Source organism: Bidens hawaiensis, unplaced genomic scaffold (genome assembly GCF_021521415.1).
Source record: "Bidens hawaiensis isolate Kalapana, Puna unplaced genomic scaffold, B.hawaiensis_p1.1 tig00025758_1, whole genome shotgun sequence".
In the NCBI taxonomy this organism is placed as follows: Eukaryota; Viridiplantae; Streptophyta; class Magnoliopsida; order Asterales; family Asteraceae; genus Bidens; species Bidens hawaiensis.
Window position 1 is genome coordinate 38,880 of NW_027494120.1, and position 72,089 is coordinate 110,968.

Consider the following 72,089-nt stretch of genomic DNA (forward strand, 5'->3'; position numbering starts at 1 on the left):
AATGATGTTAACAATTACTGTATGTTTTTTTCTTCCTATATATTTTTATTAGTATTTGTGAATATGTTACTTTTGTTTAATAGCAATATTTGTCATTTGTAGTATGTTTGGATTGCTAAATGGCAATGATTTGAACATTCGCAGACCAATTCCATTGAAGTTGTTGTCATTTCTTGATGAAGAGTTTTTGAAAGCAACATCTTTCTACAATATTTGCGAGATTTGCACAATAATCTTGGTAATTTGCTGGTTATATTTTTTAAAGTTTCATATTGATCTCTTAAAACCTATTGTATTAAGATTAATAATTAGTTTATTACTTTTGCCAGACGAAAAGTATCATCTTGCTCGGAACATATTTGTGTTGGTTGAATATGTTGTATATATTTATATGATTTGTTGATATATTTTTCCATTCGTGTGTTATACGGGCTATACCCTAGTTATTCTATTACATCTATTAACATTCATTGTGTTTGTTCAAAAGAAATCAATTATTCTGTTTGGCTTTTAATTTAAGTTGAAAAAAATACAGTTACAACTTACGTAAATTTCAATTTTTCTTCCTTATTGCAACCCACGGTAAGTATCCTTCTTAATACAAAATTGTTTTTGGACGGGTATTTTGTCCAAACCCGATAGGGAGATCGAAACCCGACGGCTAATTACCTGATAAATACCCGGCGAGTTTGGGACATAGTTTAATAACCGGGTATGAGTTTGAGAAGGCCTAAACCCGACCCAATCCCAACCCAAATCTGACCCATTACTATCTGCTAGATGTGTAATAACATGAGTACAAGACTACATGAGTAAAGATAAACTAAATCGGATTTATATCTTGACTATTTTGCTATATATTCTGCGTAACTCGTGTGTTGATAGAATTTTTAAAAAGTTCTTTCTTGTTGACCATAATATTGACGGATGATGTGGTCGGTTAATGATGCGGATCTTCTAGTCAATTCTTTCTGTTTTAGTTCGTTAAGAGTGGTATTTAGCTATTTATCAAAGTGTATATAATAGTTAGGGTTGTAAGTTGTGTTTGTTAACATTGAGTTCATTCAATAAACTTTTTCTCACAAAAATCAACATTTCTAACTAAACTATTAATATATTATACCAACAACCTAAATTTAGGGACGTCAAGCTATAAAAAATGACATGTTCGGATACCCCTAACAACAAAATAAAAAATGTTGGTCCACGGGGTTCTCTGCCCATGAATAAATTCCTAAGGTAGTGTTAGAGAATGAATTTTTTTTCTTCTAATTTTTATTTTTATTTTTTATTTTTTAGAAATGGTGTCTATATTTGAAAATGGACACCTTCGTGAATAGTTGATCACCTAAGACGATAAAAGGTCAAATCAACCAAATTAACGTGTTGCTTCTAGTACAAGTGATATCCAATTCGGCTATGACCAAGACATGTGTACTTGGTATCTTAATTGCTATACATACCTATAAATAATTGTTTATAACAAAATTTCTTGAAAGCTTTAATGAAAAAGATGATACATTTATATGATATTATTTATGCATTAAATTCTACATGGGTGAATTGAAGGACCATCAATGAATCATTTAAATAACAACACCCGTCTTTATTTTTATAAAAGCGATACATTATATACATATAATTATTTCATGTATGCCATGGTTATGGTTACTAGTAAACGTGTGCATCTACAACCTCGCAATAAAAGGTTTTTACCTTTTCATATAAATACTTAAATAAATAGAGCTAACATATGCTTAAGACCATTCCCATTAACAAACCAACTCAACCCAATCTTTTAATAAAAAAACTAATTTCTTTCTCATCAAGAAACACAACCCAACCTAATCTAAATTTTCACTCTCATTTACAACCCAACCTCAACCAACATTTTGTTATATAAATATAATTTATAATTATTTAAAATATATAAAAAAAATTAAATTATAAGTTACGAAACAATAATATTATATTGGAAAGCTAGTAAGAAAAAAATACATATATTTGAATAACCTCGTTTTTAATAAAATTTATATCGAAGTGTATAGGAAAAAAATAAATATGGTTGTGTTTTTAGAATTTTTTGAAGCTAACAATTTAAGTTATTAAACAAAAACTAATTTGTGTATTATATTAATTGTTAAAAAAACAAAAAGGATGAAAACTAGTAATTGCATAAAATATTTAGTTTAAAAATATTTTAAAAAAAATTATAAACCAATAGAAAGTTGACAAGTATCGGATAATATAGATCATAATGATTAATATTAATTATACATTATATTATATATTTTTTTTCGAACTCACTTTTTAATAAAATTTATACCGGTATGTTCACAAGAAAAAAACCGAACAAGGCTATTTTTTAGATAATTTTAAAAACTTAATTATTAAAAGTTATTAGAGAAAAACAATATTATTGTTAAAACTAATTAGTTGGAAGAAAAAAGAAATAAGAAATTATAAAAGAAAACTGTCTTAACATTTGGCATTGGAAGAGATGGAGAATAGTTTGCAATTATCTAGTTTGTTACCACGAACGGTTTGGTCTAACTTCTTGCATTTTTTAATTTTTTTATTTTTCAAATAATGGAACAACCCACCTATAAGGTTCACCAATGTGAGTGGTCTAAATCTTTTGTTTTTATTCTTATGTATTTTCACATCTACTAACTTTAATTTGTTTTTATTATCTTAACCTAAAGTTTCTTACGTTAAATTTTCACTCTCTGGGTTGTTAAAGAATTTAGTTATTTGCAAGCAGTGTTCAACCTTAGACCATCTAGCTACACGGGGCACATTACTTGGTCGAAGATCGGTCATTCCTCGTAGGTTCTGGCCTTGGACAAAACTTATGAACTGATAGTCGATCGGTATCGGTTACTATTTTACTTGGTCGAAAATAAATAATCCTTGACTTGGTCGAAGATCGGTCATTCCACGTAGGTTCTGGCCTTGAACAAAACTTGCACCCGATAGTTGATTGGTATTAGTTACTATTTTAGTTGGTCGAAAATAGATAATATCTTTGGAAAATCAAGATTATCGATATCAGATACCATTTTATTATTTCTTCTTACAAACCATAAGTTCAACAATATTAAAAATCCGAAAACAGAAATATATGTAAGCCAAAATAATTATGATGTACACCACACACACAAAAAAAGAAGATAAATCAATAAATATATGCAAGACAAAGTAGAAACGCACAAAAATAAATAGTATTATATAAAGGTGATAATTTTAAGTTTTATTTAACTAAAGTCTGGTGCCCATGAGGTACTGGTTTTTTGATAAAGACAAAACCTTTAAACACTTAAATTTAAAAAAAGAAAATTTTGGGTTCAAATCTTATAGACAACAAGAATTAAAAGAAGTTCACTATTCATTAAAAAAAACACTAAAAACAGGTAATATGTTATGTTTATATGTTACTTAGAGAGAAATATCTCAAGTAGACCTCCAAGTAGGATTTAAACTCTTGATGAAGTTAAAAATAATGAAAACGAAAGATCGGATCTTGTAGGTTTTTCAAAAAGTTAAATAATTTCTTCGAAAGTTTATAACATGAGTTTTCGCCGTTTGGCATGAATAAAACATGTTAAAACCAGACATCAATGTTATTTTATTTTCTAACATATACATATGAATTAATTATGTTTAATCAACAAAACATGATATACTTATTTATCTATTGTCTCTAAAATTCTCAATTCAAAAGTAAATGTACCTTTCTTTAAATTTTTTTAACATATTAACATAATAATACTTTATTAACTATAATTAAGCAGATTATACAGGTCAAGTTGTAAACGTTTACAGTCAGATCAACCTAAATTGTTTAGTAAAACGTGTTTACTGGTTCAACGTGAGTTTTTACTAAAGTCAATTTCAAAAATGTATATACTATTATACATCACATCATCATCATCATCGTACTCATTATATCACACCAATATTTATTAATTATGTGAGTGACTATAAAGTCTATAAGACTACGTGTAGTGGAGGGGCTACAAATGAGACAATTTGCGTTATGTGGCGCAAAGTCAGCAAATGGTAGGTTTTTATTTTTGGGGTCTAATGGTGTTGTATCCCCAAATATATATATATACACATATACATCACACACATATATAATAATAATACACACACAACACAGGCGAGAAATAGTCTCCCCCCCCATCGCCCCACAAATCGCCGGAAATCGCCTCAAATGTCTGCCCACTACGTTTGGCCTAAGATCTCTTATAGTGGGGTGCTTTGAATGGTGAAAAAGCCCCAAAGCACCCCCAAATACCGTATCCTAGGGCATTTTGGGTTGGGCTTTTTGTAAAAAGTCACTCTCTTAAGCGGTTCAACCAATTATATTTATATCCCACAAACTCCAATTAATCACACATTTATTTTATTTATATGTAATTTTAATTGTGATAACTATCTAATGATTAAAGAGCCTTCATCCATTACATCTATTTTCGACCAAAAGCTCCAAAAATGATATGTCACATGACACAAAAATGTGCCGTAAGACTTCATCCAAAACAAGTGGTCAGCTCACCATAAAACACGATCCAAACAAATGCAGTATAACAAAAGTTGGATTTTGTCGAATTCATATGCAAGTACATGTATAACTAAATAAGCTCATGCTATACTAATTTATACATTACACATTAAAGCTTGTATACTATATACTTTTTTAGTTTCATTAATACTCCTAGTAAAACTAAAATCTATATTAATTTTGCCAAATCCACTCACCACAAAAACGGTTGCAAAAAGTGGACACAGCCAAACATAAAATGATAAAATAATAACGAAATTACATTTATACCCCCGATAACCACCGGAAATATTCAGTTCTCTCCTCCCCAATCCTACCGTGACTAGCGGCTTCATAATCATCAACAACTTCACTCCGGCGACTACTTCCGGCGAAAAACCTCCCAGAACCACCAAACGACATCGTTCGTGACGACAGACGGTCCACGTAATCACGCAGCCAGTTCCGGTTCCCACCGCCGCCGCCGATCGGTTCATCCTTGTCGCCGGAAACATCTCTCCGGTGCGTCATTTCCACCGGAATCTCGTAACCGTCGTCGATGACGTAATCATACGAGCCTAATGAATACGACGTACGGTCAGATTCAGAAGGATCTCGTCTCCGGCTGATAGTTCCAATCTCAATACGCAAACTATTATTATTATTATTGCCGTTATAACCGGTTTTGTTCATAATATCTGCTTCGGTAGGGTTTATAGTCGAGCGGCAGAGCGGACACGTGTGGTTCGATTTGAGCCACGGATCAATGCATTCGACGTGGAACGCATGGCAGCATAACGGAAGCCGTCTGAGATGGTCTTTAGCTTCAAATTTTGTTAAACAGACTGCACAGTCTCCTCCGCTGTGTTTGTTTCCGGTTATTGAAGAATAAGTGAATACTGGTAGCCAGTTGAGGTCATTGTTGTCTATTGATATCTGCAATTGATGATGAGCGTGTCCATTTTCGTTTTGGTTTTCTGAAACAGTAGTTGTACGGGATGAGAAGAAGCGGATGAGGAAGTAGACGAAGGCGGAGATGATGATAACGGAGGAGAGAACGATTATTATTATGATTACTGAAGATATTGGAGAAAATGAATGGTTATGGTTTGAAACGGCGTCGTTTGTGGCTCCGGTATCCATTTGGTGGTGGTGGTGGTGGTGGATGATGTATGGTGGAGGTAATTACTTAATAAGATGATGATGATGATGATGATGATGATGATGATGATGATGATGATGATGATGATGTTGTGGTTATGGTATGTGGAGTATATTGTTGAGAAATTTATTTAACATAAATAGTTTGTTGGGAAATATTTATTAAAAGTAGTGATTTGTAAGTTTGTTTGAATAAAAGTTTTGTATTTTATTACAGAAAATACAAATGTAATTTTTAAATTTGTTTATAAAATATCTCAATCAAATTCATTTTAAGTGATATATTTAATTACTCTAAAACGTTTTAACTTTTAAAAAATGAAATTACTTGTTTGAAAAAGACAAAAGAAAAACTATTTTATGGTGACATTTTATAGAAAGTTTTAAGTAAAGGCTATACCTGTTAGGGAAGTTTTAAATGGAAAGTATATATTATTTTACTTGTAGAATAATTAAGGGTCAGACTAAACGTACTCTCCTGGTTGCTTGTCATACCTCCTTCCTAGAAAAACCAACTTTCATATTACCACTTGAAATTATATAATTAACAAATTAGCACAAAAATAAGAATTTTGAATTATTTTCTTACAATGTTGCGTTTTCTTTTTATGATTTCGAGTTTAGAGTTTTAAAAATTTTTTATATTAAATTATTCTAATCCCTTTTAAATTATAAATTGATTCATGTTGTACTGGATAACGTGATATATTAATATTCGTATTATGTTATCTTGAATTACTTAATTTTTCTTATTCAAGTTGAATTTTCTATTTTAATATATATATATATATATATATATATTGTCATTTTAAGATTTCGAGTTTATGGTTTACGGTTTTGGGTTTTAGGTTTCGACTTTAGGGTTTAAAGTTTTGGGTTTGGGGTTTAGGGTTTAGGGTTTTGGGTTTGGGGTTGAGGATTTAAGTTTTAATTTGTAAAATAGTTAAGATCAACAAATAATATGAGATACAAATTATAAAAAGGAAAATAAAAGGTTTAAATTGTATTTCTTAAATACTTGAAGAGAATGAATATGTTTAGTAAAACTAAAGCAAATGAGGGTATGTTTAGCAGCACCAAATGATATAGAGGTTTTTTTTTATTACAAAATGGCTTAACCTAGTTTGGTGACACGTGGTAGGCATTTAATTAGGAAGAACCAAGAAAATATATATTGTTCAACTTTATTTTTGTGGTCGTAAATTTGGTTACCTAATAACAAAATTCATTATGAATTTTTGTATTTATCAGCACATAAATTCACCCTCTTTGTAAGTACTTTCATTATTTTTTTTTTCTTTTGTAACTTTATGAGTTTACTTTGAATTGTTCACGCGTTTACTCCGAATTGTTTTGTATGACTCCAAAGTATAATATTAAAATTAGTTTTTTTCTTTTTTAAAAAAAATAATGAATGTTTAAATGTGATAAGAAAGTAGAGCTTTATAAAAAAAACTTGTGATTTGTATCTTGTTTGAAATTTGGTCGATAAAAGTTCGCTTAAAATCAGCTTACTTATAAACTATCCGACCCGAGCGAAAGCCAAAGTAGCTTACTCATAGTTGTTTTGTTTGATTTGGTTTGGTTTGGCTAAGCTTACTCGTTAAACAACCCTAAATTTTCATGTTTAAGTATTAAAAGTGAAAGATTATTTGAAATTTTACTCGTGTTAATGACTTAGTAGGTTTTTCTTCTACATTTTTATTCAGCAAGTCTTTTTAGTCTTTTTACTTTAGTAAATTTAGTTTGACAATTCAGATATTTAACAGCAATGGGTTTTGAAACCTTTTTTTAATTAAACATTGTTCATATCAGATTTAAATTAGTTTACTTAAACTTATATATTTTGTTTCTCATTTGGACATGAGTGAAATACAGATTGGTTTCTCCGTTAACTGGTTTTATTTGCAAACCATACAAAGTATCTAAAATGTGTTTATTTCAAAGTCCGTATACTAAAATTTTTAGATATGGATTTTTAGATACGTGGTTGTAATGGATTGGATGTACTATTACAATTGCATAATTCCTTCATGTATAAGGCCTAGGAGGTGTTTGGGTGAGTTTTTAAATTTGCTTATTTGTTTTTTGAAAAACAAAATACATTTTTTAAAAACTCCATTTTGAAGCTTTTGAATAAGCTTTACAAAACACTTTTTGTTTTCCAACAAACAAATAGCAAATAAGCAAGTTTTAAAAGTTCACCCAAACACTCCCTTAGACAACCTGGGCTGGGCATGTCGTTGTAGCTTAGACGCTTCAGTGTGATTCATTTAAACGCTCTGTTTTATTTGAAAAACTTAAATGCATTGTTGTAACTATTTTAACGTAACGCGATAATTAACCCCGATTAAAATTAAAGGTATAAAATTTTTCATGTTTTTATATAATATTATTTTAAAAGGTAATAAAACTATAAAAATTAATTTACATCAACGATGCTTATTGCGTTTCGCTAACATCAACGACACACAGATTGCTTCTTACGTTTAGCATAGAAAAATCACTTCAATTTGATACATTTCCTATTTTAAATATATTCACTTAATCATATATAATTTTGTGTGATTTAAACTATCACATAGCAACATTCAAATATGTTTTTGTTAATTATATTTAGAACTAGTTTGAGGCCCGTGTATTACACGATAATTGATGAAAATTTTATATTACCATTAAGTGAAATACAGTTAACAAAATGATCATATATTTATATAGTTACATTAACATTAAAATTATATAAATTACATAAATAAGATTACACAAATATGTTATAAATAAGTAAAACCTTCCTTATACACTACATTTGTGATTGTATTAGTTGGTATACATTGTTTATCAAAAATCAAAATTTTTAGTCCATGTCTGCTTGTAACTCTTGATGAGGTAACATATAAGTATGCTTATAACTCTTGAGATAGCCACGTATATTTGTCCGTGTGACAAATAAAATTCTTCAAGTACATACAAACTCTTGATAAATGATAATATATTCATGAAACTAAAAAAAATATCCATACACATAAAATATCATATCTTTTAATCAATTAATATAATGTCATTTGAATTTTGATTATACAAAAAACCAGATTACCTGAACTTTGATGATATAGTCATCCTTATAATCTTTAAAATTTGAAATTGATTGACCATGATAAATTTGGTGTCATTAATATTCTGCGTATGACAGATTTTTACTTAATTTTATATTTTACAATTAACCATTGTATAATCAAACAACATATAAAACTGAAACTTAAAATATAACATAATGATTTTTTATTTCATATTAATGGAAAATGACAAAGACATACTAACCTTAAAATCATGTTCAAATAAAAGTGACTATTCTGAGTTAGCAGAATATTAGAAGATTTAAAGTTGCATAAAGTGAATATAGAAAGTATTGGATAAAGAATGTTTAAATTTTGAATATTAATCACGTGTTATTAGTTAATATTATGGGAGTTGTTGGAATATTTAATTGATCGATATATATATATATATATATATATATATATGTATTAACAACTTATAGAAAAAACCCAAAGCTTTCGGATTTGTTGGAAGCATGATAAATGACTTTTAACCGGATTAACTATTATTTTAAATTAACGTGAAAATATATTGTTTCTGAAGCATTTTGGTCTGAGTTATAAAATAAAATATTGAAAACTAAATATTAATTTTCTTATTACTAAAACCCTTTATACTACACAAAAAAGTCATATAAATAAGGCAAATTGGATTTTAATAATCTCAACTAAATGTTATTGGCCGATAACAATCCCAACGTAGTTTATATATTCCCACCAAAGGTCCCAAATTTAATTAACAGATAGTTGGGATTTTAAAATTCAATTTGCCTATAATTAAATGACATATATTTAATATAGTAAATCAGTATACATACAGTTTATAATTATAAAATTCAACTTCAATAATTTAATGCAAAACACTAAGATATATATAATAGGCATTTTTCATGTTTGCAATATTTATACAAAATATTTGAAGAAAATTAAGAATATACATATTTTCCTGAGTTTAAATGCATATATGGAAATTTTATATCCAAATTTTAAACCAATCTTATATAAAAACTTGTGCACTATTACTCGAATCCTAGTTTAAAAAAAATTGTAGTTTACCATACAAATTCAAATTCTTCGACAATGATGCATCTTTATTTGCTTTAATTTGCAATTATATGTGACTTTGAAATTTTATCCTAACAAATATGCAACTTCAATTTAATATATCCTTATTTTCTTATTTCACCATTAATGTTAATGAATGAATCGATTAAGATTTACAAATAATAAAAACAAACTTGAATTCATATATTGAAATAGCTTAAAAGATAATGATCATATATTAAAATAAGTGGAAAAAAAGGTGAGGAAGACTATGAGATTGACAAGTGACAAAAATAGGTAGCCTTTTATTAGAATAGATAGATTCCATGACATGACTACAAAACTGATAGTAACCGATTCGAGATGGTTAATCTCCCTAGTCTTTTGTAGTAGGCAAACACTCCCAAGAATTAGATAAGAAGGATAGAGACACTCTTTTAGAGCACCGTTTTCAATATTTCATTTATGCTAAAAACAAATACAAAGTAACTATAAATAGCCATACAAACCACTTACCCACTACTTGCTAATATGACTCTAAATACACAAATTACTATGAATATTAAACTACCCACTACTAACTCATAGACAAGTTACTAATTAACTTAAATAAAGTAATAAACAAATACTAATAACTAGGGTATAGATCTGCGTGACACGCGGGTGGAATAACATGTCACTAAACATATTTAACTTAAACATCAATTTAAACAAACATAATATTTCTTTAACAATTAAAACTTGATAGATTTACATTATCACTAAACACATCAACATACAAACCAAAAATTAATAGATTTACATTGTCTTAAAATTAAAACTTCCAAAACACATCAACAAAATAACTAATAATGTTCTTTGCTACTAAACAATCATCAACATCTTGAAAACTTCAACCAAAAGAAAATCACTTTTCCTAACACTCCTGAAAATTGTTACAACACAATAGACCCGTGTTACACACGGGTGGAAAAACATGTCAACAAACATAATAAATTTATATAACAAATTCAAGCACACAAAACTTCTTCAACTTTCGGATCAAAACGTTAATTTTTTACAATGTCTAGATATTAAAAGTTTAAGGTTACAATAAGTTAGTGTACACCAAACCACAAAAAAACATCAAAAAAAGATCTAAACATGTTCTTTCATATTAAACCACCATCAACATCTTCAAATATTCTAACAAAAGAAACTCATATTGCTTCACCACCTGAAAATTTAAAAAAACAATATTATCCAAATTAAATATATCATTAAAATAATAACATGTTTAATGTTTATAAAAATAACTTTATTTAAAAAAACAAAAGAAACTCATTTATTTTAAAACAAAACATTTATAACGATATCATTATACATTTTATGTTTATAAAGATAACTTTTAGAACAAAATGTTGTCACATATTAATAAATGTATTTTATAACGTTGGAAAAATTGGAGACGAAGACTCAAGCAATGATGTAAAATTTCAATATCTTTCAATGTTTAGTAACCTATGTATCATACGCGTGAAAATTGTATATAAATATATATATATAGCGACAATGATAATAATAATAATAATAACAATAATAATAATAAATTGATAGTGTAATATTTATAAGAACAAATAATTTTACATTCATTATAAGGTATTACATTGTTGTTTTTATTAAAATAAAATAACATACAACAACAAATAACGTAAAATGCCAACTTAAAACATCTTTATAACTTAATCCATGAAGCAAAAAAGATATATCAATAAAAACTACATCATGATATATGAAGTCATAAAGTCTTGTTTATTAAACAATCATCGCAATAGAAAGAAATGTGTTGTAACTTTTTTTACTTACAAAGAAGAAAACTAAAATCAGTACAAAATCAATTCAATGTATTGTTAATAAAAAAATAAAGGTACAAATACAATTCACAAACTTATAAACAAATCATAAATCTCTATGTACATCCTTGGAATGAAAGAATGAATTTTATGATAAGAATTATATAGAGATAGTCATCATATTATCATTTTACTACTATTATGTTCATAACTATGCATAAATTAAGGATCCGAGAGTTTTATTTTAAGCAACATTTTTGACATAATCAAAATATTTTAATATAATATTGAATTATTCAAAAAACATTAACCTAGAAAGTATTTTGAGATTTAAAAACTTTTAATGCGAGTTTTATTTTAAGCATCCATTTTGACATAATTAAAATGTATTCATCTTCAACTATTATACCTAAAATTATGCATAAATTAAGGAACAAATGCTTTTATTTTAAGCAATAGTTTTGACATAATTAACATATTATTTTAATATAATATTGAATTCAAATTCAATTAGAATCATGTTACCATTAATAGGTATTTTAATGGAATTTTAAAAAAATCTTGATAGTATTTTGATATTGGAATATTTTTAATGACGGATTTTTAACTTCAAATAACATTATGTAACCATTAATTTGTATTATAATGGATGTTTAACCTTAAACTGGAAATTATTTTAGGTTAATGTATATATTATAAATTTAGTAAAATAATGTTATATTTATATAAAAAGAATAATTTTACATAAATTATGAGACATTAAATTGTTATGTAAATTCAAATACAAAAACACACAAACACTAACAAAGATAAATAAAAAGTTAAAACCTTTTTATAACTTATAACATGAGAAAAAACACATATTAATTAAAAATTAAGCATCTAATTAAATCAACATCCAAAAATTGCAATCTATAAGGAATACTTCAACATACATGAAGTCCGAGACCTGAAAAATTACAAAACAATATTAGTAAATATAGGGGGTAATAATAGTATTTTCATGTTTTTATCATAAAATCGGTTGCTAAATATGTGTATATATATATATATATATATATATAATTGTGTGTGTGTGCGTGTGTGTTAAAAGGAAAATCAAACCCGAGCTGACCCATTAAAAAATATGTATTTTAACTCTAAAAAGTTTTGAAATATAATTTGTTATTATGGAAATGTTAAATCCGTTTTAAACTAATTTATTGATTGCTTAACAAAAATAGTTTGTAAAAACAATCAAGAATTTAATTTGTTCTTATTTGAAATTCAAAACTTTGACCACAAATTAAAACATAGTAAAATTGTTTAAACAAAATACAACAAAATTATATATACACAATATAATTATAAATATAAACGTGAATTAATAACTTAAATGTGGACATTTTGGAAACAAATTATTGTAATTATAAATAATTCAAACATTTAACAAAAATAAGTTTATAAACACAATCAAGACTTTAATTTGATCAAACTTGAAATTCCAAAGTTTGACCATAATTATATATTTAATATTTACGTAATAAAAGTAATATTAACATTTAGTAATATAATAGCCACAACAATTTGCAACAGAACCTTCATCATCAATGTCTTGTGAAAAATAATTTTATGTACATGTATCACCATCAAATATTGTTTTATTTAAATTACCATAAGTTTGAACATTTAGAATTCATGGTTTTAATATTATTGTTATTACTTATAAATATCAATATATAAAAATAGTCAAACTTTCGAATTTCATCGTTGATAAGTTGGAAATAAATTAATAAGTTGGGAAACAAAAACAAATATATCATACAAAAGTTAAATTGGTTGTAGAGAAATTGTGAAGAAACAAATGATTTGAACACTTTGAAGAATGCATGGCTAATATGTCGCTTATATAGTCATTAAATATTATAAGGTTATTTTTGTTGACTTTCGTTTAAATAAAAATGGGTATAAATGCTAATTAATTTTAAGATCAATTTTATTTTATTTTGAGCTTAAATTAAGGAAGAGTTAAATGCATTATAATGGAAAATATTTTGTGATTTTAAATTTGTGTTTGAAATCGTATTTTGATATAAATTTGTAGGTAAATAATGTAACATAATTGAAATCTTAAATTTAAATTAAACCTTATTAAAACTTATTAAATAATCATAACATATTTAATGAAGAAGATATTGTATTTATAATTATAATTTTTTAAATGTTACCAACCAAAGTATAAATAATAACTCTTTACAAACATTAACAAAATATAAACATATTAAATAAATAGAAACATACAAAGATTATATGAAATAAAAACACCAGCATGAAGATATTGATTTGAGTTATAAATTTATAAGTAAATTCTGAATATAATTGAAATCTTAAATGTTATTAAAATTATTAAATATTGTCTAAAACTTTTTACACATATAATTATAATTAAAATTACGTAGTAACAAAAATTATATATTGTTGAATAAATTATGTAAATTAATATTATTATTTACAAAAAAAAAATGCATCATATCATGGATTTTAATTTGAATGGAATATTTTATTTCAATTTTGTTAGATATTTTGGGTTTGAAAACTTATTATGACTAAATTTTTAGTGCAATAATGTATGGTATAATCAGGGAACTTAAAGATAAAAAGTCAAAAATATTACATGGTAAAATCTTTTGTGACATATTTTTAGGATTCATTCCACATATATACTCTAAAGATTAAATATAAAAGTTGTAATAATTTTAATTAAAATTGTATAATAAAAAATAATATATTTTTTTACTGTGTTGATTTATTTAAATCGTTAGAAATTATGATTATTAAAATGAAACTCTATAATTTATGAATTCATATTATTTTGAGAATCAGAATTTGATATTCGGTTATATATATATATATATATATATTATTTTTCACATTTAAGAATAAATATATTAATGAATTTAGTTGAAAGTGACATTAAAATCATAATAACTTGAAATATTTAAAAATGGTTATTAAAAATTATTTTTTTATTTAAGGCATGAACATTAAAAAATAATAAAATGGTCAATTATTCATTAAAATTTGGTTATTTATAAACTGGTGAAAGTCAAACTATATAACATATTTTTGTAAACTTTATATAAATGGTGGAATTCGAATTTGAATGGTTAAAATCGGTTTCTAAAATGTCATATTAAATGTGTATTATTTTAAAATGTAAAGTACGATAATATTGGAAAGTATAATAATGTTTTAAATTGCGTTGACATTGGTGATTTAATTGCCAATGATATTAAATTTCAAACGAATCAAAATGATTAAAATATAATAAATGAACTTTGACCCAATAATACAAGATATATAAAAATCAAATAAATTACATGAATTGTGAAAAATACATGAATAATAGCAAAAATATACATCAATATTAAACAAAAAATAAAAAAATCGTATCAACAAATCCTCAATCCATGAAATTAACTATATCAAATTGGAGACATAACCTGAAATGAGAAAATTAAATATTAATATTAATATCACATAATAAATAAATTACCAATTATGGAAGATTTGAATTATGTAAACAAATGTTCTAATTGATAACCGAAATATTTGAATCGCGTTACCGGAAAAAGAAATAGGAAAAATCTTCATTGTATCTTCGATTTTGATATAAATAAAACCTAAAGAGATTATAAGAAAATCATATAATAGTTAATATAAATATAAACAAAAACGAAAATAGATATAAAATCTTACCGGAAAAAGATATTCAATCTTACCGGAAAACCGTAATAACTTTAAAATAGAATTCAATCTTGGATTTTGATGTACAACCTAAGAGACTATATCAAAATCATATTATAATTAAAATATATATAAAATCTTACCGGAAAAAGATATAATCTTACCGGAGCCCTAACTTCCATGGTTTGTACATGCTTTGTTTCACATACGGGGTTAAAAATAAAAAAATTTAACAAAGTGAGATATTTAAAATAAAGCATGTAAAACAAACCATGGAACTTTTTTTGTGGTTGAAGGAGTTCCCTGCCAAAAATAAATAAAAACTCATCTTAGTGAATACAAGATAAAAAGCAAGTCTCAATTTAGAATTTTAAAATCTCTTAAAATGCTCTTTTAACAATGGTCGTCTTTTTTTTCCGAGTAAAATGAGCTCAGTTTGGAATGAGTTTGACTCGAATCAGGTTGATCTGAATGAGTATTGACGATGAGGCCGATGGCGAAGAAGATGGCCGATTAGAACAATAACTGCTGTTGCTGCTTGATTACGAAGGAGAAGAGGTCGATTGGAACGCTTCTTTGAATGACGAAGAGATGAGGCCCGAATGATTATGATTATGGATATTTAGACTACTCTCATTGGCAATATCATAATGAGATTGGTGTGTCCAAGTTAAAAAAGAAATTGAAAAAGAAAATAATGCAATCTAGATTGGCAATCTAGGTTGGTGGAGCAAACATAGATTGCAATCCAAACTAACCCCCGATAACTTAATTATTTAATTAACTTTTAATATTCTAACTAAAAAAAATAATTATATACACGATATTTCTTAAAAAAAATTATGAACATTACGATATAAATTTTATTAAAAATGGACTTCGTTAAAAACATTTTTTTTAAGTTGGGATGGGTTGTGAATGTGTATAAAAGATTAGGATGAGTTAAATTATGTAGATTGGAGAGAGAGAAATTAATTTTATAATGTAAGATTGAGATTGTGAGATTACCAATGGGAGTAGTCTTAATATTTCAGATCTACTTTTTGAAATTGAGAGAAACGATGAAAGATCTGATTTTGAAATTGAGAGAGACGATGAAGTAGAGGGAGATTGAAACTCCCAGAGGAAGATTTCCATAAAGCTTCCTGTGAAAGCTTTGTAAAATAAAAAAAAGAAGAAAAACGTAAATGGAAACTTGGTGACCGGGCTGAAACTGTGGACAGCCTAGTTGAGTGACATGTGACAAATAGATGTGAACATCATAGTTGAGTGAAATATATATTTTATAATGTAATATTGAGATTGTGAGATTGCCAATGGGAATAGTCTTAATATTTCAGATCTACTTTTTGAAATTGAGAGAAACGATGAAAGATCTGATTTTGAAATTGAGAGAGACGATGAAGTAGAGGGAGATTGAAACTTCCAAAGGAAGATTTCCATAAAGCTTCTTGTGAAAGCTTTGTAAAATAAAAAAAAAGAAGAAAAACGTAAATGGAAACTTGGTGACTAGACTGAAACTGTGGACAACTTAGTTGAGTGACATGTGACAAATAGATGTGAACATCATAGTTGAGTGACATGTGGCAAATATATATTTTATAATGTAAGATTGAGATTGTGAGATTACCAATGGGAGTAGTCTTAATATTTCAGATCTACTTTTTGAAATTGAGAGAAACGATGAAAGATCTGATTTTGAAATTGAGAGAGACGATGAAGTAGAGGGAGATTGAAACTTCCAGAGGAAGATTTTCATAAAGCTTCTTGTGAAAGCTTTGTAAAATAAAAAAAAAAGAAAAACGTAAATGGAAACTTGGTGACTAGGCTGAAACTGTGGACAACCTAGTTGAGTGACATGTGACAAATAGATGTGAACATCATAATTGAATGACATGTGACAAATATATATTACTTTAATAGTATTTAAAGATTATATTAATACATGCACGTGCACATGCACATGCACATATCAAAACATTCCATGTATTATTTATCTTGTGATGGTGGATCTTTTGTCATGTTGGGTGCCTCCAATGTGCTCAAGTCGTGTATTTTTCAAATTCCTTTTATTTATTAACTAATTTATATATTTTTCTTCACAAGGATACGTATTGCAATAATGTTTAATTTTAAATTAATTAAGTATTCTCGAAAATATAATAAACAAATACTTAGGGCGGAGGTGGACTGGGAAGTGGGAACTCCCCCTTCCTTTACTTAAGGTTAGCCTTGTACGGTGCGATGTGGGTTTGAATTAAAACCGAAGCGAAAGTCAAAGTTGTCAATTTTTTATTTTCAAAAGCGTTTCAGGTTCAATTCGGTTTTGGATTTGGTTTTGCTTACTGGCTAGTATTTTCCGAGCCAAATAAGTTTGACCCGTGATATTTTGAAATAGGGCCTAATATTTTTTTTTAAAATTAGTATTTAATACCAATAGAAAATTGGACGTTGATTTCGGTCTAGAATAATCAAATATACTTTACATTTAAAATAATTTAATCTCCTCTAAATCAATTTTATAATCAAACAGCTCATTAATTTATATATAACACAAACCGAGCTACATCTGGATAATGGGTAAGCGAGTAACAAGCTGCGTCGCTATCCCCTTTTGAATCGCAAAGCCTATTCTACTAAATCAATGAAACATAACCGATCAACGTTAAAATTAAAACAAATATCCAAGTTTATAAAATATAAATGATTCAACGAAAAAGTAATTCAACAAATTGTTTACGGTTCTGTTTTCTTTACACAAAACATAAAACCGAACAAAACCGATCTTTCAGATTTTACTAAAACTCAAAACCAAACTGTCAGTTTCTAATTCAGTTTAGTATTAAATTTCAAACTTTATGTTACCCCCACCCCACCCTCACACGTTTTTGAATGTTGACCTTTGACTTTCTTCATCTTTAACCATGTTCTGACAATTAGGACTTCAACAAGATGCATAACATCTGTCCAAAAGAAATAGCACCATCCCAACCTATATATGCAGTGTTACCCTTCATTCCATAAGCCAAATCCACCACATTCAGGTTCATTATAAAGCATCTTACTTGTGACATTTTACATTATTTTGAATACACCAGCTGTTGACTTTTCTATTATCATGACAATTGACTTCCCAATTTTGAATACACCAGCTGCAATCATTTAGTCACCACATATGATTGCATGCAGTATCATCATAAACTCCATAGCCCGAGCGCCCATTTGATAATATCTTGACCCAATTTCATTCATCCATCAATATAATAGACCACGACCTGACCGGCTCAAATAAAAGAATAAAGGCCAAGACTCTAAAAAAGACTCAGTATGTGACCGAACAAGGCTTTTATAGCTTAGGATGTATGGAAAGTATAAAAAAAATTTAGGAGGATAAAATGCCGATAACAAATCCTAAAATTCCCATAAAAACGCTTAAATGTCCATTTTACCCTTAGCTCTCCTGACTCCTAACCCCAACCCACATACAAATAATTCGTGATTTAGTGTAACCAAATCGTAATTATTTTGAACTTTTATAAAATACTAAAACTTGGGTTCTTAGGCATTCACTCATCATTTCTTTCTACACTTGTTAGTTTTAGGAGGATGGTTCGCATACGAGATTCTTGTCCTACTTTTGGAATTAGTCTTAGCACCATCGAAAAAGTAGTAGAATTAGGCAAGAAGCCTCGGTTGATCATTTCTTCAAGAAAATTCTCAGCTTCTACATACTCGTTTTTTTTCAACAACTCTTGAACAATGACATTGTAAGTGACACTATTAGGCAAACAATCACTCTCTTCCATCTTTCTTAGCAGTTCTTTACCTTTAACCAACAACCCTTCTTGGCAATATACACGTATCATAGCATTATAGGTCCTAACATTCGGTTCAATCCTTTCAATAAAAGTTCATCAAACAGATCCATAGCCAAGTTAGCCTTCCCACGTTTGCTACAACCATCAATCAGTATAGTATACAACCCTACATCTTCCATCAAATCTTTACTTCCAAGTGAACGAAAAAGAAACAATGCATCAGAACACTGAGAGTTTTTGCACATTCCATGCAAAAAGGTACCGTAGGTGAATATCTTGGGAGCCGGGCCCTTTGCTTGCATCTTCTTAAAGAGTTGTATAGCCATTGCCGTACGCGCTGACGCAAACAAACCTTGTATCATACAACTGTAAGTAAAAACATCAGGAATCAAACCCTTGTCTTGAATTTCTTGAAAAAGATGCATGGCCTTATCAATTTTCTTCTTCTTACAGTATCCGTTTATCAGGCTGCTATACGTGATGATATCGGGCAAGATATTTCTCTCCATCATACCTTCAAGAACTTTCTCTGCTTCATCTGTTTCACCACGGAAACAGTATCCATCAATTAGTGCACTATACGTGATTACATTTGGATGTAGTCCTCTTCGTACCATTTCCTGTACAACAAGCTCTGCGTCTTGTACGGATCCTTGCTTGCAAAAGGAATCCACCAAGATACTAAAGGTAACGACTGACGGAGATACTCCTACCATCTCCATATCCATCAACATTTTTGCAGCTTCCGTCTCGCGACCAAAGTTACATAGACCCTGAAACAAAGAGTTGTATGTCATAATGTCTGCACGGACACCCTTTTCAGTCAACTTAGTTAATTAGAGGGAATAATAATTGTTATTGTAAATAATAATAAGGAGATTACAAGATATATATAGACTTGAATAATACAAACTAGACCCTATACAAGTAGACATTATTTAAATATGGAATAATATCTTGTCTAACATCTCCCCGCAAGCTAAGGCCGAGAAGTGACTCTTAGCTTGGATCGAAGAAAGAGAAAATGCTGAGTAGACAGAGGCTTTGTAAAGATGTCGGCAATCTGATCATCTGTAGTGATGAATTGTACTGAGAGTTGACCTCTAGCGACTCTTTCACGAACTGAATGGAAATCAACTTCAATATGCTTTGTGAGGGCATGAAATACCGGATTGGTTGATAAGTATGTGGCTCCGAGATTATCACACCACAATGTAGGAGTTGAGCGAACTGGGACCCGTAATTCTTGTAAAACGGATTGTATCCAAGTGAGTTCTGAAACTGCATCAGCTAGAGCTTTATACTCTGATTCTGTAGATGACCGAGAGACAGTTTTCTGTTTACGTGCACACCACGAGACAAGATTACACCCTAAATAGATAGAAAATCCCCCCGTGGAACGACGGTCATCTGGACACCCCGCCCATTCAGCATACGAGAAAGCAGACAGATTGTTGAAGGTTGAATCTGCATAGGTATGGAGAACTTGAGTAGACTGCTGCTGAACAAGCAAGCCGTGGGAGAGAGTACCCTTTAAGTACCGCAAAATACGCTTTACCGCGGACCAATGATTCTCCTTCGGAGACTGTATAAACTGGCAGACCTTGTTGACTACAAAGGCAATGTCCGGACGGGAAAGGGTGGCATATTGTAAAGCCCCAACAACTTGTCGATAGCGTGCCGGATTGGCAAATGCTGGACTGTCCTCTAAAGCAAGATTTGCTGATGTAGAAATTGGAGAAGAGAAGGGTTTGGAGTCCAATAGGCCTGCTTTTTGTAGAAGCTCCAAAATATACTTTTGTTAAGATAAAATGATGTCTGCCCCTTTGGAAACAATCTCAATACCCAAAAAATAAGAAAGTTTGCCCATATCTTGAATAGGGTAAGTTCGACTGAGGTGGCTAATAACCGCATCAACAGCCTTTGGATCATTACCTGTAATTATGATGTCGTCAACATATACCAACATATAAAGTACAGTGGCCCCGGAGGTGTAAATAAACAAAGACTGATCGGTTTTGGAGTCTCGAAACCCAAGCTGATGTAAGGTGGAAGACAGCTGATGAAACCAAGCACGTGGGGCTTGTTTAAGCCCATACAAAGGCTTGTGCAGTAAGCAGACATGATCTGGTTTGTGAGGATCCACAAAGCCTTGTGGCTGCTGGAGATAAACAGTCTCTTTTAAGGTTCTATGCAGGAAAGCATTTTGAACGTCTAACTGACGAAGGGCCCACTTTTGCGTGATTGCCAAAGAAAGAACAATACGAATAGTGGTTGCCTTGACCACAGGACTGAATGTTTCCTTGTAGTCAATACCCGGTTGTTGTCGAAACCCTTTGGCCACTAACCGAGCCTTATAACGTTGAATCGTCCCCTTTGGATCCCGTTTAATCTTGTAAACCCATTTGCAATCGACGATATTAGAACCCGGAACACGAGGAACTAGTGACCATGTGCCATTTTTCAAAAGGGCCGAGTATTCATCTGCCATAGCTTGATGCCATTGAGGGAAAGTGTTGGCAATAGTAAAGGAGTCTGGTTCGGTGTTAGGGTCGATGGTAGAAGAGGTAAAGGATGATATGTTGTAGGGTGTGGTAGGTTTTGGGTTGGGCCGAAGATTAGAAGGTCGAGGACGAGGAGCTGTTTGGGTAATGGTTTGGGCCTGGTTTGAGGCTGTCTGGTTACTGATTTGGGGATGTTCGGTGGCTGTTTGGGAGGGTCTTTTGTGGCGCCGATGGTAGGTATGAATTAGGGGAGGCCTAGGAGGTGGTGGAGGAGGTGGGACAGGTATTCCCACTGCTGGGGAGGCTGGGACAGCAGCTGGTGAAGGCTGGTCTGGTGGGTTACTAGCAGCCGTAGAGGTGGTATTTTGTTGTACGGAAGGTGGGATAAAGTCATCGGTGTCAGGTGGATTGGGATATATAGAGACATAGGGGTCGGGAGAGGGTGAAGGAGAGTGAAGATTGTTAAGTTGAGAAGATTTGAATGGAAATCAGAGTTCATTGAAGCGAACATGTCGGGCAATGTATGTCCGCTCGGTTTCGGGGTCAAAGCACCGATAACCATGATGATGGGAGCTATATCCGAGAAAGACACATGGAGTGGAGCGGAAGTCAATTTTGTGTCTGTTGTAAGGACGTAGGTGGGGAAAACATTGTAAACCAAATACTTTTAAGAAGGAGTAATCGGGTGGATGACGAAAAATATGTTGAAAGGGAGAGAGAGAAGAATTGGAGCGTGAAGGCATGCGGTTAATAAGGTAGACAGCGGTGTCAAAGGCAAAATGCCAGAAACGATGTGGCACATGAGATTGAGCAAGTAAAGTGTAACATCCCGAAAATTCTAGAATAATATTTAATGTTATACCTACGTCGTGTGAATTATTTGAGTTAGTGGGATAATATGATAATATGATAATAAAGCTTTAGGGGTAGCGGTCTTGGTTAATAGAATTAAAGATGGACCAAAAAGGAAAGATGGGCCTTAGGTCCATGGGCTTAAGGGAGTATAAATACCCCTTAAACCCTAATCCTTTCCATTTTTATCCAAATCTACACCATAGCCTACACCTTGATAAACACACACAAACACCATCCTATAACCCGAGCCAAGATTCAAAGGTGGAAACCCGAACCCATTGGTGCTAGATCTTCGTGAAGAACCAAAACAACATCAAGGGTTAACCGTGTTCGTAAACCGACTCGTTTAAGGTACGTCTATATTTAGAAATCGTTCATATAGGTTCGGTTTGGTTTGGGAAATCATAGATCTGTTATAGTATGTTATAAACGAGTCCAAAGCAACAAATCTTATGGAAATCGATTAACATTTGATGGGTTAATTGTTAGCCTAATAGAACCCGTATATATATATGCCTAAATCGCACCCTATAAACACAACTATTTGAACGAGTGAATGGTTACGGTTTGTAGGCGCTGCATAGACGATTCCAATGATACCTAAATCATGATGTTTCGTTAAGAAATGAACGTTTAATCGCAGATCTGATATAGTTTGACTGTTCTTGTTCTTATCAATTTTGACTTTGACCCTAGAGTCAAAGATCTGGATAAGAACTGTAGATAGTTCGTTATGGTGGATCAATTCGTTACGCGTGCATAACGAATGGGACTCATTCGTGTGAATTGATAGCGAATCAGCCCTTAATTCATTAATCACCCATTCGTTAAATAAGATAACGAATCTGGTAATTCGTTATAGACTCATTCGTTAAATAAGATAACGAATCTGGTGATTCGTTATAGGATCATTCGCTATGCTGAGATAACGAATCAAGTCATGAGATGACGAATCAGATGGTAATAAGGGACGAATCTGGATAACGAACTAAGGAAGGTTATGTAACGAATTAGATAGCGAATTAGGCTTAATTCGTTATAGTAAATGAGTTAGCGAATTGGATGATAATATTAAAATCCTAATGGAAAATGTGTTAAGACAGCTTAACCCCAGCCAGGGGCTCTGCCCCTTGGACCCCGCTAGGGGCTGCCGCCCCTAGAACCCTGCTGCCAGGGGCGCTGCCCCCGAACCCCCGTTCGTTGTGGGCTATTGTTATACTAGAAACGTGATATGGGTAGTGATAGTTAATCGTTACGTGTAATTGTTATACAGTTAGCCGTACACACCTCTCGGAAGGAGTAACCATCAACAGTGAACGTAACCGAGTTCAGGTGAGTTTCCAGCCCTATTCCTTGTTATGTTTTCGGGGCTGTGTGCATACTCGATGTGATAGTTAATACACTTACTCTAAATTGGTAAGTGTATGCCATGTATGATTTATATGTTATCTATATATGTGTTGAATGAGAATGAAAGCTTGTCAGTACGTGAACGATCTTCGGATATTGCACGTACTGTCATGTTATAAATATAGATTTGAATATTGTATGTAATGTAAAGATGATTGCTTGTCGGTACGTGAACGATCTTCGGATATTGCACGTACTGTCATGTTATAAATATAGATTTGAATATTGTATGTAATGTAAGGATGATTGCTTGTCGGTACGTGAACGATCTTCGGATATTGCATGTATTGCCAAGTATAGTGATTGTCTCCTTATATGGATATTAAATAATAAATTATGTACATAGTTCCTTCTACGGATAAAATATATTGAGTGTTCCTTTAATGGAAAGCATAGTGTTCCTTTAATGGAAAGCATAGTGTTCCTTCTATGGAAATATATAGGATGTTCCTTCTATGGAAGTATATAGAGTGTCCTTCTATGGAAGTATATAGAGTGTCCTTCTATGGAGAATTTATACAGAGCGTCCTTCTATGGATTATATATATAGCACGGGCAATACCCATGGTTCTTTTAATAGATATTATGTGACGTTCCTCTTATGGATATTTATATAGGGTTAAGATATGTATGTGTGTAAGATATGTGTATGTATTGTATGTCGCCTGATTAACTAGAACTCACTCAGCGTAGCTGACTTTTAGTATGCACGCAGGTGAGCTGATTATAGAGTTAGTATGAGGATGGCACATGACATGGATTGAACGGCTGGCATCTGAAGATAGAAGTAAAGATGTTTTAATTATAATGTTTTGTGTTATGGTATCAAAGAAAAGATTTAATGTTTTGTAACGAATGGTTGATGTTTTATATTCCGCGAAAAGTTTTAATAAACTATTATTTGTAGAACTGTGTTTATGAGTAAATCCAACATTAAAGTAGGGCTACCGGGTACGGGGCCTTACATAAAGTGAGACCTGTTTCAACCATGTGTCGGTGTCGACGTTCCACAACACCATTTTGTTCGCTGGTGTGTGGACAGGAAAGGCGATGAAGAATGCCCAATGATTGAAAGAACGTGGATAGAGACCGAAATTCTTCACCCCCATCAGTTTGGACCTGTTTAAGTTTGGTGTGAAATTGCCGTTCAACCATAACCAGAAACTATTTAAAAATATTATAGACATCAGATTTATGTTTAAATGGAAAAATCCACATGAATTTGGAAAAGTGATCTACACACAAAAGAAAATAGTTGTGACCCTCACTAGATGGAATCGGGGCGGGTCCCCAGACGTCACAAATAATCAAATCTAAAATATGTGTACTTTTAAAAGTAGAAGATAACTAATGTAATTTTGACGATTTTCTAATAGAACAAGGTTCAAAAAAAAAAAACAGAACAATTATTGTTATTTAAAGGTAAATGATAAAAAGACAACATTGACTTCAAAAGTTAAGGATGAGGATGTCCCAATATTTGATGCCAAATGTTGGAGGAAGCACGATGAGCAGAAAAAGGCAGTTTTAGAAATAGCTTGTTGTCTTGGAAGCCGAAGCGAGTAGAGCCCATCATTACTTGGACCCGTGAGGAGGGTAGTGTGTGTAGACTTGTCCTTCATATAAAAGAAAGAATCGTGAAATTCAAAATAAACATAATTATCACGACAAAATTTTTGAACAGAAAGGAGGTTTTGTTTAATTTCAGGAGCATGTAGGATATTGGTAAGATTAAAGGTACAGTTTGGGGTATTAAATGTGGATGAGCCAATATGTAAAATTGGTAGACCCTTACCATTGCCAACATGGAGGTTGTCACCGCCATGATATGCATCAGAATGCTCGAAACTAGAGAGATCTGGGGCAACATGATGACTAGAGCCCGTGTCCGGGAGCCAAGAAGAAGAAGAAGCATACGACCTGGTATCTGCAAAATTAGCCGATGGCTGCTGTCTTGGGCGAACAGTAGCTGGGTCCCGATTAGGACAGTGAGTGGGGAGATGCCCTATGCCACACCTATGACAGGATCCATAAACTACGTTCTGATTTGATGCCCAACTGGATTGACTGCGATTTCCACCACTAGGGCCACCCGGGCGATTAGGGCTACCACGTCCACGACTGTTACCCTGCCGATTGTTGAAGCGATTGTTGCCGGATCGGTTAGTGTAGAAGGCTTGGGGATGAGATGGCAACTGAAGTTGCACACCAAGTTGGGCCGCCAATTGTTGAACCGCCTGAACAGCCGCATCTGATGGCGGTGTAAGGCTGCCTCTGCTGGGTTTAGCCGAAGATGGAGCCATGGCTGAGAATGCTTGAGTAGGTGGAACAACTGGGGCAGAACGTTTAAGCATATAGTCGTGATCAGCAATCACGGCATGAAGTTCGTTGTAAGCAAATTGACGAGTAAGGGCCGTGGTCTTAACGCCATGGTATTCATCACGTAGGCCAGAAATAACCATCATAACAAGGTCTTTTTCTTTCAAGGGTTCGTTAATATTAGCTAGGGCAGAGGCATATTCTTGTGCACGTTGGAGGTATGCTGTAGGGGTTTCATCAGCCTTCATCTCAATCCTTAAAAGTTGTGTTTTTAAGGTATATTCTCGGGAAGAAGTGTGAGGTGCAAAGGCCCGCTCTAGGGCAAGCCAAAGGTCACGGGCAGTAAGAGTGCCTCTGGCATGATGTAAAGCGCCCTCAAAGATAGTGGAGATAAGGAGCATCCGAACGTGTGCATCGTTGGAAAGCCAGATCGGTTACTGTGGATTGGGTTGGGATTCGGGTGGTGGTGCAGGTGCATTATCTTTGGGAGGGTCTGCAGGAACATGAACAGTTATAGTGGTTGGAGGGCAGGGTATGGTTCTGTCAATATAACCAAAAAGATTATTGGTGACTAAGAACGGGTGAATAACCAATAACCAGGAACTGTAGTTATCGGAGTTGAGGGTAAATCCAAACTTGTGGGAGTTGTGGACTGCTTTTTCCTTTTGATCAAAAGCAGTGAGGGTGGCCATAGGTAATTGGTTTTAGAAAAGTAAAGAAAGAGGAAGATCGGAGGGGTGGTACAGTGGAGGAAGATAGCAACAAGGCTGCTAATTTGTGATCAGGGAAAAAAAATAGAGGTAGGGCCGGCAGGTTTGTGCTGCAGAAATTAGGGTTAGGAATAACTGGCTGTGATACCAAGTTAATTAGAGGGAAATAATTGTTATTGTAAATAATAATAAGGAGATTACAAGATATATATAGACTTGAATAATACAAACTAGACCCTATACAATTAGACATTATTTAAATATGGAATAATATCTTGTCTAACAAACTTGCCAAATATTTCGAGCGCATGATCAACCATTTTGTCTTTGCAGAGGCTATCAATGACCGTATTGTATTGTGCCACCCACGGTTTACATGAGCCTGCTTCCACGAACCTAAGCAACTCAACCGCCTTGCTGGTGTGACCTGCTTTACAAAGCCCGTTAATAACGCTTCCAAACATAATCTGATTAGGCTCACAAAGTTTGTCTCTAATCAGTTTCTTGAACAACTCAAGAGCTTCAGAAACGCGATCAGCAATAACAAATCCATGAATGAGCGTCGTATAGGTGGCCAAATCAGGCGCATGACCTTGATTGAACACAGTGGCTAACAAGGAAAAACCATAGGCGACTTGATTAAGGCGGGCAATGGCAATTAATAGACATGTTCATTGTATAGATATTAGCATGAATGCCCATCAACTTCATTTGTTTAAAGAGTGTAAGCGCGGTCAAATAATGTTTCATCTTCATAATAACATTTATCAACTGAGTGAATTGGATAATGGAAGGTGGAGGTTGTCTTTGAAGCATTTCATCAAACACTTGGAGGGCATCATCAACATTTTTTATTCTTTGAGTGAACGGAGATGTCTTCGAGTAATTACGGGTTCGGAACCTGGTGCAGTTCATCATTTGGCAAATGATCTTAGTTTCAATTTGAGATCATGCAGTAGAGATGATACAAAACCTACTGAAAAAGAGTGGAATAAGCAGTTCGTTTCTATGAAATGATATAATTTCATTATTTTAAGAAATATTATACGTTTTATATTTAATTCATAATTTGTACCTTACATATATTTTTTAAAGTTTTATAATGTAGTAATAAGTGTCTTTAGAGATGAGAAAAAAGCCGGTTAATCAAACAGACCCGAAAATTTAACCAAAAATTAATTGGTTTGAAACGTCTTTTTTACTGACTGAACCGTCAGTTCAGAATCGGTTTGTAATTCTCTCAACCGAAATGATATGGTTCTCGAATAGTTTACCAAAGAAGATAGGAAGAGTTTAGATAGAAAATAGAAAGATGTAGAGATTTGCTTAATTCAATTCATGCATATCCATTAATAAAACCTATGGCTTATATAGCCTTTTCTAAACAAACGGAAATGAATAATTCAAAAGCTAAACTCCTAAAATTTGGAGAACGTTAGGCATCCCCATGTTTCCCATTATTCCCTCAAGACTAGTTCCACTACTTTTCAAACTAATTATTCAAATAAAAAAGAAAATGAACGTTGCAACCAAGTTGACAAATGCATGTGACTAATTCCTAGACTTTATGTGTTCATGCACCTTCTTGGACTCCTGTATATCCAGCTTGAGCTTCTTAGATGGCAACCCAGGCCCATAACATGAAACTGGTATCGAACCGGTTAATCGAACCGAAACAGGCCAAAAACCGATCGTAAACCAGTCAAGAAGTTGGTTTTAGGTCGAACCGAAAAAGATCATAAACCGTTTTGACTTTTGTTGACCAAACCGAACTGGTTTCTAGTATTACAGCTTCACTCGTTGTCTTTAAGATGAACAAGGATTTCCTGGCCTTGATTTTCCACTTATTTATCACCTCATTAACGCAAATCTTTGGTTGTGCCATCTCCTTCTTTAACAACCTCCCATAAATCCTCCCGTTGCAAGTCCTATGGAATACAGATCGACCACAATTTATGGTTTTTGTTATTGAGTTCCTTAATAGGTAAGTTAATAAGTTAGTATAAATTTGATTATTATGATTTTTTTTATCACAAGAATAAGATTGTTTAAAGTCTATACTTCTTGGATTGGTGAAACTCAATCGGGTCAAATGAAAGTCAAACGAAAAAAAATCTAAAATCGGTTAACTTTAATTTTGAAGGGAAATAATCTAAACTGACGGGGGTTCAAAATTTATTATAGACAAAATGGCAAAAGACGTCGGTTTTTCAATGGACGTCCTTTGGCAAACTTAATGACAGAAAACATCCTTTATGTTCAAAAAACGTTGCACGGTTCGTCCTTTTCACTAACGAGGGTTAGTTTTTCTCGTTAAATCCAGTCATGTGCACCTCATGTGAGGGCAATTTAGCCTTTTTACCCCCTCAGAGGTTATTTGTGTAATTGACTTAAAATTTTGGGCTTTAAATAAATAAATAAAAAATTTCTTTTTAACCCATCTTCTTCCCCAAAAAAAACCTTCATTATTTCTCTCTCTCTCTCTAAACTATCTTTCTCTTTTACTAAAATTTCTTATTACTCCACCATCACCACCACATAAAAACCACCATCACCACCGTGTTCCCACCACCACTACAACCTGAAACCACTGAAATCGAATTCATCTCCGGCTGCAGATCCATATGGTAGTGAGAGCATTGATCAATTAGGAATTCATCTCCGGTTGTAGATCCAGAAAAACGGGGTTAGAGACCTAACCACCACCTCCACCTCCACCTCCGTCACCGGAAATCCACTCTGAATCTCGCCTCTGCAACTTCTTTTCTTCTTTTTTCTTTAAACTTGTAACATCCCAAAAATTTTGATCCAAATTGGACAACTTTGGAAAGTTGAAGGATAAAAAATAATATATAGACAAGTCATGAGAAAATATTAAATAAGGAAATATAAGAAAAATAAGAAAATAAAAAATATTTCCTAAGTTAAGTTTTCCCATAAAGAAAATAATAAAAGGAAACTCCATCCCACATGGAATGATGTAAGAAAGTGTAAGCACTTTACTTGGGTATAAATAAAAATATAAATCCCATCCCACATGTAAAATGGTAAAGAAATGAAAGCTCTTTATAAGAGATAGAATTTCCATAATTATATTCTTTTATGCTTAGCATGCACCAAGTGGTCCTAGCAAAGGGTGCGAAGCACCCGACGCGCACGCGAACAGGCTCGGGCACGGGCACGGGCGCGAGCGTGGGCGCGGGCGAGGAAGAGGACGATGGCGAAGGCGACGGCGAAGGGCGTTGGGCGCAATGTGGCGCTTTGATGGCGCACTTTGCACTTCACACGTTCGCATCGCCACGAGCCGCCTTAGTATTTTTGGATAACGAGAATTAGACCCAGATGTAACAAGCTTATAAAGACAAAGGACTAAAAGTGAAAAATCTGATAACTTAACCCATCGTGATACGCGACGGGCAAGACCAAGGAACCATCGCGTAACGCGATGGAGCCTCACATAACCCAAAGTTTGGGCGGTATCGCGATACGCGATCACCCAAGCCACAATGTCATCGCGATACGCGATGACATGGCCTGACAACAGGGACACGTGCCACACTCTGGTGACATGTGGCAGTAGGGCAGGACACAGTCAACACGTGGCATTCATGCAGAAATGGCGGCGTCGCGATACGCGACACAGCTAAAAGAGGAGCCTATCGCGTATTGCGATGGGACCCAAAATCAAGTATAAAAGGGGAGCCTCACGGCTCATTCCCCTCACAAATACTGATTCGGATACTTGGTTGAAAAGTATCAAGAAATTATTCAAAACTACTACGGATAAGATATAAACAAAACAAATTAGATAGTAGCGTCTCCCTATCCTAAAATCTAACCTTGCGCAGATGTCCGATTGTTAATCTAGCCAAGGATCATGTCAGCCTCGATCTGGTAAAGGAAAAGGATTTATGGGAACGTCTTTTCTCCCAATTCCTATATCTAGCGATGAAAGTACATGCCAAATAAAAATGGAGGAAGATTCAGATTCATTCGATTCTAACATTCCGCTAGCTCAGATTATTCCAAATCAGAATACGTATGGAGACCTATCAAGTAGATCTAAGAAACCAATGATGTCAAGGGAAAAAGAAGTAATGACTTATCCGGAAGAATATCCTCACGGACAAGAATATTTTAATTTTCCGGCAACTCAAGATCCTTACTTTGCTCACACTCAAAATGAAGAAACAGTGAAGGAAATGGAAGTAGAAGAAAAAGAAATGGAGGCTAACAAAAACATCAAGAAAGATAGCAAGATTAAGAAATTTGTCATTCGTTGGAAGAAATAAAACCTTAGTAATTATAGAGAGTATAATTGTAACAAATAATATGCACTCTTGTAACTATAATAAGATGAATAAAAGATATGTTTTGAATTCTTAGAATATTGGACTTATCTTTTACAAATTTTATTGTAGTATGTCAAGAGAAGAAAGTGCAAACTCTCACAACAGTCCTCCTAAGAAAATTGTGAATGAAGAGAACGTTGAAAATAAAGATAATGAAATTCCCGCCCATTATATAGGAGGAATTCAAAAGATGATTAAGGAAGCTATCAAAGATATTTCTATAAATCAAAGTAAATCAAAATTCAACAAGCGAAGTAAAAGTAAATCTGTACATTCAAGAAAGGAAGAGGCTCAAGATAGCTCTACATCTGATAATAATTCAAGGAATAAGAAACAAAAGAAATGTAAGACCCAAAAAGGATGCAACTTTAAGAACTTTAAAGTTTACAATCCTAAATAATTTCATGGAGACTCAGATGGTATAACTGCTATGAGATGGCTAGAAGAACAAGAATCAATCGTCATCATAAGCAAATGTACCGGTGAGGAAGCTATCCAGTATTCTTCACAAATGTTCATGGGAGAAGCTCTTGAATGGTGGAATACCCTGATTCAAAACAAGGGTCGAGAAACAATGTATAATTTAAGTTGGGAAACATCAAAGGTCTTATATTAAAGAAATTCTGCCCAACTCATGAAATGGATCGAATTCAAACCGAGTTATGGAATCACAAGGTTATTGGCACAAATCTTAGGGAATATAACACTAAATTCCTAGAGTACCGCCGACTGGTTCCACATATAGTAACTCCGGAATATAATAAAGTAACTCGTTACATATATGGACTAACAAGAGAAATAAGAGATATGGTACGATCCAGTATGCCAAAAACAGTTGATTCGGCTATGGAATTGGCCGGATACTTAGTCAACAGTATGATAAGGAATCAAGAAGAAGAAAAGAAGAAAGACAAAGAAGCCAAGAAACCAAAAGATTCCGATAAATTAGAGAAAGAAGAAATTACTCCCAAGTCAACATGCAAAACTTGTGGAAGAAAACATACTGGAAAATGTCGACTAGAAAATACAAATAATTGTGCATACTGCAAGAGAGCAGGACACACAATAGAAGAATGTCGAAAGAGTTAGGAGTATGTTTTACATGTGGAGAAACGGGTCACTTTAAGACCGAATGCCCGAAAAGAAAAGCTAATCAAGATTTATGAATGATAAGATTATATCAAAGATAGATTAGCTAACTTTTGTATATTAAATCGTTTCCAAACGAGAAGTTTTGTAATCAAAGAAGGGTATTTAATTCCCTATATTATAAATGAAATAGTAGCATACAGATCGTGTTAATACAAAAGAATGCTTATATTCATTACCTCTAAAGGATAGTCAGAGGTATAACCGTTGAGATAATGTATCATCTAGGATGATGATTAGAAAGAAAGGATACGTCAAACATTAGAAACTGTTTAAATATACGAGGACACGTATATTAAGGAATTTCCGATCAATATCAAGATATTCAAGGAATCCAACTGATAGAATTATCTACCAACTATGGTTGATCAAAAAGTCAAAGGAAAAGAGCTCGAAGATATTTAAGAAATACAATTGCTAAAGTATAGCAAATGTGATTAAAGCCCAAGTACAAGGGTACCGTTAGAATATAGAGAACATCATTAATCAAGATCAAGGATAGAATGGATTCGATAGACTGAATCTAAACAACAGGAATAGATTCGACATACTAAATTAAAACAGCAATGTAGTTAACATCGGTAAATGTTTAGAATACGAACGGTAAGATAAATAGTTAAACACAACTGATCACTGTGTTTATCAATTTATATTTACTAATAATATTCTGAACTATTAACTGGTTACATCATTCAAAGATGTAAGTTAACCACAAAAAAAAAAAAGAAACCTCGGCAATTCTATGTTCAGGTTAGATAGAATCTAATAAACAATTGAAAAGTAAGAACCATTTACACTTAAGACAACGAATCTCGAGGACGAGATTCATTTCAAGGTCGGGAGGATGTAACATCCCCAAAATTTTGATCCAAATTTGACAACTTAGGAAAGTTGAGGGATCAAAAATAATATATAGACAAGTCATGAGAAAATATTAAATAAGGAAATATAAGAAAAATAAGGAAATAAAAATATTTCCTAAGTTAAGTTTTCCCATAAAGAAAATAATAAAAGAAAACCCCATCCCACATGAAAGGATGTAAGAAAGTGTAAGCACTTTACTTGGGTATAAATAAGAAATATAAATCCCATCCCACATGGAAAGTGGTAAAGAAATGTAAGCTCTTTATAAGAGATAGAATTTCCATAGTTATATTCTTTTATGCTTAGCATGTACCAAGTGGTCCTAGCAGAGGGTGCGAAGCACCCGACGCGCACGTGCACGGGCTCGGGCTCGGGCGATGGCGAAGGCGACGACGAAGGGCGTTGGGCGCAATGTGGGGCTTTGATGGCGCACTTTGCACTTCGCACGCTCGCATCGCCGCGAGCCGCTTTGAGAGCCGCATTAGTATTTTTGGATAACGAGAAATATACCTAGATGTAACAAGCTTCTAAAAACAAAGGACTAAAAGTGAAAAATCTGATAACTTAACCCATCGCGATACGTGACGGGCAATACCAAGGAACCATCGCGTAACGCGATGGAGCCTCACTGAACCAAAAGTTTGGGCGGTATCGCGATACGCGATCACCCAAGCCACAATGTCATTGCGATACGCGATGACATGGCCTGACAACAGGGACACGTGCCACACTCTGGTGACACGTGGCAGCAGGGCAGGCCACATGTCAACACGTGGCATTCATGCAGAAATGGCGGCGTCGCGTAGCTAAAAGAGGAGCCCATCTTGTATCGCGATGGGACCCAAAATCAAGTATAAAAGGGGAGCCTCACGGCTCATTCCCCTCACACCTCCCACACTCTCTAAGTTACTTTCTTTCTCTACACCGTTTTGCGTGCCACCGACCCGACAAATATCACCTCGTAAACCGTGTCAATACTCGGTGTTTCCTCGAAGTGTGTGCCACCCAAAAGTAACCCGACATTCCGTCTCATAGTACGTGAACAAATCGGCGACACCTACTCATCACCTCGATTTGCGTGCCAAGAAATGTGGATTAAGAACGCCTCGATAAACGTGCATATAAAGTAGAAGGGTTGCAAATATAAACTTAGGACTATCTAACTCCGAATACTGTGCGAGGTAGGGGTTCTGCCTAAATATTATTTTATTATTACAAATGGCTTAGACCATAGTCGGAGATATAGCTGAACCTTGAATACCATTTAGTATTAAATAACTTTTCTTAAACAAAGGTTATAGACAAAATATTGTTTCTTCTTGAATAAGAAACGTAAGCAATTACATACAAAGAGTATAATTAAAATAATATTTCTTTATTATTAAGAAATATAATATTCAAAGAGTATAGTTAAATTAATATTTCTTCTTAAAGAAAAAAATCGGTATAGACGTTTCTTCCTAAAGAAGAAATGTAGCATAAAAATGGTAAATAAAGAAAGAGACTAAAGGTCCAAATGTTTTATATAAACAAATGAGTTTATCAAGGTTAAAGCTATACAAAACGGACTAAAGGTCTGAAGCTAGATCGATGATCTGGTTATTTATACAAAGGTTATTCTCGTACTATAGGTCCGAGGTAACAGAACAAGAAGAAAAAAACAGAAAACATGAATCAGTAACAGAACTAATTATAAATAGAAAAGGTGAATACGCCCTAAACTTTTACAAACTCTTTTAGAGTTAGAATGTTTGCATAGGATTTATGAATCCTTAAAACTTTGTGTTATAATAATAAGAAACGGACACTCTGATTAAGAGTATACATGTGTCTGGATCCATTCATACATGGTGACTCGGAATTTTCCCGAGGCCATGCAAATCATCAACATGTCTCCGGAAGCTTATGAGAAATTATTTGTGTATATAATTAATTGTACAAGGTACTTAGGGTAATTTGATCCCAATTTAGTTGGGTGCCTAATGAGTAGTCACAAAGGTAATTGTTGGTTTCACAAAGGTATTGAAAAGATTTTTAAGAGTCAGCGTCATTCACCAGCTGTGTGCTGACGTATTTTCTAACCATTATACAGGAAAACAAAAAAGGTTAGAACAGACAAACAAGAAGGAATAGAATATTGGAGTTATAGTCATTAGATGCTATCTAGTGGCTTAGATAATTTATTTCAAAATATTATAAAGAGTTATGTTTTCGAAAGAAATGTATTTGAAATATCAAACGGGTATTTAAACCAGAGTTTTTAATATAATAATATTTTATTCAAGACTTCCGCTAAAATAAAATCCGCAACTCTGATGTATTTACAAAGCAGGTACCAACTATTGGTCACACGCCTAGGCCCTAAGTCGGGGTGTGACAAAACCTAACCCAAAAAATCACTGACATAACCACAACTGCATACACCCCCTTCTGAACAACACCAACCCGATACCACCACCAAAATACAACGGAACCACCGCCGAAAATCATCGCCCAGAACTAGGGTTTTGATTGTGGTGGATTTTGGTTTGTCATGAATATAGATCTAAGGTTTTAGTTGTGGTGGTGTTTGATTTTGATGGCACATCACATATCATTCGTTGAGAGGGGAAAGCGGGGATTGATGTTGAATATCTGGTTGGGTTAGATGATGATCTTGAATTTTTGTGTTGAATTAATTTACTAAAAATCATATAGATGGGGTTGGGAAGGTTGATTTTGGGTGACAGATGGTTGTGTTGGTTTTGGATGAAGATGGGGCGGGTGGTAATGGTTGATCACTGTATTCTGAGATGAATCCAAAACCACAGAGGTGGGTTTTGTCGGTGGTGGTGGGAGGTTGGATGGGATAATGATGATGGTTGGTGGCTAGTGTTTGGTTGTGATGTTGATGGTGGGTTATGAATATTTGGGGAAGAAGATGATGGTTAAAAAGAAAAAAAACTTTTATTTATTAAAAGCCCAAAGATTTAAATCAATTACACAAATAACCCCTGAGGGGGTAAAAGACTAAATTTCCCTCACATGAGGTGCACATTACCGGATATAACGAGAAAAACTAACCTTCATTAGTGAAAAGGACGAACCATGCAACATTTTTTGAACATAAAAGATGTTTTCTGTCATTAAGTTTGCCAAAGGACGTCCATTGAAAAACCGTGCAAACATAAAGGACGTCTTTTGTCAGTTTGTCTTTATTAAATCATCAACCACATGGTGGAAAACTGAGGGGCATAATAGTCTTTACACATGAACTTAAACATGGGGTAACAGTTGGGCTCAAAGTGCATGATAGTTACCACCCCAGGAACTTAGGTTTACTTTTATGTATTTTTATTCTATTTACACATGTGAATTGTGATTTTTGCCTCATTATATACATATATCAAAACAAGTATATTGTTCACCAACATTCGTGTTGATCAAATCTATTTTTATGCATGCTACATGTTTACTTTTAGGTTGCTTGTGAAGATTGAAGACTAATCACTTAGATTATACCTTTAGGATACTTTAATAAATTTATTGTTGATGAAATTGTTTGTATTTTATCTTGAACAAGTTGTATTTGTGATTATTGAATGAAATAAACGAGTTGATTAAATATTGTCACTTTAATAGTGTCATAATGTTCTTGAGCAATCCGTTGCACCCCGGCATGTTCCGTCGCCTTTGGTCGTGTCACACCCCGACCAAAGGCGGTGGAACATGCCGGGGTGCAACCGATTGCCCAAAAACACAAGACACTATTTAAAGTGACAATTTTATTCAACTCATTTTATTTCATAAATCAAAAATCAACACATCTCGTTCACACAAACAAATTGAATACAAGTAACAATTATATTATTCGTTTTACTAATATCCTAATAGTCTTGGTAACGTTTTCATCAAGTCCTCAAGTCAACAAAAGTCAAACCTGTAACATTTCATAAAATAAAGTTTATCAAGACAAAGGTTGGTGAGCAATTCATAAGATTGAGCATATAAGTATATAGTAATAAAAAGCACAAAACTTGTATACAAAACAGTAGAAAAAAGCACTAGATTTGGATAAATAGACAATCGCTAATCACATTAGCGCCACCTAGCTACAAGGGGTTGCCAAGTAGTCTAGGATTTTATACTTATCGTTAATTGCATTACGTTAACGACACCTTTCCATGAGGGGTTGCCAAATGGTCTAGGATTTATAGTTCCACCATCCAAAAGCGATAAACACATAAGCATGTAAGCATAGAACACCAAATCGAGCAACCATATAAGTAAGGTATACAATCACGTTTGTGGGTTTAAGATTCAAGTAAATAAAGCATTTAGTTTGATAAGTATGAAATGTCACCCCAAAACGAAAGATGGAAAACGGGGTATGAAAGTACTCACCTCGATAGAAGAATCGAGAACTAATAAATGATCGACATATAGAAAGCTTGTGAACGAAACGAACAAATCCGACTTGAAAGCTAATTGAAAAAGAATAAATAATATATTAATGAACTTGAACTTTAGTTGAAACTACACTGGAAACATTGAACGAGGTGGTTCGATTGCAAATCGGGTTACCAGTTAATTTGTTAACGATTAGGGACTCGTACTTAATTGATAATTTAAAATACAATAATATTATTTTATTGGGCTTTTAAATAACTAACCCAATATTACATAGAAACAAGACAGGTTTAAATCAAGGGTTCGGTTTTATATAAAAAATGAATAGATACTAAAGCTTGTAATGATGTTATTAATGATAAAGATAGTAATGATAATAATAATTTTAAAACATGTTATATATATATATATATATATATATATATATATATATATATAGATAATGATGATAATAATACATAATAATACTACCAATTGAGAATTGTTGTTAAAACTAATAATAGTAGTATTAATGATAAAAATATAACTCGAGTGACGACGACGTTAAATGGCAACTAGGCCCGACATGGGTTCCGGTTCAATAAACAAGTGGATAATAAGAAAAATAAAAATTGTTTTGTTAATGATAATAATAACATCAATAATAATACTAATAATAGTAATAATAATAATAAAATCTAGATAATAAATATAATGTTAATAAAAATAGTAATATTAACTTGAATAACGTGTTAACAAAAACAAACCAAAATTGGTCACGGAGGGAATCGAACCCGTGACCTCAAGTTTAAACGCACCCGCACCAACCAACTACTCTAAACGATCATCTAGTTAGGATTTAGGAAAAGTTAGTTTTAAATCTTACACTTAAACATCATCATTTCCAAAATCAATTAAAACCCAGATCCAATTAGCTCGATTAATACCTTATTCAAAGTCGGAGAGGAGGAAAGGGGGGTCGCCGGAGCCGATAGATAGAGCCGGAGGGAGAGAGAAAGAGAGAGAGAGAGACGGAGTAAGAGAGAGACGGAGAGAGAGAGAGAGAGACGGAGAGGGAGAGAGAGAGAGTGTGTGACGGAGAGAGAGTGTGTGTGTGACGGAGAGAAAGAGAGAGGCGGAGAGAGAGAGGGAGTACAGCGAGAGAGAAAGAGGGGCGGTGCGCGTGGTCGTCGCTCCGGCCGCCGGAGACAGCCGCCGGAAAGCCGAGGGAGGGAAAAAGGGAGAGTGGTGGTGTCGTCGGTGTCGGAGAAAGGGTAAAAGGGCGAGTGGTGATCTGCGGTGACCCGAGGAGGTAGCGGCCGGAAAAGGAACTCGCCGGAAAAGCGGGTTCGCCGGAAAAGAGTTGCAGAAGGACGAACGGAGGCAGGGAGCAGCACCAGTGATCAAATAACGGACTATGGCGGTGGTATGCAATGTCTTGTAGCCGGAAATGACGACGACGGGAAATTATGGTCCCCTAAAAAGCGGTCGGCGGTAGTGGCGGTTGGTAGGTGAGAACTGGGTTTTTTTTGTTTAATATGTGTTAGGTTTAGGGTTTTTATTTTATATATATATATATATAATACATATGTTTAAAATAACCCCTTAAGTTTCAATTTAAGTTTAATATGAGTTTAAAGGTTTTTAAAACTTATAACAACTTTACGAAAATAATCATTTTGAATCTTTTTTGTTTTTCTTAACGACACTATAATATGACAAACATCGATTTATTGATGATCGAGGTCTATAATAATATTATATAATAATTAATTAAGGTTCTAAAAATGTTTGAGTCGGTTTTACAAAATAAAAGTTTACAATACGGATACAACTCGAGACCCGAATTTGACAAATGTCACAGTATCCCTAACTTTTTAGAAATTTCGTCCCAAAATTAAAATAAATTTATAATGAAAGTAATTATTAACGAATATCGTTTTCAGTAAGATAATTGCATGAACAATTTTGTTTTAGCAAAAGGATAACGTCAAATCCTTGCATGACTCGAAAAACGCTACAAATGAGAAACATAATAAAGGCACTTATATATAGGATATACCAGCGGCGTATCCACCATGCCCATATCATGATTTCGCAATTTTATCATTTTTCTGCCATCATCCTCGGGTCTGAGTTATCGCACACAACCGTACTTACAATGGCTTCTATATGGGGATTTCGATAATTAAGTGTGCACCCATAATTATTTAGATCGTCGTATGGTCCACATGGTTCGTCCTATTGCGTGGTTTTAAAGACATATTTACTTTGAAATCTTAAACATTAGAAACGTGCATGAATCTGTTGAATTTTTACACATATTGAATAAATAATACCCACGGTTGGAAATTATGGGGTTGACTTTTTAAATAAGTAGGAAAATGGAATAAATAATTGAACCAATTAAATCTAAAAATATAAACCAAGGTGAAAATATTAATTTGGTTTAAATAGGTAACGACGATCGAATAATATAAAATTTTAGGGTAAACAATATGGAACGAGATTTGAAGTCAAATGCTCTCAATGTGAAGAATAAGTAAATCATTAAAACCCATAGTTGAGAGTCGGGTCACTAAATTAGTATAAAATCTGATGAGTGAAATTTTAATAATGAGAACTCTGATAAATGGAAATGTGAAATCTAATAAGTGAAACGAGGATCCAAAGAGTGAAAATGAGAAACCTGAAATGTGAGTACATGAAGTCGAGGTAAACAATGTTACAATTAATAATAGCATCGTACGATGAGTTTCACACGTGAACAAACTTGAGGTTATACGTATATGAGGATATGATTACATGAAATGTAACAACACGAGAATGAGGTGAGTTTTCCTTGGGGTGACGCATACGTGTATCAACATAAATAATATAGCATTTGGTTAACAACCAAAACAATCAATGAAATGTGATAAAACTTGAATACGGCTACTATTGTGAAACTATTTATATAATCGCCATTATAATAACGGTTTCTAATAGCGCCAAAACTTGTAGACAGCCACACATAGGCCGTTAATAGGTTAGATGAAGTGATATAGAATAATGTATAGAATCGAGTTTGCATAAATGCTCAAATATAAATAACATAGCCATGAAAATATCGTTTAAAAGATAAACAAGATTTTTGGCGAAGTTAAGATTTCGAAAGTATTACACAAATTGTTATATAATAACTTGAATTTGGTCAAAATCAAAAACACCAAAATGAAATCTCATGGGCATAATATTGTCATCGAAACATCTTATCAAATGAAAAAAAATCATAAAAATCCATGAGACCCAAATAAATGACAAAATATGTAATCGCGTATCACATTCTCTTCGGAAAAATATAAGAATAAAATCGAAAATGAAGTCTCAAGTGAAGCCGTCTTATTGTTTCCAAGAATATACGTAATAACAAAGCGTCGCGGTAATGCGTAGCTGGAGAGACATTTAAAATTGCTATCAAATGAAAAATCTTGTAAGTTAAATTGTCAAAGGAATTTGTATACATAAAGCTGTCGTGATGAAAATAATTTATGAAGAAATGATGCTTGCGATAATAAGAGGTAATAATTCGCGTAAGTCGTTATTGAACAAAAACTCATGACACAAAGTCTAGTATATAGGGTATTTATAAATGCGTCCCAAAAAGATTTATGAAGTCATGATCATTGCGTTTATGCAAAGTGGGGAAAGTTGTAATTTGTTACTAAATAAATCCCACATTCAGCATTCAAAATGAAACCTCGTATTTATAAAGTTATTAAGAGATTTATCATCTTAGGTGACAATGTTTAAAATCTTGAAATTACACATATAATCTTTTAACAACCTTTGAAAACAAATCCTCATAATCAAAAAAATTTTTGTTGCCATGACAATATTACACACACACACACACACACACACACACACATATTTTTAGAGTTTATAATTTAAAAGTGATTATTTGAACACATGAGGTTGTTATGAATACACTAGTTCGAAGCTTGCATGCGTAGGGAGGGGTTTCAGGCTTTGTACGGTGAATGGTTTGGAAATTTAGTAGTAAGTGAGAGTGTTTAGGTCGGCTTGGGTAGTTCCGTTTTCTTGAGTTGAATCGATAGGGTTTGTTGAGTTTAGGTCTTTCGAGTGGGTTAGGCTGAGATGATTTGTGTGAGTAGTGGTTGGGCTAATAGGTGAGGCTTGGCTTATTTGAGCTCGGGTTAAGTTGATGGGTTGGAAAATTTTGATCTTGGCTAGTTTGGGTTTAAATTTGGTTTATACCTGTATTTTGTAAGGAGTGTTTGAGGTTGCTACTTTTGATATCAAACCCTATGGTTGGATTAGAATGGTGTGGCGACATGGTTTGTGATTTGACATATCATGGATCGAAGGATTGAGTCACAGTTGGGTAAGCTTTGGTTTGTTTATGTCCAAGGCATTTGGTGAATGTGTTTGTCGTGTCCTTGAAGCATTTGAATGATAAGTTTGATAGGTTTTCGTGGCGTAAAAGTGTCGGTATTTAAGGCTTTTTGTTGGATTAATGTTGTACATCCTGGATTTGCATGGGGGCTTGAGTTGGTGAGGGTATACTTTTGGATTTTTAGGTTTCGTTCATATTAAGGAAAGACTTGAGTACATGGGAAAGCTTTTGTAGTTGAAGGGTGGTTGGTTTAAGACGGTAGGTTGAGTTGGAATATGGGTGTTTAGAAAACTTGGGGTTGCGTCTCGTGAAATTTTTGACCAATAATAAGTATAAATTTTGGAAATATCATAAGAAACTATAATCATGAGGTTTGCTAAATTTGAAGTTTATTGTAAAATAAAAGTAGATTGTCATGAGGAAGCAAAATAAAATTTTCTTATAAAGATTAAAACAATTTTTTTTACTTATGAGGAAATTTAAAATACGTAAATTGAATGTCAAAATTTGTTATGAGGTATCAAACATTGAATGATGAGTGTCGTTTTGGGAATATAAAGTTGCGAAATGAAATTATTTTTTACCAAGTTCGTTATTTAATATCGTGTAATGAAGAATATCATGGTAAGTTAAAATGACCGGCATTGTAAATCGAGAAATCACAAGTAAACGATTTTTTGTTTTTAAAGTAGAATTTCTATGAAGTTTTGCATGAGGATTTCAAGAAAATTACAAGCTATAAGTTTGTGAATTTCTTGAAAAATCAAGGCGAAACTACCATAAGAAATTCAAAACGAGAAAAAAAATCGTAAGATGCAAATTTTATTCATGAAAATTTAGAACGAACCAAAGATTGCATGATGAAAGTTGTTATGAAAATAAATTTTGGTAACGAAAATTCTACCATGTATATAATATAGTGTAATTCAAATGTTATGAGAAAAATTTAAATAATCGATATTATGAAATGATAGGTCCAAGATGAACGGGATCGTTTTAAAAATAAAGATTTTTATGGAAATTTGTAGATAGTCTTAATGAAAATATATGGCATATTAAAAATCATTATGAATAGATCAAACTATATATATACATATATTTATTATTATTTTTTTAGCTTTTATCGAAGAGATTTCTAATGAATGAAATTTGCAATAAAAATCCTTGTGAAATCAAAACGAGAAAATTGGTGTAAAACTTTACCATATAAAATCGAGATATAAAAGATTTATTAACAAATAAAAAAATATATAACATTTATAAATGAAGACTTGTGATAAGAATTTATAACAAAATAAAGGAAAAATGGTTGAAATTCTTGAAACATAATAATAATGTTTAAAATTTAAAGGCAGAAAAATCGTGCATGAACCACCATGACTTGATATTCGATCCTAAAACCTTTTTTTTTTAAATACCTTGTTGGAATCTAAACATGTGCACGTACCACCGCGTCTTTTTCAATACCGATTGCAACAAATATAATAAATCGGAATACAACGTCATGTCGAAACACTAGTCCACGTACCACCGTGGTTCTATTGTTTCAATACCGAAAATTAGGATTGCGAGCGGAACGCTCGCATTCGATTACTTAAAGTGGTTATCTCATATGAGACAAATCTTTAAGGAGATTTGAAACAAGGGGATCCAAGTTAAGTTCGTGATCCATAAAACACAATAAAAACTAATGTTTTTGCGTTTTAAGGTAAGGATACCTTGGAGTACTATGAAAGTGTGTGTATGTGTATATTTATGATTTGATAAAATAAATAAGTATATAAATAAACAAGTGTATTGAACAATCAAGTAGGGTAAACATGTATAGGCAACACGTATAAGGACCCTAAAGTAAAGACTATACCAAGTCGTTACGACTAACCACCTATCCTATAGTCTTGTGGCTCTGATACCAATCTGTCACACCCCGACCACAGACGGCGGAACATGCCGGGGTGCAACCGATTTCCCAAAAACACAAGACACTATTTAAAGTGACAATATTTATTCAACTCATTTTATTTCATAAATCAGAAATCAACACATCTCGTTCACATAAACAAATTGAATACAATTAACGATTATATTATTCGTTTTACTAATATCCTAATAGTCTTGGTAACGTTTTCATCAAGTCCTTGAGTCAACAAAAGTCAAACCTGTAACATTTCATAAAATAAAGTTTATCAACACAAAGGTTGGTGAGCAATTCATAAGATTGAGCATATAAGTATATAGTAATAAAAGCCACAAAACTTGTATACAAAACAATAGATAAAAGCACTAGATTTGGATAAATAGACAATCGCTAAACATATTAGCGCCACCTAGCTACAAGGGGTTGCCAAGTAGTCTAGAATTTTATAGTTATCATTAATTGCATTACGTTAACGACACATTGCCATGAGGGGTTGCCAAATGGTCTAGGATTTATAGTTCCACCATCCAAAAGCGATAAACACATAAGCATGTAAGCATAGAACACCAAATCGAGTAATTATTTAAGTAAGGTATACAATCACGTTTGTGGGTTTAAGATTCAAGTAAATAAAGCATTTAGTTTGATAAGTATGAAATGTCACCCCAAAACGAAAAATGGAAAACGGGGTATGAAAGTACTCACCTCGATAGACGAATCGAGAACTGATAAATGATCGACATATAGAAAGCTTGTGAACGAAACGAACAAATCCGACTTGAAAGCTAATTGAAAACGAATAAATAATATATTAATGAACTTGAACTTTAGTCGAAACTACATTGGAAACATTGAACGAGGAGGTTCGATCGTTAATCGGGTTACCAGTTAATTTGTTAACGATTAGGGACTCGTACTTAATTGATAATTTAAAATACAATAATATTATTTTATTGGGCTTTTAAATAACTAACCCAATATTATATAGAAACAAGACGGGTTTAAATCAAGGGTTCGGTTTTATATAAAAGAATGAATAGATAATAAAGCTTGTAATGATAAAGATAGTAATGATAATAATAATTTTAAAACATGTTATATATATATATATATATATAAGATAATGATGATAATAATACATAATAATACTACCAATTGAGAATTGTTGTTAAAACTAATAATAGTAGTATTAATGATAAAAATATAACTCGAGTGACGACGACGTTAAATGGCAACTAGGCCCGACATGGGTTCCGGTTCAATAAACAAGTGGATGATATCAACAATAATAGAATTTGATAATATTACTTAATCATAATAATAATAATAATAATCTATTAATTATGAAAATAATGATAATAATAATAATAATAATAAGACAAATAAAAATTGTTTTGTTAATGATAATAATAACAACAACAACAATAATAATAATAATAATAATAATAATAATAATAATAATAATAATAAAATCTAGATAATAAATATAATGTTAATAAAAATAGTAATATTAACTTGAATAACTTGTTAACAAAAACAAACCAAAGTTGGTCACGGAGGGAATCAAACCCGTGACCTCAAGTTTAAACGCACCCGCACCAACCAACTACTCTAAACGATCATCTAGTTAGGATTTAGGAAAAGTTAGTTTTAAATCTTACACTTAAACATCATCATTCCCAAAATCAATTAAAACCCAGATCTAGTTAGCTCGATTAATACCTAATTCGAAGTCGGAGAGGAGGAAAGGGGGTCGCGGGAGCCGATGGACAGAGCCGGAGGGAGAGAGAGAGAGAGAGAGTGACGGGGAGAGAGTGTGTGTGTGACAGAGAGAAAGAGAGAGGCGGAGAGAGAGAGGGAGTACAACGAGAGAGAAAGAGAGGCGGTGCGCGGGGCCGTCGCTCCGGCCGCTGGAGATAGCCGCCGGAAAGCCGATGGAGGGAAAAAGGGAGAGTGGTGGTGTCGTCGGTGTCGGAGAAAGGGTAAAAGGGCGAGTGGTGATCTGCGGTGACCCGAGGAGGTAGCGGCTGGAAAAGGAACTCGCCGGAAAAGCGGGTTAGCCGGAAAAGAGTTGCAGACGGACGGACGGAGGCAGGGAGCAGCACCAGTGATCAAATAACGGACTATGGCGGTGGTATGCAATGTCTTGTAGCCGGAAATGACGACGACGGGAAATTATGGTCGCCTAAAAAGCGGCCGGCGGTAGTGGCGGTTGGTAGGTGAGAACTGGGTTTTTTTTTGTTTAATATGTGTTAATTTTAGGGTTTTTATTATATATATATAATACATATTTTCAAAATAACCCCCTTAAGTTTCAATTTAAGTTTAATATGAGTTTAAAGATTTTTAAAACTTATAACGACTTTGCGAAAAGGATCATTTTGAACCCTTTATGTTTTTCTTAACGACACTATAATATGACAAACATCGATTTATTGATGATCGAGGTCTATAATAATATTATATAATAATTAATTAAGGTTCTAAAAATGTTTGAGTCGGTTTTACAAAATAAAAGTTTACAATACGGATACAACTCGAGACCCGAATTTGACAAATGTCACAGGTCGGGGTGTAACATTGAATCTCTTTCACATATTGTAAGCATGGTTAAGTTTCTTTAAATGATAATTTCAATTCATTGGCTAACCAAATACGTTAATAATAATTTAGATGTTGTTTGTTTTTCTGAAAAAGGTCTTCGCAACCTCTTTTGTCTGCACTGCGCAGACCACACGCAGACATTGTCATCTGCAGACTGTCTGTTTTCTCGAAGACGTTTCATTAAGAAACGTATGCGAAAGTTCTTCTTGATGCAAATTTAGTCTATACACTTCTGAGATCTTCTAAGGTATGCAGAGAATTAAAACATTTCACCCTACCAACACACAATGTCCACCACCACCACCCACCATTCGCCACCACCACCACCATCACACCATGCACCATCCACCCGCCGTCCACCGCCACCACCGTCCGCCGCCACCCACTGTTCGCCACCACCACCCACCCACCGTCCGCCACCACCACCCATCACTACCATTATCACCATCTAGCACCACCACCACTCACTACCACAGTTCGTATACCACCACCACCAGCTTATTTTAGCAATATATAGACGTTAAAAAACAAACATTTTTCTTTTTGCGGACTGCAGATGTTTGGTCCACCTCTTCTTCTACAGATGTCTGCAGATATATTTTACAGACTACAGACATTTTATCTCTTAAAAAACAAACAACGCCTTATTTAAGTATCCGAGTCTTAACAAATTCTACAAATCAAATAGATAAAAAAGATAATAATAATAATTTATATTTTAATTAAAATTTTCCAACAACTTATCTTAAAGACTTAAACCCCTCCTCTTTCTCTGTCAAGAACACAGAAGCAGAAGCTTAATCTTCTTATCTATCCATGGCCAGTTTCCTAACGGCAGCAGTAGCAACTAAACCCTTATTATCTTTCACTACAGACCTTCATTCTCCTTCAGTTTCTACTAAACCCACAACTTCTTTATGTATTTATATTATTATTCTTCTACTATTTCTTTCTTTCATTTACCCCAACTTATAAATTAACTTATAATCTCAATTTCTGTTGTTTTTATGAATTTAATTGATTGAATAGGTTTAAGAAGGAATTCATTCAAGGTTAATGCAATTGCAACCAAGTATGAACCCTCCAAGGTAATGAATTATTGTTTCTGATTATTAATATTATTTCTTCTTCGTTTGAAATTGTTAAACCCAATTATGATTTTTTGGTTGTTTAACTTCTGATTGTTTAAATTGCTATACATATTCAATATGTTTTATCAAATTTATTAAAGAAAGTTTAAGAATTTTAATAAATTTACTAACTTTATAGGGCACTTTAACTTTAAGTTCCAGTTGGAAGAGGTGAAAACTTTCTATTTTACAAAAATTTAGGGGTGTTTAAATTCCTTGCCACTGGATTATTCGGGTTATTAAACTTTTGATTTTTGAAAGTGAATTTTCTCTAATTAATTTGAATTCGAAAATTCTAGTTTTGTTTGAACTATGGTTGATTCAAATTAACTAGAATTATGAGAAATATTTATATATATATATATATAAAAGGTTATACAATATGGTTCATTGATTTGATATATTACAAAAAATGAAAAATAAAATTTAATAATGGTAATTGGCCAGCTTCAAGTTGTAAACTGTGAACCAAATGATATAAATCTCAAACCAGCCAATTTGACGTGCAGTTGGCTTCAACTGTATATAAACACCTCTATACAATATGATAGTTGAGTAATTATTTGTGTTTGTGATGTTGATCAGCAAGGTGATTGTCGTTTTATATTCGTTGAGTTCTAATTACTTTGTGTTCACAGGTTAAGCCACAAGCTGACCGAGTGCTAATTCGTCTGGAAGAGCTACCTCAGGTAAGACATCTTGTGTTTGTGTGTTTAAATTCATGGAATATTTATGCAGAAAACATCTTGAATTTGAAATAGCTCATAATTTGTGGTCATGCTATTAGACTAGTGACATCTAAACCCTTCACACGACCGTTGCTTTACAAATCCGTGACTTATTATAAGATCTAAGCTACAAGTTGTTAACCGTCCTTAGCTTGCAGGTGCACATTATACTATTTATGTATTTAACTGTAATTATCAAATTCTATACACACACAGCCTGTGCAATTCATGTATGTAACCTGTTTTTTTTAGTAGTCTTGATTTGATGCTTTATGCGTTTTTGATAATATTCGTCCAAATCAACGTGAAAATTCACTTGATGTTAGTGGAAACTTTTTGATCTGTCTATCCTTAAAAGACGTAACCTTTTATTTTGGGTTGTTCTTGAACACTCTCAAAATGTTTTCTGTCTTTTAATATATTCCTTGAAAATTTGATCTCTTTATCACTAGCAATCGTTATGAGATATTGGTTAGATTAATAGCAGACCACAAGTTTTCTCAATTTTGTCTTAATAAGTGGTATTTAGGCATTTGATCGATAGTCACACCGTCAAATACTGTTACTAAACTATGCATGCTGTTTAATGTTGCATTCTTTTGGCCGCGTAAGGCCGATAAGAACTAGGCTGAAACTTGTCAACCTGCTAACACGACAGAATTGCCACCCCTATAACCACTATTCTAAGCTCAATTTGGCACCAAAGCAACTTATATGTTTCAAGTCATTTCATATCTAGCGTGTAGGCATATGACATTTTGTTCCCTAAAATGATTTTGATTGAAATATTACCCTTTATAATCAGCAATCTGCTGGTGGAGTTTTGTTGCCGAAATCAGCTGTCAAGTTCGAACGTTATCTTATGGGAGAGGTGAGTAGTCACTTTGTTTCTCCTATGTTTTGTTTGAAACAAAATATTTTATGACGTCTTCTGTATTTGTTCCAGATTCTTGCTGTTGTACCGAGGTAGGGGACTTGTAGGCTGGGAAAAAGGTATGCATAATACTTTCTGTAATATAAAGATATGTATAGCAATTAGAAATATGGATGGCAAAAATCCTGAACCAAGAAACATTCTGGATGGGTATTCGGGTATGGGATTTGTTACTTTTTCTCGGGTCTGGGATTAGTATGGTATTAGGTGATACCTGTTTACTTGCATGGAAACCCAATATGTTGTTAGAAAATTGAAATACCAAAAATATGGAAATGTTAAAAGTGTAATCGGGTATCTGATATTTCAAGTCGTGTTTTTGGGGTGAGTTTATAATTGGAATTCAGGGAATTTTTAACCACATAAGAACATAACAAGGTATATCCAATACCCGTGGGGAAATCCGTGAACCCTAACAAAAGGTAACGAGTACCAGACGGGTATGGGATCGGGGCTACCATTACCTGGCTCATTGCCATCATCCATGGCAGTGTCGTTTATGATCTGACAATGGGTTTTGCTTTGTTTGCAGGTTCTTGTCTCAGACGTTAACGCCTATGAGGTATATATACTCACATTAAACCACTAACTCTCGGCTCATGGGTTTATTAACATACATCAATCCCGTGATGTACTATTGGACTTTTGACTGTAGATTTATCTCGGGAGGTAGTTAAAGTGACCAAAATACCCTTTGTGACATTGTGTGACTTGTAACAGGTGGATCTTGGTGCAGAAGGAAGGCACTGCTTCTGCAAGGCGTCTGACTTGCTGGCTGTGGTTGAGTAATCACTTTATCATACAACACATAGTTATCATAGCCACTGTTCGTTATTTCATAAAAAGTTTTCTTGGCGTTTTGTTATTTTTATTTTTCGACTTTTTGACAAGTTTTTTCTGTAATTGAGTTTTACTTTGGCTTTCATATTTCATTTTCATTCAAGACAGAATATTACAAAAATTTGAATTATCTGTAATTTCTCAAAGTTGACCTGAAAATCAAAGTAACTTTGGGTCTATAATGGTAAAGAAGGATAGAGGAGACCGGATCGAGAGTGGGAAAGAGAAAGGGAGTAAACGGAGGAGAGAAAACCATATGATGAAGAAGAATACTTAGGAGAGTATGAATGATGAAGAAGAAGAAGATGGTGGCGATGTCAGAAATGGCGGAGGTTTGCTGATGTTGCCTCCACCACCGGCAAATCCGTCGACGGAAACTCGGAAAGTATCCATCATCGCATAAGTTTCTCCTCTTTTGGTAATAAAGTGTTGTGAGGCTCTCCGTCGGCGCGGAGGGGGTAACAGAGACAATTGCAATTCACTGGCATATTCACCGGCGCCGGAAGCTCGTCTTTCGCCTTCATCTTCTAATGATTCAGTTTAAAGAGAAAAAAAGAAAAGAATTTATCTTTGATTTGTTCATGGCAGGCCATTTTGTTTTCAAGTTGCTTGTTAACGGTAGGGAATGACAACAGAAATTAAATTAAGGCTAGAATAGTAATGCTCTAGATTGGTTTAAACAAAATAAATGAAAATGGACATACATGATATTATGGTTATTAATTAGAAATATATATGATATTTTAAAACTTTGTAGGGACATATATACCTCAATTTTTTAACGCCACAATTGTACCATACCTTACACTTACAAGGATTTGAACCTACCACTGTAATACCCGTGGGTGGGAGGGTGAACACCATACCACTAGACCAATTGGTCATACCACATTTGCACATACCTTTATTCACTTTATGGTTTTCAGTCTATCATCAGAGCAAGGCTGTTTTCTGGCCATATGTTACTTGTTCTGGTTTAACTACTTCAATTGTTTATCTTCAGGTTTCGGGTATATTCTTTCAACCAAACCAAATCATATCAATCGCAATTACAGCTAACTACAGTTAATATACAATAAACCGAACCAGCTAAGTTGGTCGGCTGGTTGGTTGAGCGAACTAATCAAAATGGTTTGATTTTATCGATCTGACAAATCCTTAAAACCCATTCTAATACTGTCTCACTCCGATGCCCATCGCATTAAAATTGATACGCTTGCATTTCATAAAACATACCTCAGAATTTCTTTTTTAATTATTCCAAAGAACAAATAAACTACAACTGCCTTCTTCGAGTAGGCTTTCAAACATTTAAGCATCTTTTCAAAACATTTACAACATGATATTATCCACTAATCTTATACCTTAGTAAAATAGGTAGTCTGGTTGAACGATTCGGAATCAAAATCTTAAACGACATGCATCATGCATGTATTTAGTTATCAACAAACTCGGTAATGAGTTTTGGACGTTGATTATCAAAACTAGCAATAACTGATAAGAGTTTTTGTTGTGTTTAGGTTCGTAATTGGTTATATTGAACTTTCATCTTGTAAAGACAGAGAAAATGACGACACAACAGGGCGTTCATAGACTGCTAACACAAACCGAATCATCCACCGGGTTGAGATATGTAAGGTTCAATTTTGACGATTTCAAAACTGACAACATAAACCCAGCCAACCGTTCAACCATTGTTAATTATTTATTTTTCATTTTTAAAATATACAGTTACGTCTATGTGCTATATTCATAAGCATCTTTATCATTTTAAAACTACTTATACAATCTAAAGATTTTATAAAAAAATATATAAAATCAGTTAAACCACCAAAACAAACCGCTAAAAGGGCCATATCAGGTTTGATTTATAGTTTCCAGTTTCCACAAGGCGCAGGCTCATAATTAATAACTGATATCCATACCCAACTCATAAAACAAACAACAGGCTTGCAACAATGATTCTAGAACAGCCAAAAACATTGGTAAATCATGTTTGAGCATATTTTAGTTTAACAAACATGCAAGGATGATGATGAAGTCACAAATGCTTCTAATTATTTTCGGGGTCGACTTCAACTCGTATACAGCAATGGCAAACAGACCAAAACCAAAAACATATACGTTTTAGCTAGCCATGGGATGATTGTATACATACTCAATCGCAAGGGCGCAAGAGTCGATCTTATCAGCTTCTTTGTCGGGGATCTCCAGTTTAAACTCCTCTTCAATGGCCATTATGATCTCCACATTATCCAAACTGTCCAACCCCAGATCCTTCTGGAAATGAACTTCAGGAGTCACCTACATATGATCAAAAAATCAATAACTAGATTACATAGCTGCATATCTGAGTGATTTGCATGACTTTGCGATTTTCTTTAAGGTTTACTTGTTCCGAATCGAAGGGTCACAAACTCCATCATCAATTAATTTGTGGGTCTATTCTTTATGATGTAGTTTTTCAATACTGGATTATCAACTTCGAAAAATTTATACACCGATGTCAACACTGTTTTTCTTATATTGTTAAAAACCTAAGGGAAAAATTTTAGGAGTGTATATGATCCAGTTTGGCCGGTTTTAATGAAAATTCTGAGCCGGGCCACTAACTACGGTTTCAAGAAATGACAAACCAACCCTATTTAATCAACAAATTAGCAGCTTAAATAAAAAATTTCATTCTGGTTTCTTAAATAACCATCAAGACCTTTTTAAAGGCTTACAAACATAATGCCACTAAACACACTGATCTAGACGGTGAAGTCAACGGTGTACGTCAGGGAGGGTGGAGAAGAAGGGTTGTTTAGGCCACAGAGCTTGAAGCTCCGTTAGTATGGCTCAGCAGGTAGCTGCGACACGAGACTTTAATCGTGCCTGTGCTTCTTGTTTCGCCAATGCTTTGTGCACCCATTGGAAAGAACAGGCCAACTCTTATACCACTTGATGTGTATCAAAGATATAAAAGCACCAAAGATAGAATAAAGTCAATAAACATAAGAGAATTAGATAGCCCTCTCGGAATTCACATCTACATTGCATAAATTAACCAAAAGTTGACGGCTATTAGACAGACTTACATACAAAGAAACTAATCATACCACTAACATCCTTAACAACCTTAGCCAGCTCTAAACATAAAATCTAAAAAGGCAATGAAAAAAGTAACAAAACAATGCATATATAATGGAGCGTGGAGATTGAATGGGTTGAGAAGTGCACACACAAATCCCACCCCGAAACCCATAAGGGCCATGCATCGCCAGCGTTCCCATTTTTTATGTATCTCCCTTTTGTTATTTATGCATACCCATTTAGTATTCTCCATTTAGAGTTTGTTAAGATTGGCAACGGACTAGTCACTAGTGATCTAATTGGTATCCTTTAGTATTTATAAGGCTATATAATAGCCCTTATTATTTGATTAATTTATGCAATGTTAATTTGAATTCACAAAGCTCTCAAAGTCTATTATGTTTAATATGTTTTATTTTCAGAGGTTCCATATCTTTGAAACACAATGCAATGTTAATTTGAATTCACAAAGCTCTCAAAAGTTTATTATGCTTGATATGTCTTATTTTTTCAGAGGTTCCATCTCTTTGAAACACATAAATGGTATTGAAGCCAGCTCATGTACAAAGATCGTGACAATAGAAAAGTCAAGTCCTCTGTTCACTACAGCTTCCAAACTATACTAACCAAGACTCGAGCTCTTCAAGCCTTCTACGGCTTAAACCACACTTCTTCTCCACCCTCCCAATGACTTTCCCTTCCGTAACCAAAAACCAGCTATGGAGAATGAAATACATTCCTCACCGATGAGGACACATGAGATTGTAAACAAAATGTTGCTGGAGTGAATATCGCAGGTCATACATTCAACCAAACGCAAGGTAGACGAAAAGAAAGTGTTCTCTAAATCGGTCATCAAAAGCTTCATAACACAAATAAGAATGCCATTGAATCTTCTACACAGCAAGAAGTAGAATCCAACAACTAGAAATGAGTGATGAGGTTGAAAGCTACATATTTGATTAAAAAATCTCGCTATAACAAACACCTGAACCATTGGTTGTAAGAATCACGATGAAGGTAAAAAGAAGCCAGGTCAAGAAACTATTCGAAAATGTTGATTAGCTTGTGGGCGTTATTTCCTGAAACGACTCCGACTTCAATTGTTGATAAATGAAAAATGAATGAAGATTCATAAATAACACTAACGAATGAAAAAAAGTGACGTGATAGTGAAAGAGGTGAAAACTTCAACACAAAATATGAAAAAAAAAATCCAAGAAAAAAAATCACAGGTACTTATAATGTCGTAACTGTAACAAATGAGAATATTGATGAAATTATGAATTCAGTCCTAAATCTCTTCTTATTCTCCCTATTTTCTCTTAACATTCTAGATTCAAATCGGTAATTGCCTCAGTCTTATCGCAAAATCAACATTTCAATCTAAACGGCTAAATCTCCCACTATTCTACTGGCTCACAGGTTTTATCACATCAGCCATGAAGAGGCGTACGTGCAATTTTACCCCCCTGAGATGTCGCCTACTCATTTTGTTACCGCCTGAGGCGGAAGACATAGATTTCGAATCCGAACAATAGCACATTCGACCGCACAAGTCAAAAACCTATCACTAATTCAAACAGCATGAGTCACTTATCCGATCTACTACAACTATAATTATTAACCTAGGTCAAACTAATAACTAAACAGATTCAGGTCATAGTTTTACCCTAATTTAAAACTAAAAACTGAATTAAAGAAAAACCGAAAACAATCAGAATGACAATACCTTGGAAGGATCGACTTTAGGGAAGCTTTTGACGATATCGAGTATTCGGTCAATGACTTGAGTCTTCTCGAGATGATCGTCGTGAGACGACATTGAGCGGACGGTGGTGGTCCATAGCGGTGCGAGGAGGCTGGATCGGTTAGCAGCCACCACCGCCACGGGGACTCGTAGGTGCCCTAGGATTGCTGATCTCAACGCCCACGCCATTTCTGATCTTCTCTCACTTGCAGTCTTGCTTTGCCTGAATAATGTTGGAACTCGTGTGTAGTATTGGGCTACATCTTCGGCCCGAAGCCCACTAAATATTATTATGTTTATTAGAGGGTTTTTTTAATACTCGGTACCGGGTATTGGAAAAACTAGATTCGGGTACAAAACAAGTTCTGGTTTTCGGGTATCACCAAGAACAAATCAGGTCTGGTTTCGGGTACAGGTTTTGATACTGTAATGCATGCCATATCCGTACCTTACGGGTATGGTCACGTACGAGTTCAGGTGGTAAAAACTCGTGTATAAAAAAACAGTTTCAGGTTTTTATTCCGGTCCGGTTCCGGGTTAGGGTTATTTGTTCACCTCTATTTGTCTTCACGAGCTGAGCCGAACTAAGCAAGGGAGTGCATATTGACTGGCTCCCTTACAACTAAACGGCTCATTTACAAACCGATTGAAAATCGAACCGAGTCAAAATTAAATTGAGCTTTTTAGTAGAACATTGAGTGATTTTCGAGCATTACTTATTTCTTTTTTACTTTAAAATTTTTAATAAGAAACAAGTTTGAAGTTGTAAATAATATATTTTGTAAACAAATTAGTAGTCATTAGACAAACATGTAATAAATTGTAAATTTTTGTAAGAAAGAAGTTTAAAGTGAAATATAATGAATGTGTAAACAAACTTTTAGTAACCTGAAAATTTGAAGTGAACAAATGAAACTATGAAATGAACGAAACAAGGAAAATTTAAAAGGGTTTAAAGAATTGTACACTTATATCTATGGGTATGTGTCTATATATTTATATATATCTTCATATGTAAATATACAAAATATAAATAAAAAATATTTAAGCCGAATCGAACCAAGCAAACATTTGCTCTTTGCTTGGCTCGTTAACAAAACGAACGAGCATAGCGGCTTGTTTACAATCGAGCGAAAACACGAACGATCATTTTTCAAGCAAATTCTGAACGAGTGGCGAACAATTTGGATGGACATAAATTCAACTATTGAAAATATTCAATAGAAAATCACATCTTTTGTGATGACTAGCTAGAACTAATACTTGGATTACTTTGTTATACATAATTTGAACTAAAGATAAAAGTTCTATACTTGTATAAAATGGGCTCAAACTCGGTTTATTTACACTTTACACTTGTATAAAACCAATCATACTTGTTAAAAGGATATACAAGGTCAATATTGTAAACATGAAGGAACTAATAAACATAGGACAAACAAATAAATGCTTTTGTTGACAAAACGCAACAAAATAATCATGAATTCATGAGTAATTATAATATGAGGAGAAAACTCATGTTAAGCGTACGGCATGCGTTGATTTATCCTAAAACAGTAAAACCTGCATGATACCATACGTAAAGTCAATTTCAATCTAGAGTTCGATTCACATAATTCTTCATTTCATTGATAACCATTAATAACTAGTGTTCTCATTTTCAAGCATTTGAAAATTATGATATTGTGCGCTTTGGCTTCCCTTATAAATAACCAGCTTTCATGACGAGTTTTGCATCAACCCATTGTTTTTAAGCACACTATCTCTTTTGCATCAATGGCAATGAAATCTGTCGGCTTAATCACCCTTTGGTTGTTGTTTTCGTGGCAACACAAGCTGAAGCGCAATTACCTGGTCTTCCTCTTAATGTGTTTAACATAAGTGGAAATGTATCATGTTCTGTGAATGGCAGTGTGGCAGCTAACGGCACAATACCAACCCCTCCCTTCCCAAGTAAGATCATCATGACAGCTTTATACTTCACTAGGTTATTGACCCGTGGGCGTCACGGGTGGAAAAATATAAATCATGTAATATCCACACGTTTCTAGCATCAACTAATATATAAATCATGTAAAAACATAACATTCAACTAAAATAACATCCATTTTACAATTATAAATTAGTAAATAGTTCCTTATAAACAACATTTGTAGTTTTATTTGTAACTTTGTCTTCCTTGTCTAATATAAGCATATTAACACCGTCTCTGCTCTTCACTATTAATAAAACCGCATATAGTTGACCATGTGTACTTGTGTAGACACCGGTAATCGTAGGTATATGCCAACTCTTGCTAGTAATTGGCCTTGACTTTTATTAATGGTCATTGCAAAACAATCCGCAACAGGAAACTGTCTTCGTTTCAATATGAATGACAGTTTCTTATCTGAAGGAGTTAGACCACTACGAGTTATATAAGTACGAAACTCAATGTTAGTACCTGAAATAACATTTACTTCGATAAAACACATCCCCAAGTTAATTACTTGTAATCTGGTTCTGTTGCATAAACCGTTCTTCTTATCAATATTCCTTAGTAACATTATTGGCACACCAACTTTTAGAACCAATCTATGATGAGGCATACCAGACATCTTTAAACCATTTAGAAAATCCGGTGAGTGTAATGCTAGATCGAAACCAGTACTAACACTATCAGACTTGTCTATACTATCAAAATTGAGATATTTAACTTCTTCTTCGGGAAACAAAAACAAAAATTTGTCATTAATATCTTGGACAACCTCATTTAAAGGTACAAGTATGGCCCTTTCTTGAAAATATGAAATATCATTAAAATTTTCTATAATGCTGGATATACAAAATCAATCAGATCAGAAATAGGATCGGATGAATTACAAATCAAAAGATCATCTGGTATATCTATAATGGCGTTGTTGTATTTATAAATAATGAAATGCATATGTTGTATTTATAAGTAAATGATAATTTTATATGAATTATAAGACATCATAGCTTATTTGAATCAAATACAAAAACATACAAAGATTAACAAAGATAAATGAAAAATTAAAATATTTTATAACTTATATCATGAGTACAATAATAGGCAAACAAAGAAATTAGTCTCTAAATCAACAAAACAATTTTACAATTTTGATTCAACAAAACTTCTATCTCAATGTTGATTCAAAAGATGAACTTTATTTAAGACATTTGTTACACATCAATAACCGTAATGCTTATTACTCTAAGATAGTACCCGTGTTTATTTACACATCAATTTAAATATTTGTTGCATATCAATGTTAAAAGATGAACAATATCTAAGACATTTCTTTTTATAAGTATATTTTAAATTTATTTTACAAAACAAACTGTTATGACAATTTAAAACCTAAATTTAGTCTTTCATAATACTATAATTAATTAATTGATCTTCAAAATAAAGTCTTAATCAATATATTAATTTTTATTCAAGTATAGTTGGCATATAGTTAATTCCTAATATATATCATTTAAGAAATTAGGCAAAATTTATCATCCATTTTTTATAACTCTTTTGTGGATAAGTTATGTTAAATAGTTATTGAATACATATAATAATAATAATAATAATAATAATAATCTAATATTTTTTTAATAAATTGTGCTCTGTAGATGTATTGTTTTACCCATTTACACAAATTGCATCTACTCGGGAAATTAAACTTTTCGTCATATTTCGAGCACGCTAATTTGGTGGTGATGAAAACAGAAATTTAGTTTTGTTAAAACTTAAACATATGGTCAACTATATGTTGTTCTATCACGAGTGAAGAGTAGATACGGTGTTAAAATGCTTATATTAGACAAGGAAGGAAAAATTACAAATAAAACTACAAATGTCGTTTATAAGGAACTATTTTGTAATTTATGAAATTCTCATTAATCTATCTAATGATTGTAAAATGCATGTAATTTTGGTTTGAAAGTTATGTTTAATAAAGTTTTTATTTTGTTACCGACTTTATTAACAATTGTATATCATCTTCTTGTCTCCGCATGTATGTATGAAATTATGTTTTCCACTTTCATATTACCGGTGGATGTTACACGATTTATATGTTTCCACCCGTGGCGCCCACGGGTCAATAACCTAGTAGATAATATACATATTTGATTCTTTAAATGCATAATGTATGAATCTTGCAAGTTATAAAAGCAATGGTATATTCACTTTAAAAAGTGTTGTAGGTAACAATATAACAATCAAAAACCTAAATTTAGTCTTTCATAATACTATAGTTAATTGATCTTTAAAATAAAATCTTAATCAATATTCAATAACATATTAATTCTCATTCTAGTGTAGTTGACATATAGTTAATTCCTAATATATATCATCCAGGAAATTAGCCAAAGCTTTCACATCTAGTTTTTTATAACTTATTTGTGGATAAATTACGTTAAATAATTATTAAATACATATAATAATAATAATAATAATAATATAATATTGTTTTAATAGATTGTGCTCTTTAACTTTTATGTTTCTTTCGAGTTAATTGCCCGTTTGCCCCCTGTGGTTTGTCAAACTAGCACGTTTGCCCCCAGTGGTTCCGAAATAGCACCATTGCCCCCTGAGGTTGTTTTTTTAGTACCTGGGTGGCCCTTGTATTATGTTTTTTTAGCACGTTTGCCCCTTTTGCAGAAAGGCCGTTAAATAGGGACGTCAAGTCACGGTCACGTGCCATTCTGGTGGGGGTAAATTGGTCTATTTATGTTATCCCTATTATAAAAACAACCCCTCACCTAAATCTCCCTCAAAACTAACGGCTGCCCTTCCCCTCCATTTTTTACTTGCAGGTCTCCGGCTTCTAGTTGCAGGTCCTTCAATGGCGATGTGCAAGTGTGGAAAAGTATCCGTTGTCCGAACATCGTGGACCGATAACAACCCTGGCCGTCGGTTCTACTCTTGTCCAGATCCGGTAAGCATTTAGTTTTCACAAACCTCTACAAGTCTGGTTTCAAACGTTGTTTCTCGTCCGATCAAAACCCTAAATCACCGGTGCGAGTTGTGAAGAAATCGAAGAATGTAGGGTTGAAGAATCGAAGGGAAATATGTGTATAAGTGAAACTGACTGTGACGTTCCATCATTTCAATGTTAAAAGACGAAAATACCCTAACTTTCTGACACCAAACGGTGAAAACTAACGGACGTTCATGTTTGGGGGCACCCGGGTACTAAAAAAACAACCTCAGGGGGCAATGGTGCTATTTCGGAACCACTGGGGGCAAACGTGCTAGTTTGACAAACCACAGGGGGCAAACGGGCAATTAACTCGTTTCTTTCAATGTGTATCCATTTAACCCGTTTCCTTTGTAGCTATATTTTTTTTTACCCATTTAGACAATTGTATCTACTCAGGAGATTAAACTTTTCGTCATATTCCGTACATGCTAATTTAGTAGTGATGAAAATAGAAATTTTAAGAATTAATTAATACTAGTCAATTTAAAAGTGTAACATAATTTAAGTAATTTTATTTAATATAACGATAAATTTAGTAATACGATTATTATTGATATAAAACAAACAAATGAAAGTTTAGTATATTTAAGGAAACGCTTATTATTGATATAATCGTTTTTATTGATATCTCTATAGAGTCCGTGTTACACACGGTTGAAAATATAAAAATAATAACATAAGAACTTGTAAAAAATATACTTAATTTTTTCAAACACGGGTCATAGTTTCAAATCCATAATAATCTAGCTAGTATTTGAACGAACAATATACCAACACATATTTATAATATAATAATACAAAAGAACAATATGGTACCAAACTACCAATTAAAAGTAAACTATAACCCACAACCTTCATCTCCTTCAAACAATATGAAATTTGAAATAAATGATCAACTTTGTATTGTGAGTCTCTTGGACTTGCTTGGCTGCTACAAATTCAAATTATAAGGTATCATGTCATGAATATTAGTTAATCGGTAATTGCATCGTTTGAAATTAAAAGTACAACTCTAATATAATTAATATGTTATAAACAAAATGGATTCATATGTTATAAACAATTACAAAAGTTTAAATAAACATATATGTCATAATAATAACATATAAAATGATTCATAAGATTTTACCTCCAATCCCAACATCACCTATAACATCTTTTGTCTTAGACTTAGTAACTAATTTTGAAACTGCACCGTCAACACTGTCATAAATATCCTCGATGTTCCTCTTTAGATTTGTTACAAAGTTTGTCTCAACAATTTTCATATAAGTAGCACTATTCTTACCAAATGATATCATCTCCTTCATAACAAAAGAGAAGTTAAAAATACAAAAGTAACAGTCCCATATCACATATATTAAACATACAAATTAAAAGATTCCAATATTGCATTGATGGTGTCTTAGGATTGGATATCACCATTTCTAATCTGGTTTAATTCGGGCATTTCAACCATTCAAGTAACAAAATGTAAGAAAGTATTTTAATCTATCAAAAAAATAATATGATAACATTTATAATATTACTAATACCATTCGTTGTTAAACCTCTGTTCCAAACAGTCCAGAAACAATACATCATTAGCAAATTATCAATATTAAAACACGTTGCTCTTTCAAAATCGTAGTCAACCAAGAGGAGTAAATATTCCTTTCAAAACATAGTATTCCCAAACTGATGTAATTTCATATAGTTTAAAAACCGTGTGAGTTCTTTTTGAAACAATATTACGTAACATTAATAAAAGAATCTAATTTGTGAATTATGGAAATGTCAGAAGTCATTTATTTAAAAATCTCATACATAAAATTAAATTTAAGAAAATGTTTAATTATGGATTATCAATTAAGTTAATATATAATAAATAATTAACTTGTTTATTATATATTAAAATTCATATCGTTAGATAGTTTTATAAAAATAATACTTTAATTTTATAATTTAAAGTGTCATTAATTTAGATGCATATTTTGATAAATATTATTGATTAACATTTAATAATATTAATATGTTGGTGATGTGTATTATAGAAAGTTTTGAAAATATCATTATGTATTTTGAAAAACTGTAATCTATATTTATAGAAATTATAGAGACTTGGTTATCATATTAAAGTTTGAGAAAATAGTCTATATTAATATTGAATAAAACTTAAACGAATAATAATGCAAAAAAATATATATTAATATTGAATAATAATAATGTTGTGAACCATATATGTCAAGTAAATAATATGAATGCATAAAAAACATTGTAATGTTTTCCGTTACAAATATTCCATTAAAACGAATTTAGTTTGAATTTAAGCTATTTAAGTTATTCAAATTCGGTTTTTTTAACAAATATGGAAAGTTAAACTATATAATTGTAATAATGGGATCCTTAGACTAAGATAAATATATATATTTTTTTAAATTGTACATTTTCATACTAAGATATCATAATAAATTTTTGTATACTAAGTATAGATGAGTAATAATCGGTTTCTATAATACCATATTAAATGTGTATAAATCTAAAAATATAAATTAATATAATATTGAAAATTATAATGATGTTTTAAATTGGACGGAATATTTGTGACTTAATTGGACATTGATAAAAACAATAGAGTAATGATTATGCTACTATAGGTAATTTAATGCACATTATAATCTAACTTAAATGTATTATAGAATAATCAGTTAAAATTCATTTCCGGAATATAATATAATCATTTAACTTACATAGATTGTGAAAAGAAATATACACCAATATTAAAAAGAAATATACATGAATATTAAAAAATAAAAAAAATACATCTTATCAAGTAATACTCAATCTATGAAATCTTCTTTCTCATCCAAAAAAATCCTAAGATTAAAAAATTCTTAAGATTCTCACCAAGCCACACATCATACTTGGGGATGCATGGCTTTCTTACAAATGCTTGAATTATCTTACCCTAAAACATTATTATTAACATTAGTACAAAATTGTATGAAAAATATACTAAAATTAATGAATGTGTAACACTACCATTTCATCTTGCACAATCATTTCGATGAACCAATCTTCTCCGGGCTTTGAATTATCCTTGAGACGCCAAAGTTTCAGAATACGCACCTTGAGGATATAGTCACTGCTAAGAACATCCAATTGATTCAACATGGTGATATTTGCTGGCTCCATCTTCCTATTGGTGAAAATTTTAAAATAAACAAAACATTAATTGCTGAACAATAACACTTTTAACCAAAAAATTTAAAAAACAAAATGAATGATATAAACAACAAAAAATATAAATCTTAGAAACAAAAAAATTCGTTTAAGCTATATTTGGTGTGATAGTGTAAGAATTGTTGTGTGAAAATGAAGTATTTATATATAGTTCATAGTAAAAGGATTGAATTATGAGAGATTTGAATAAAGAAGGAATGTATATATGGAATTAATTAAAAACATAAAATTAGAAAATTTCAATTAGCTTAAATCATGGACAAAAAATATGGACCTTCAAAATTTGAATTACTAAAATTTAATGTTGTTATATAAACAACAAAAAAGTAAAAACACTTTTAAGCAGAAAAACGAAAGATGAAAATGGAAGATATATAAACAACAAAAAGTAAAAACCTTGGCACAAAGCTAATCGTTTTTACTAAAGAGGTTTTGATGGTGTAAGAATTAGCCTCTCAAATGTATGTATTTATACGAAATGAATTAGGGTAGACTAAATTTTATAAGAAAGGTATACAGGTAATTGATTAAAATCATAAATTTAGGAATTTTCAAAAATTTTCAAAAAAATTATAGTAAGAACAAATAGAAGGGAAATCATAATTAATGGATTAGAAAATTTTGATTTTCCTAAAATGCAATGTTACCTAATTATATTAGAAATACAAATAATATATTTCCAAATTTTTGAATTTTCTAAAATGCCTAATTTCCTAAAATGCAATGCTACATAATATAAAAATATAAGTTACTAATTATATTATTTACAATAATATAATTAATCATCAATTATAACACCATATATTATGTAATGTGATTCATATAAGGTGTGAAAATAAAAGTTACTAATTTTGTTATATATATGTAACTCAATTGTTAATTAGTAAATCGTAATTATAAGTCAATGTTTACAATAATAAGTCAATGGGTCAACAATGGATTTGTAACTCAGTTGTTATTGTTAAACAATAATAAGTCAATGGATTTGTATTATAATTGTTAAAACATAATTAATGATCGTAATTAAGTCAGTGGGTCAATGGGACAAATGAATTAATTATAGTAAAACTTAATGATTGTTAATTAATTCAAATTTACATTCAAATTTACACCATAATTTGTACAATAATTAATTCAAATTTACAAATTAATTACATTCAAAGAATATATAATAATTAATTCAAATTTACAAATTCCGTAATTAACTCATTTCCTTAATCAAATGTGGTCATCCTTTCCTAAATTTAACATGAATGGTACAAACCTTTACAACTTTATGAATTTGATAAATTTAAATAAATATAATATTTTAACAAAATTTTAATATTTTAAATCGGTAATCTCTCTATATTATATATATATATATATATATATATATATTATCTGTAATCTCTATATTAAATCCGTAATATCTTCTATTGATGAAATATCAAATAATTATCTAAATTATATATTATATATTATATAAAAAAATAACAAAGGTGGTGAATGAAATCAATAAAAAATAATAAAATATTCAAAATGAAATTTTGAATATTTGGTTTTCGAAACTATAGCTACGATTTTAAAATATTACATTAATTAGAATATTCAAAATGAAAAATTAGACATTAAATGAAAGAGGAAAGATAATACTTTAATAGCATTGATGAATCTTATTTTAATATATTATTGATTTATTTTATTAACTTGAAAATTAGAGAAGACATTGATATACATGGAAAGTATGAAAATCAACCAATAGGAAGGGGGATATGGACTTAAAGCCTATTGTTTTAATAGTATAGTTAGATAGTCTAGTCTAGTCACGTCCTTAAAAACATTTAACACCTAGCTTGTGTTCTAAAAGTTTATACAAATAATAGTAGTCTATACGTGTAAATTTATTGATTACTTTATTAGTTAGTCTTAATTAAGATAGCTCTAATAAACAACTCAATTAGTTTTATTTCATGCTTAACCAAATGATTATTTGTATTTTGGCATGATGTAAATGCTTCATTCGCTATGATATAGTTCAAATGTTTTACAGTATATCCTTAGCTAAGATGTTCTATAAACCTTAAACCAATTTAATTATCTGTATTTTTAGCATGATGGAAGTGCTTAGTTAAAATGTTTTACATCCTTAGTTAAGATATAAACCTTAAACCATTGCATTTTATATAAAAAAAGATTTAAATTTGACAAGTACTTACGAGTTCAGGCACAAGGTAAATGAAACCTTTGCATGAGGCTTTTTAAAGTTTAATATCCTAAAGTTTATATAATGTTAAATTGTAACAAAACTAAAATAGAAAATGTATAGTACCGAAGTTAGTAAGCAAATTACTATCATGTCATTTGCATTATATATATTGTTTCTGAAACAACTCTTAAGCTTTTATAACAAGTTACATTCTTACATAATGAGTTAAATATTCACTTTGAATGACAAATAAAGAACCTTTGTTCTAAAACAAGTTACATTCTCACAACCCTTCTATTTCTATAATAACCTTTACAAGTGACACACAAAAGGATCATATCACTCCTAGTTACTTGTTCTAAATTTGTTTTAATTTATTGAACAAGTCATTAGTTAATTATCAGTTGAAATATATGACTTAAAATGTGTATATCAAAACATAAAAAAATTAACTAAAATGGTAACAAGTATGTGATTTATGTATGTTTTCTTGTTCACATGCAGATGCTCTAGTCCAACTATCATGTGGTGGAATAATTCCGAGAGGCTTAGCCATAACAAATAGAATGGGATCATTCAGCATCATCGTGAATCCGATTATTGTTACCTTAAACACACTTTTAACATCTTGTAGGGTAGTTGTTGCGACACCACTTTCGGCTTGTAATGCAACACTCCCTTCAAGTGGAACTCTACAGGCACCGGTGCAATTCGTGAATAGCACTGTTGTTGGGCTGTTTAACATTACGAATTTTGCCCCGGGGGAATTCCAACTACGCAACTAATTATGTGAATCTACTGATTCCAACTTTCTTCTATATAACGTAAGAATAAAGGAAGATATTGACTTCTCTATTAATATCCTCCGTTTCGAATGTTTCTAACAATGTGTTTAGTGACATAATATACCTCTATATAATGTGACAGGATATGCCTCTATAGTCTGTGATGCAGGAGATCCGGCCCATTAAGTTGGCCCGACCCAAATGTTATGTTTATTGTTACTTATAAATATAGTTGCTAGGTCTCTTCTCTAGTTAGTTTTTGATATTAAGAATATTGTAAAGAACGTTTGTTCTTGAACCTTTTGGTTCGTCCCTAACCATTCGGTTAGATGAAGTCTATGAATAAACTATGAGTTTCTTGAGCCATTTGAGTAAAGCCGTGGATTCGGCATCAATCTGCAATGTGACGTGACATACCTCTACAAAAGATTTATATAACGTACGATTAGGGCTAGAAGTGAGGGATACTTTTGCCACCAAAATTAAAATTGATGAAAGTATTAGTAGTTTATTACGTAATACTGCAAAGCATAATAAATTATATTTGTATATGTTGTAAATTTATAAATGTGAAACATTTTGTTTTGATTTATAAGTAACAAAATAAAATTGCAAATATCGTATAATAAATAAATAACTATTTCAAATCATTAATTCTTATAATTCATCAAAAGAGACATAACTGTCGAAAGTCTTTCTATCATTAGTCCACAAGTGGTGATATCAAACTTATATACTTGCCTAGAAAGAAACCAAAGAAAAAAATAAGAAAAAGTAAAAAAGTAATATTTGAAATACATAGTTTGATAACAATTATAGCATAAAAAAAAGAATATGTTGAAGAAACATGAAGTCGTTGAGGGCAAATATGTCCACAGCATAATTAGATAGATACATGCAATGCAAGAGCAAAAGTTTATATGAATTGTCCACCCAACCAAACCAAACCAAACCAAACCAAACATAACATAATAATAATAATATTACAGTTTTCGTTGTTCTCACTTCCATTACAATTTACAAGATCGCTCTCTAAACTTGATGGATCTTTCAAACACGACAGGTTTTACTCTCTCTCTCTCTACATGTATATATATCTGTATCTATATATCCATTACATTCATGGATCTTCATTCCATATACATGTACCGATGTTTTTGTAATCTGTCCCAAATAACCAATGTATATATTTACCGATTTAAATCCAAAATTAATACAATTAATTTAGTGAGGCTTATAACCGTTGTCTATGTATGTTATTTTTTATTCGTTTTCCTGGGATTTCTTCTTATTTTACACTTATTGGAGTGGGGTTAAAATATTAATTTTTTTATGTAAAATTGATTCAGGTTATTTGTTGGATATTGGAAATTTTTAATTTTGAATATAATGGGAAAGTGGGTTGAAGTTGATTTTTTTAAAGTTACAGTTTTACTCTGGTGGGCCAGAATTGGATGTTTTACATATTGATATTAAAAGAATTTTTTTTTATTTTTTTATGTTTTATTTATTTATTTTTTTTGTGGGTAGTTCAGTACTAGATTGGATAATTTTATATGATTAATGCCAATATTGACTTTGAAAGTCAACTGAAGTACTTTATAATTTATATGGAAAAAATATTGTGGTGATCTGAACATTTGGATCTTGATGCATCAAAACTTGCAATGATTGATGATTGTTATTAGTTAAAGCTTCATATTTATTCAAATTATGTGTAATACCTCACGAAAATACCACATGTTCCGTTCACATGAGAGATACTGGATCATACATATTGACTATGGATAAGGCAATACGTCCATAGTTAAGTGTGCTTATGCAAAAGTAGTCCTAAATAGGCGATATTTTGGGAAGTTTCCACTCTGACAACCAAACCAAATAATATTGGTTGGTACGAGGGATCATATGTTACTGCATGATCTAAACATGTTTGTCGTCTTTATCCCTTCTTTAATATGGTGTAAAAACGCGTATTCAACTTTTGATTATTTCTTTCTTGAAACAGATAACGAAGACCCAAAGGCAGCCAAAGTCGAAGTTAAATCCAGCCTTCCACCAATCACAGCCCTCAAACGATGGCAATGGTGGTTGTTAGTGTTTCTTAACATCGGTTTCCTCCTCGTTGGTCAAGCCGTCGCACTTCTTCTTTTAAGGTTTTATTATGAAAAAGGCGGTCATAGTAAATGGGCTGCCACTCTTGCCCAAAACGCGGGATTCCCTATCCTCTTCATACCCTTCATTCTTTTTCCTTCCATTAAGGAACCCACAACGAAATGTCCTATGAATGTTGTCCTGTCAGTCTATGCTGGACTCGGTTCCCTTATCGCGTGTGACAATTTGTTGCATTCTCTGGGACTAGCATACTTATCAACCTCTACTTACTCGCGCATTTGTGCAACTCAGTTAATATTCTGCGCATTTTTCTCATTTTTCGTAAATTCCCAAAAATGCACAATGCTGATTTTGAACTCCATTATTATTCTTACGTTATCCGTCACATTAATCGGTGTTGGTGACCATTCAAGTCGCCGACCCGTGAGTCAGGGTAAGATATCCCTTGGTTTTGTGGCTACATTTGGTGCATCAGCTCTTTACGCTCTTTTACTCTCGCTAACACGGCTTTCATTCCAAAAGATTATCAAGAAAGAAACTTTTGCAGTGGTTCTTGAGTTGCAAATATGCACTTCTGTTGTTGCGTCGTGTGTAGCAATCGTGGGTCTTTTTGCTAGCGGAGAGTGGCGGTTGTTGAAGGTTGAAGTGATGACTTTTGATGAGGGGAGTTTGTCATATGCCATGACTTTGATTTGGACTGCTGTCGCGTGGCAGATATGTTCGGTTGGTGCAGTTGGTTTGATCTTTGTGGTGTCACCTTTGTTTTCAAATGTGGTTAGCACTCTTGCGTTATGTTTATCGCCTTTGGTTGCTGCTATCGCGTTTCATCATTCTTTGACTGGTGTCAAGATTGTGGTGGTTATTTTGGGGATTTGGGGGTTTTCGAATTATGTTTATCAGAATTGTCTTGATGATCATGAAGCGAAGAATAAACGCAGGGATGAGCCACCCGAGTGTTCTTGTTGATTTATGTGTTTTTTAGTATAGAATTTATGATTATAGAACACATTGTGTATAGGGTTTATGATGAAATTCTTTAAGCAAATAAAAAGATTATTCACTATCAAGTTTTAGTTTCATACAAATACAAAAACAATAAAAACTGTACAATTTACTTAAAATGCAATCCTGCAACAAGACAATTGCAATAATCCTTGTATCCATTCAAATAAACACAAATGAAATGACTATGATCACAAGACAAGATCATGATTACAAGAAAAATGTAGACAAACTGCATCAAATGCTATCACGTATCATCAAGTATTCTGGTAGTCAATGTTGGTCAACGCCTTATGCAGGTAGAGGCTCCTCCATAACTGTTAATTTGTCCATGCAAGAAAGATCAGAAAACATCATTTTGTCTAATTTTGATCTAAGCTACATACATATATATACAATGATAAAACCAATTTTTTGAAGATTATTTATAGTTTCTTGATGATGAATGTGAGATGTTGATCAATGTGTTAACCGCGTTGAAACATTATTGCACAACTACACTTTAGTATTTTGAAAAAACGGGTTCTGGGTGATATTCTAATTTATAGTTAGATGGAAAATTATATATGAAATAATTAACGATATAAGATAAAGAAAAGACCTTTTGTTTTCACAGCTTGAGGTTTATAAGCAACAATCTCAGGTGCTTTTGTTGGAACATCAGGTAACTCCAACTCATCTTCATCTTTTGTGGAAATGGGAGCTTCTGGCAGATCTTGAATTGTCATCTGTAGCAACAAAAAAAAGTAATAAACTTAAAATATTAACACCAACATTCGGATTAAAATTTAATAACATATATGCGATATCGATAACACAACTTATACAGCGTTAGCACATTCTGATCTAAATAAAAGATCAACATTTTTTTATAGGGATGGCAATTCCTGACACGACACGAATGTAATCAGGTTTTGGTTGACATCTCTAGCTCGTTTATGGAACAAGTCATGTTCGGGTTAACCTTCCAACCTGTTCAGTTTAATGGGTTATGCTCAGGTGTTTAACCAGTTTAATTAAACCAGTTAACATGTCAACCTGTTTAATTTTAACTGAAACCTGTCAACATGCCAACCATTTACTTAAGCCTATCAACGTGTCAACTGGTTTAATATTAATCAAAGAAGAAGCGTTAATGACCCAGTTAACACATTTGCGGCCCATTTGACTCGTTTAGAAAAATGGGTTAAACAAATTGTGTTCGGATTACAGTCATTACACCGTTTTAAGTATGTTCAGGCTATGGTTGTTGTCTTTGGCACGTATAAATATATGGGTCATGTTCAGGTTCAACGAACGCAATAACGGTCTATTACAAAAAATATTATATTCAATCAACAATACTCTAATCATCCAATAAAAACTGAAAACTTCCATTATACAGTGTCCTATGAGAGTCGCAACATTTGTGTTTTTGGCACTTCTAAGGCAGCGTTCAATACATTTGACAAATTGCTTTTTTCATACAGGAGCAATAATTAGATAAAGTTTGGATTGAATACAATGAACTAAAACATACCTGAGCTTCAAGGTTTTCAAATTCTGCTAAAATATCCTCTTCGTCTTCGGCTGATAACTTCTCTCCCAAGATTGCATTGATTTCCTAACCAAAAACAAACATCTCAAAACTTGAACTCAAGCCCTTAGTTTTATAATCAAAAGGTTATTTACCAAAAACAGCAAACATAATATCAACCACATGGTCGAATTTACAAACAATGATGACGAAAAACCAATTTTAACATATATATTTGTTGCAGATTTGACTATACCCATTTTCAAATTTATGGCATCTATACCCTTTTATCTCAAAACATGCATCAGAACTCGAGTTTGGAGTGTAAGAAGAAAGAGAAGGGTATAATGGTCATATCATAAGTCGTATTTAATGAAATAGGCAAACACAAAATTTGAAGTGTTTTCAACTGGTATATGTTTGATATTTAATTATTTAGTTGGGTAAATACAGTATAATGCAACTTTTCAAGAGTATATAAAGTTGTCCCTAAAAGTTAAGTCTAATATAAAAACAGAAAAACAACTCACATCTTGGTATGCTTTGGCTTCGGCTGTATCATCCATCAGTTTTTGAACATCATTCAAGTTAATTTCACCTTGGATCGCCTTCATTGCATTATTTCCCGCTTTCAAACTCTCAAACACGGCCTTCTGCTTGCTTGCTAATTCAATATCTGCCAACTAAACACACAATACTGTTAGTTACTATTTTATATTTGAATATAAAACTTAAGAATATAAATAAATGCTTACTTGTTGCTCAACATTAACAAGCCAAGCATCAACTTGTTTCAACAAATCTTCTTGCACTTTCTTCTTCTTTAGTGCCAATAACGCCCTTTCTTTCTTCTTTTCACGTAGCAACTCTTTTGCAGCTTCCTTTTCAGCTTCAATTACTTTTTCAAGCTACAAATACAAGCGTAAATTTTATGTGGTTGATTTGAGGGTCTAGGAATAAGGTTAAAATGGTAATTAACGGTCACTCAACACGTATACAAAACACCAAAAGTAATATGTTCAATTGCAAAGCAACAATTTTTTTCAAGAATGTGTCCATGTTAAATCATCTTTAGCTCGAGCACACCAACTAGAAGCTAGATTTACAAGTTAGCATGGTAATAATCCTATAAAACCGCCTCTTATTGT

General features: G+C 32.5%; 4 protein-coding genes and 2 pseudogenes across 4 annotated transcripts in view; 2 read left to right on the forward strand and 4 right to left on the reverse strand.

Moving 5' to 3' along the window:
* Window positions 1-4,834: 4,834 nt before the first annotated feature.
* LOC143572171 (E3 ubiquitin-protein ligase ATL4 pseudogene) lies at window positions 4,835-5,692 on the reverse strand (annotated as a pseudogene).
* A 13,279-nt stretch (window positions 5,693-18,971) lies between these two features.
* LOC143572180 (uncharacterized) lies at window positions 18,972-27,989 on the reverse strand (annotated as a pseudogene).
* Window positions 27,990-47,429: 19,440 nt separating this feature from the next.
* Window positions 47,430-50,455, forward strand: LOC143572172 (10 kDa chaperonin 1, chloroplastic-like). Its single transcript, XM_077057395.1, has 7 exons — window positions 47,430-47,596; window positions 47,707-47,765; window positions 48,446-48,496; window positions 49,341-49,406; window positions 49,482-49,493; window positions 50,002-50,031; window positions 50,190-50,455. The coding sequence occupies exons 1-7, from the start codon at window positions 47,494-47,496 to the stop codon at window positions 50,256-50,258; spliced, it is 390 nt and encodes a 129-aa protein (XP_076913510.1). The 5' UTR covers window positions 47,430-47,493; the 3' UTR covers window positions 50,259-50,455.
* Window positions 50,456-52,211: 1,756 nt separating this feature from the next.
* On the reverse strand, window positions 52,212-55,357 carry LOC143572181 (acyl carrier protein 1, mitochondrial-like). Its single transcript, XM_077057403.1, has 2 exons — window positions 55,117-55,357; window positions 52,212-52,613 (listed from the first exon to the last, which is right to left on the reverse strand). Exons 1-2 carry the CDS (start codon window positions 55,321-55,323, stop codon window positions 52,437-52,439), a joined length of 384 nt encoding a protein of 127 aa, XP_076913518.1. The 5' UTR covers window positions 55,324-55,357; the 3' UTR covers window positions 52,212-52,436.
* Window positions 55,358-67,320: 11,963 nt separating this feature from the next.
* On the forward strand, window positions 67,321-69,432 carry LOC143572176 (putative purine permease 11). Its single transcript, XM_077057399.1, has 2 exons — window positions 67,321-67,371; window positions 68,317-69,432. Exons 1-2 carry the CDS (start codon window positions 67,350-67,352, stop codon window positions 69,387-69,389), a joined length of 1,095 nt encoding a protein of 364 aa, XP_076913514.1. The 5' UTR covers window positions 67,321-67,349; the 3' UTR covers window positions 69,390-69,432.
* A 101-nt stretch (window positions 69,433-69,533) lies between these two features.
* The window catches only part of LOC143572177 (vacuolar protein sorting-associated protein 20 homolog 1-like), a 3,702-nt gene continuing 1,146 nt past the window's right edge, over window positions 69,534-72,089 (reverse strand). The window contains exons 2-6 of the mRNA XM_077057400.1: window positions 71,697-71,849; window positions 71,472-71,624; window positions 70,945-71,028; window positions 70,027-70,153; window positions 69,534-69,742 (exon numbers count right to left, since the gene is read on the reverse strand). Coding sequence (XP_076913515.1) covers window positions 69,717-69,742; window positions 70,027-70,153; window positions 70,945-71,028; window positions 71,472-71,624; window positions 71,697-71,849 — 543 coding nt within the window. The 3' untranslated portion in view covers window positions 69,534-69,716. The remainder of the gene's footprint in view (window positions 69,743-70,026; window positions 70,154-70,944; window positions 71,029-71,471; window positions 71,625-71,696; window positions 71,850-72,089) is intronic.

Excerpts from the sequence above, each read along its gene's own strand:
- LOC143572176 (XM_077057399.1), top strand. The coding sequence starts at position 67,350 with ATGGATCTTTCAAACACGACAG. Across the intron at positions 67,372-68,316 it reads GGATCTTTCAAACACGACAG|ATAACGAAGACCCAAAGGCA; the intron begins GTTTTACTCTCT and ends TTCTTGAAACAG.
- LOC143572181 (XM_077057403.1), bottom strand. The coding sequence starts at position 55,323 with ATGGCGTGGGCGTTGAGATCAGCAATCCTAGGGCACCTACGAGTCCCC. Across the intron at positions 52,614-55,116 it reads CTAAAGTCGATCCTTCCAAG|GTGACTCCTGAAGTTCATTT; the intron begins GTATTGTCATTC and ends GATCATATGTAG.
- LOC143572172 (XM_077057395.1), top strand. The coding sequence starts at position 47,494 with ATGGCCAGTTTCCTAACGGCAGCAGTAGCAACTAAACCCTTATTATCT. Across the intron at positions 47,597-47,706 it reads TAAACCCACAACTTCTTTAT|GTTTAAGAAGGAATTCATTC; the intron begins GTATTTATATTA and ends TTGATTGAATAG. Across the intron at positions 48,497-49,340 it reads GTCTGGAAGAGCTACCTCAG|CAATCTGCTGGTGGAGTTTT; the intron begins GTAAGACATCTT and ends CTTTATAATCAG.